Raw genomic sequence first — 62,613 nt, 5'->3', positions numbered from 1 at the left:
ACATCACTAGTTCACTACGAGTTATCAAGAATCTTCCTTCGTACAGTGCAGAAGTATATCATCTATCTGTATCAAAAACTTGGAAGATGAACCCTTCACAAAATGAAATCATATTTTGGCTTGAACTGTTTCTAAAACCTCTTTTCTGAATTGATGATTCTAAACTGCTACTAACAAATGTAGGAGTTCATATCCAAATTTTCCCTCTTAACCAGTGTGGAAGGGAGGAAAAAAAAAAAGGAATAAGAAAAGAAAACACTATATAACTCAATCCAAAAATGATTTTTCTTTGCTTAATTTTAAAAACTTTGATGTATTTCTTGTAACTTGCATCTCCTATTATCTGCAACATTCATGAACACTCCGCGTCGTGCTTGCTCCTTGTTTCTTGTCTTCGTTCTTTCTTCATCAGTTGTGAGAAGCCAAGAACTGATGATCCAACAGAAAACCTATCCAACTTGGCATTCGTCGTAGTTGGTATAATCAGAAGTAAGGTGCTACCTCTATTATTTTCCTTGAACTGTGATCACGGGTTGTTCTCTTTCAAGTTCTGATATCACTATCAGCAAATCACCCGGTTCAAGAGAAAGGGGTTCGGATTTCGGGACCGGGTTGATAACCTGCAATGGATGAGGCATTAGGTTGAGCTCCAATGTCCGTTCTATCTACAGAAGAAAATCGATATTCTATACCTTCTTGTTGTTCTTCACATATCCGATAGCAACTTCTCTTCGCAAATGTGCTCTTTCAGAAAGTTCAGCAAATGAAGGTTTCTCACCTTCCTTCATGTAAAGGCGAATGTCCTGTAAATGAAAGATGAGAATATATTCATAACCAAGTCAAGTTTCCGTTACATTTAACACTATGAAAGACGAGACTGCAAGAGGGTCCATACAGTGAGATGTTTAATCTATGACAAAGTAATGGTGTTTGGAACTTAGGGCAATAAATAGGCCCTATACTTTTGCTTTACCACTCCGGTAGCACTACATTTCTACCATTCTCTTCTAATTCTATCTTTTACATCTTCATTTGTCATACCATTCTCCAGAAACATCGAGCCTTCACATTGAATTGTCTACATTAAGCACCACAATCCCATCTAATCTCACATCAGCTTCACTCTTCTTATGATGGCTAACTCCCGGAGCACATAATCTGTTTTACTTCTACTTATCCTAAAGCCTGTACTTTCAAGAGTGCGTTTTTATAGTAGAAGCTTTTGGTCGATATCTTGTTAGTTTCATCAATTAACATAATATCCTATGCATATAGCACACACAATCGGATATTAAAAAAAGACAATTATTACCTTAACATATATTTCATCTCCATCGATATTCAATATCTCTTTCCAGACCTCATTCAACTGACTATTTTCTGCAACTGTGCCAAAAAAAAAAAAAAAAAAAGAAGCAACCACAATTCAGGAATCACTTCTAACCTCACTAAGAAGAATCCATTGGCTTTTGTAAGGAAATATTTGAAACCTTGAGCAGTCACAAGACTCATTACTTCCTCTGAAGCAATGTAAGTGAGGGAAGGCTTGATTCTTGTAATCTGGAGAACAGAACATTCAGACATGCCATCAGAACTCCACAGCTTGAGAAAAACAAAGCCATGACTTACACATTTAGTTAAATTAACCAAGAAAAGCCCTCTTTAGAAACAAATTACCTGTTTACCCAATTTGGAATCAACAATTTCTGCAACAAGATTTTGCACCTGCAATTTGATCATTGATTCAGCACAGCAGAATAGTGAACCAATCAGTAGAGTTACTGACAATTTTCCATGTAAAGAAAAATACAGGAACAGTGATGAAATAAGACTATTTTCTTCAAACATCAGGCTACTCTGATCAGAAGATTTGAGCAGCGCTCAAACCATGAAAGATTTTGCATTGTAAAGCCTATATGAGGGATTGTTATGTTATCTTGCCAAACCTCAACCCAAATTAAATAGTTTAATTATAGCTTTGACCTAGAAATCATGAAAAAATAATCTAGAGCATTGAAAAATCAAATATATGAAAACCCTCAAAAATAGGAAATAGAAACTGGCACCTTTTTACCCCTTTTCTTTCTTTTTTTCTTCTATAAAGAGGATCACCTTTTTACATGACTGCTACTACATCAGCAACATAGTTTTTATTTTCAAAACATTTTGTAAGAAAGGGAAAGATTGTCATTAGATAAGCATACACGTCTCAGTAACTCCTGTCAGCTATATCACCATCTGCTAGAAATAATACCCAGTAAAGAAGGTTGCTAGATACATACATGATGTTGAAGAGTTACAACATGCATCTTGAAATCATGAAGGAGGTATCATTCTATGATGCAAGTAAATGAAATTGTTTTCTTTTGGTTTCAAGATACCAGTGACCGAGTGAAAAAGAAAAAAAAAGCTCCGAGAAAAATCTTCAGACACACCCTTTTCATTTTAGGATAAAAGTGGATATACAAAAGGTATAGTTTGACAAAAGATAGTTTATCTGAATTAGCCTTCGTTCTTATTTCCAAAGAAGGAAGGGAGCCTTGGAGCAACAGTAAAATAGTTTCCGTGTGACCTGGTCATGGGTTCGAACCGTGGAATCCTACATGAACGCGAGATGCTTTGTGCACCGGACTGCCCTTTTTTCTCTTATTTTCAAAGAAGACATAGTTCGACAAAGCTAATTCTTTGCTACTGTACTATGGGATACAAAAATTTTATGCAAGCTAAGAAAAGGAGTTACCCCGCGGTTGCAAACCCCCACACAGTACCACACAAATAACGTACTAATGATGAAGTAAGAAGGAAACCAAGACATATATTTCCAAAACTGCCAATATATCTTGTTTTAGAATTCCTAAAATCCCGTTGGCCATGCATGTCTAAAATCAACCATAGACCTCTCTGCATACTTAGACACACTTGAAACTTGTCTCTGATTTGTGAAAGGAATAGAGGGGAACATCTTACAGACTGAAGAACTTTATACAGAATAATGAAGGAGGAAATTAGATTTGTGAAGACATATTTGACCAAATACCTTCACGCCAAGCTTGTTGCAGATGTTTTCAGCAAGGAGGAGAGAATATACAGATTGCTTGTCTGCCTTCGATGCATCTGGATAAATGAAATATAAATTTAAACATGCATCTATATCACATATAAGATAACACCATTTCTCTTACCTCCAAGTAACCATTCTCTATCAGAAATTACGACAATGGAGAATGGAAATTCTTCGCCTTGTTTAAATGATTTTTGAATATTTGCAATGGTGTCCGTCAGCATGTCATAGTCCATTGGGTTTCCAACCTGTAAAATATTATGAATGTGGACGGATTAAGATGGACGGTTCTAAATTTAATCCAGGTAACCAACACAAGATAATGAGTCAGAAAAATACCCTGTGAGAGACTCGAACGTTTTTTAGCTTTCCCTGACCAGCAAGTCTGCTAGCCGTATGCCTGTCATCCATAGGGACATCTGATAACACCTCCTACAAGTTTATGGGACGCAAAACAAAAGGATAGAGAAGAAGACTTAGTTTGGTAGTAAGCAAATCTAAAGTCATAAAGTCCACTGATATGGCGATTAATTCAGATGCTAATCGTATGCTGTTGTTGCTAATCTCTATGCGTCACAGAAGTAAGACATTTGGAACACCAAAATGTTGTTTACGGGCTAACTCTTAGCAAGAAGCGACTGCATGAACCAGTAGGATAAAACAAGACCCTTGAAATAAATGTATGATTCTAAGGTGACGACCTACTAATTCCAGTAGAAAAGAAGCTAGAAAAGTGATGTGCCAACGAGGGGAGAAAGGAAAACTTGAGTCAAGGACCAGTTAACTGCAATATTGTATATTTGCAAGATGGCGGAGCCAGGATTTTCACTGAGGGGATACAAAATATAAAGAAATAAACATACGAAGAAGCCAAGGGTATTCAACGTCGATTAAATATACATAAAATAATTTTGACCTTGTATATAAAGTGTAATTTTCCAGTAAAGGGATTCGGATCCCTTGCGCACCCCTAGCTCCGCCAGCGAGTCGTGGCAAAGAAGCCAATGAAAAAAGACATGTGGCTCTTAATCCCAAATAATTAAAAAAGAAAAAGAAAACAAGCTTTTGAGCCACACAAAAAAATAAAATGAAAATCGTCTGTTTCTTTTTCTACTCTCCCCATTCATTTTCTCCCTTCCAACCCTCTCTTTTCAGTGCCATTGATTCCTCCCTACAACGCCATTGATTCCGTGGCCCAAATTCCCTAATTTCTTCACCCTTTCCAACCCTCTCTCTCTTCGCTGAAAAAAAATATTGGCGAATTCTTTACTCTTTGGTGTCTATCCACAAAATCTCTTTCCTCTCTCCTTTTCTCCTAGCAATTTCATTGGTATTCTTCAATCATGGTGGAAGAAGACGTCACACTCATCAGCAATTTACCCAAGGCCAAAACTTCCCACTTCAATATCTCCGACCAAGATGAAGTAAAGTCTCTTTGTACTTAAAATCAGTAGCAAGGTAGCATAATTTATTAACATTAGATAACCTTAAACGAAAGAAAACACCTCTGGATTATCTTCCTGAAATGTAATCCATAAATCACCTCGCTTGAAACTATGCAAATGTTGACAAGAAATTCATGGAAGAAATGATATGGTGTAGCAGGGCTGACAGAATCATGGTGTTTGTTGTGTCAATCCCTTGTATCTACTTGAAAAATAACAATCCAAATCAACCCCACTACTTAGAACCAAGCGTTTTGGTTGCATTTTACATTGCAACCCTTTTGAGTTTGACAATCTTGATTTTTCCTTGTCATGAATCCCAGAAATATCGACAGATGCCATGCAGAATCAAGAAAAGTGTGTTCCCCAATAACAAATTGAGAAGGTAATCATCCAATTATCTCCGCCTATATGTAGAAGCATGACTTACCAGTGTACTGCCAGGTCCTAGGTAATTGTCATATTCTTCAATCATTTCCACAATATCAGTCCGCCATCCCAGCATTAATATGCATTCTTTAGGTCCTGGACACCAATCAGATCCCTGTATTTAGATACTTACAGAGTTAGCTAAAATACTTAGCGATAAAGGTGGAAGGTGCAATGGCCATTCCTAATATGTTATACCTTAGATCCTGATTTTGTTCGTTTCACTATATTCTCAAGGCGTGTTCTTGTTATCTCCAAAGCATTACTCCGACGTTGTCCATTCTTTTCCACAGTGTAAGAATCATTTATGGCATTGTCACTTTCATCAGAAATATCTGAGTATGCAAGCTGCGGCCTTTTTTTCCCATGAACAGGTCCAATAAACAAAACCTGTATGATTAAAGTGAAAGAATCAGCATGCAAGCAAACTAAATTAGGGGACTATAGTAAAAAAATTATTTGAACTCTTGTACAATTTTCAGAACTTTCTGATGAGAACATACACAATATTGTGTGATCGAGTCAATTATGATCTTCTTAGATAAATGTGCTTCTAGTTAATATTCCTTTCTCCTACTTGAGACTAATGTAGGATGGCTTATACTAGATATACAGATTACAAATAAATAAGCAGCATACAATATCTTTAAAGGGCAGATGCAGAATAATTCTGATAGTATAAAAGCAGTGTATGAGTGTATCATTGTACTTTCACAAACTAGGTCTCCATAGAGAAGCTAGTATAAAAATCTTTGTTTCTCCACAGTGATAATCCAAGTCGATTTAACATCAACAGTTGGATTATTCTAACAGGTAACACAACTGCACTATTTGATGTTGAGAAACATACTTTATCAGTTTCTTCCAAAACTTCTTCATCCCTTGGATGGAAATTTATCTTCCCCTGTCGATAGAGACCGCAAACAACAGCCTGAATGAAAAGAAGAGTTGAAGATGACTTCAAGACCTACAAACTTTATGAAATCATTAGTTAAAACCATTCTAGTCAAAGAGACTACCTCTTGGAAGTCACGTCTTAATTGTTTATATCTTAGTCCCACCAGGTGAGGGAAACTGCAAAGGTTGAATACGTTCTCTGCCAGACGAAACCGTGTTCTTCTTAGAAAAAAGTGTTTAATCATGAAACAAATCCATGTACATTGCTATGCTAATTTTGTCACAAATATCTACAGGTAGATAAAGTGAGCGAAAGAACCTAACTAGTCATCATAACCAAACAAGCTACATAATATTTAACTCAAATTTACCACTGGATGATCCACTTTTTGACAAAAAATATATGCATTTGAGACCACTATCAGAATGAAGAACTAAAAAAATTGGAAGACAATCAGAGACTTGACAAATCTGCCTCTTCAGGTTATGCATTCAATAAAACGAATTCATGAAACAGAGATGATTTAGCCAAGAAACAGTACATTACTTCGATAATTGAGCAAATGTTTGTATATTTTAATGAGTCCCTTTTGGCGAGAACATTGAACAAACAACTTTGATGCGACATTCTGAACAGGTTCCACTCTCAATCCTGAAATTGACTTTAAGAGTTCGCATGTGTTGGAGCTCGAAACCTGAAAGAAATATGGGAAGGTGTCACTAACTTATAAATGAAAATTCAAGATGTTTGAAGTACTCTTTCAGAGCAACATACCTCAACTATGGTGGGCACAGAGATCATTTCTGGAAGGGGTTGAAGGGCTAGCACCGAGAGAAATGCATCTGTGTCGACCTCATACCTAATTAAATTAAGATTATCGCAAATAAGAAAAGAGGAGAAAGCACAAGCACTTGAAAGATTGACCTCTTTCAAGTGAAAATCATCATACTTTACCAGCTTCTAATGTTGTGAATCGCTCTTCATTATTTTCAATTTTGATGAATATGGTACTATGTTTGTTGGTTATTTTCCAAATATTGAACCAAAACTCGGAAAATTATCAAAACTCAAGAATAAAACTTCCTGAAGTCCATGCTGTCAATACAATTCTTTAAGTTGGGGAGCGTGGTGCTCCCATGTCTATTTGGAGGATAAATTTAATTAGTAGAAGTGATTTTAGTGTTTGCAGAACTCAACTAGGAACTTCCTTCCGTCCCTTTGACCACTTACCATTTGAAGAGAACTAAAGAACAAGACATTTGATACGACAAACATTTCATAACGTGCCCAAGGGAAAACAAGTCACTTACCTATTTCCCTTCGTTGGAAGTATGACAATTGCGCGTGCCTTATTGGCTGCAGCTCTTTCAAATGATTTTGTCATACTTAAACTGCAACTGTTAGAGAAAATGTATCAAATGTTAGATTGAAGGCAACTGAAATTACAACAACCTCAATTTAATTAATGGAGTAGCTTCACTAGGCACAGGTGATCTATATAATTAATGAAGTAGCTTCATTAAGACTCGTTTGTTCTTCTATAGCGATTTCCAGACCTCCGCAACCTAACATTTCCTTTTCTCTATGAAGAGACTCTGACCTCTTTGTAAGGACATCAATATGATTGAGATCTTTGGTGAGGTTGTCGGATATCTTGTCCATTTGCTTTCTTGGAAGATCAGATAGAAGAAGAATTCTTTGCCGCCTGCAAACAGGAAAAAGCACCTGTAATATTTGCAGCACTGTCCATAGTTTATATGGTAAACTCTAAGCAATGTAATTACCTAGCAGTGGCAGTACCTAAGCGAACAGCAAATTCGTGGTACTTATTGAGCTGCTTTAGTATAAAGTTCAGATGACTGTTAACTCCACAAATTATAATATGATCGGTCTCCAAAACGTGCATTTGTGCCCCTTCTCTGAGTCTTTGCATATTATTCTGTCCAAATGTTTGTCAGGGGACTGAGTACTGACTGCTGACATTAAGCTTGAATATAGCATTTTCAAGAGCTTACCCTAAATTGTTCGGTCATGGTGCTCAATAGGCGAGAATAAAATAGTATGCCCCATATGGCAAGGATGAAACCTATCACACGTTCAACTCTTGTTCTTTGCTGCAGTCAAATGCAATATCCTTTTAGTAATGATAATTGTTATGATCTAAATATTGCTAATCAGTAAGAAGATTACATTTTATCAACAAAATTCAAATGCGATAAAGATAAACCACACTTTCAGGTGAGTAGATGATGAACAGAGGCATGCCCAGGCCTCCCAAAAGCAGTCCTCCAAAGAGTTAGCACTACCCCTGCGTTGCCTCCATAATGCAAATACCCAAATCAGCAAACAAACACGTGGATAGGGAAACAGCTGGAGAAGAAGATCGGCATATTGAATAATTTATCGTATATTGCTTCAACAAAATTCACTATCAGATACAATATGAGACACGATAATATAGTGAAGCACACAATGAAAGCAGTGATAAAACTATCTCATGGATAAGATAATATCCATAAATGTTGCTTTTAAATCTGAAAGCAACTAACCACCAAATACTGCCAAATTTTCATACAAGAGAAAGTTAAAAGTGAAGAAGATTCCTAATAGACAGTGCTTTCAGTAATAGGAAAAAAATAAAGGGAAAGAAAAGAAAAGAGAGGGAAAGCGAGGAAAATAAGATAACAAGAGAAGTAACATGACTGACTGGAGCATGGCATAAGTGAAACCAAATAAACATGCAGGTAGCTTTATCATGGGTTAAAATCACGTCGGAACTTGAAATACACTTAAGACTGGCTTTGTACCTCTGGTGCAATTAAGTATTCAGATAGTATTTATTTTATTCAACATCCTAAAGAACTTTCAACTTTCTTAAAGTGGTCACTATTAGTTGATAGTGGCTAATCGAGAGTATACTAGATATTTTTCGCCATTAGCTCATACTCCCTCTGTTTCAATTTATGTGAACCTATTTCCTTTTTAGTCCGTGCCAAAATGAATGACCTCTTTCCTAATTTGAAAACAAATTCACTTTATGAAATGATTTACAGCCACACAAATATTCAAGACTTATTTTGAACCACAAGTTTCAAAAGTCTTCACTCTTTCTTAAATGTCGTGCCCAGTCAAATGGGTTCACGTAAATTTAAACGGAGGGAGTACAATATAAGGCTTGGTTTGTCACATATGCATGTTAGCATGCGTTTATACCAAAAAGCATCAACTCTTCTGTGAGTCTTCATGTTGAAGTATGTGACAATCTCATCTAAAAGCTACACCTATTAGAGAGAGCACACTTTTATTTACTTAATTATGATATGTCTCACCATGCCTCCTCACGTGCTCATGGGCCAAAGCACGTGGAAATCCTTTTTGATGATGGATGGCGGTGTGACTCGATCCTAGGATAACTGGTTCTTCAGGAACTGCCAAAACACTAATGACCTCTATAATAGGTGATGAGGTAACAAAGGCAGGAGAAATCTACAAAATGCTTCTGCTAAAGAAGGTGCTTTAAGAAGATCTTTGGAAATTAGTACAAGAAAGGATTACTCGGCATTTGTAAACGATAAACTTAATCTTCCTATAGGTTTCATACATTTGTAGATAACTTGAGTACAAATAAGTATGTATACCGAATATCATGTCTGGAAGAGTTACCTGAATTTAAAGAACAGAAAACCACCAATCATCACAAATGAGAAGCATGATACCAGAAGCACAATAAAAAACCTGCACAAAATGGAAAATTGATGATTCACCTTTCCCAGAAAAAATCCGAATAAGGTCATGTGTTGCATTTTATGAACGCGCTACAAAGAACTACCGTCTGCATATACGTTTTTCCTATCCCTCCATGCATTATAATCTTAAACTAGCTAGAAGGATGGTAGACCAGTACAAAGATTACAACTAAAAGTGCATTATTGCAACTGAAATGAGAGAAAATAGTAAGTTCAGATGACCTAAAACCCTACTAGTACAAGTCCATGAATACTTCAAAAGTTATACGTATTACGATTCAGGTCCAGAACAAAATTAAAGAAGTAACGAGTACGAGTTTCCTGATTCAAGCCACCTATATTTTATTTTTACAAAGCAAACTTCTAATATTTGTCTAGCACGTGACGTGATGTCATTTCTGCACCCATCAACGAGCTAAGCCATTGAGAAAGATAAATAGAAAGGCAACATACATAAAAGGAGGTATAATTGGCTTACTTACATAGCGACATTTTTCTCTAGTTGTATGTTGAACAAATATATTAACCGTGCTAAACTCCATTTGATGTCTTTCAGTGAAGGAAAGGACACATCCAACTGAAGTGGTATTGGTTTATTCACGGAATTAGAAAGACAAGCAAAGGGTAAACTTTGAGCCCCTGATGTTTGAGTTACAAAGAAGAATAACTCTCGGATCATCCCCATCTTCTTACCAATTAGATTTAGAAGCTTCAATTTAATCAGGAAATAAGATGCCAACGAAGCTATTACAATTTTAGCTGGGAAGTCCTGCACATTTAAACATTCTATTAGTAAATATAACATGATAATATAGATCCACCTTTGAGTGTTTCCACTAAAAATTTCGACATTGCAGAAATCGGTTTATAGAAGAACTCGCACAAAGTTGGACAAAAAATTACATCTCAACGGAATACAGAATGGAAAATTCCTCGGTATAATGGAAGTGGAATCAGCTGAAACATTGGAAGAAAAGTGGTAGCTGTATACTCCCAATGGCTCCAATATGGAGCTGAAGTTTACATCATCAAGAACCAACCTCACAACTTGATATGCAGTTTTCCTCATCAGACTTTCTAAACATTATACTAAACAATAGGAGAATTTGTAACCTACCTCAATTTTTCAGGGCAAAGATGGCAATATCTAGAAGTTAAGATTTTCCACTATCCTGGGACCTGGGTGCAGTGTCGTATTTACAGAACTAACATAGCAACCAAATACTTACTTCATTAAAAAAATGGAATTTTCCCTGTACTATGATGGAATTTTAAAAAAAAATCTGTACAGATACTAATTTCCTGTAGATATCTGAAGGTGGTCAACTTAAGTTTCAAGGTGAGAACTGAATCCGAAGCAGATCATGAAATTCTAAGAAGGGTCCACAGAGAAGTACGACTAGGTTTTTCATAGACAACCATCAAATTCAGTTTGCTAATATCTTGATTATTGATAAGACCAACTACCCAAATTTGGGGGAAAATACTATAGTGTTGAGAGATGTTATTTTGCCTTCAGTAAATAATTCAGCGCCAGAACCAAAAGCAACAAACTTCAAAGAAATCTGACAGCAATAACCCTGCACGAAACACTGAATTCTTTTTTCTTGATAGTAGAGGAACCATTAAACTATATATCATCCATGGCCGAAAGTAAAACGGAATTAAATCTAAAGAATCAAATACTAATTATTCTAGAATCCTTCAAAAATTCTGTTCAAAACTGAAAATAATTTACAGTTAGATGCAAGAAGCATTGGGACCTGAGAACTATTCTTCAAATACATTTCAAATGGCTGAGGATTCAGATTTTCCCATATATTCATGTTTCCAAAGGAACTTAGCTCTCTGCATGTCGTCTGTTGAATGCTTGGCAGGTTTCCTGGTTGAAAAGAAATATAATGATGAGTTTTTGAACTTTCATGAACTTCAGCTGCATTGGAGCTTATTTCTGGCATAAGCACTCATACAGCATACTGAAAATAAACTATCTAGCTACTCACCTTTACTTTTGGCCAGCCAGTCATTCATCCAAAAGGCAGAAACATGGTTTCTTCGACAGGGACAAGCCAATGACTTTCTGGAAATTAAAATAGCTTTAGTTAAAACAACTCGCACAAAGGAGAGGTTCTATATCACATGAATATTTTAGGCTGTAGCTGCAAGACCTAGCAGCCTTATGCACAAATATCTGAGCTTATGTATTCACTTTAGCAAGCCCTGATTTAATACAACCAACAAAATTTCTGACTGAAATTGTATATCCAGTCCATAATCAACATACTATTTGAAAGAACCCTTACTGATTTGCAACCACTTTTTAACTTTACCTATTCAGAACTGTCACTTTAGAATATCCATTATAAAATTGTGTTTCTTCAAGTTTGTTAAATCAGAAAGATGCGACATTTTGGTGGAAAACAGGTTGAGTGGGATATTTCTAGACAGCGAAAACAAAGAACACCATAGTTCAATTTTCAATACACAGAATATTGGGAATAAGAGACTTCCAACAGTCAAAATTTCCCACTAAACTAATCAAGTAACTGCAGTAGTTTCTTCCACCTTAGGACAGTGTTCTCCCGCAATCTAAGTCTTAAGATTAGGAAGTCGTGTTCTATTTTGGTGACAGCATGATATGCAGCTAACTGAAATGGAGGAAAGTCCAACACTAACGATTCTGTTTACAGGACTTCTTATTAATGCTAATCGCAAAATGCCTTGGCTATATCTGTGAAGATGGAAAAATGGTACGGCAGAGCTAAATTGGTTAAGGTATTTGAAGGATTTCTAAATAATCCCAACACTTACTACTCCTAACATTGTGATTACTATAGTTCATAACTTCTTTTTATTGTATGCCATCATAAGAATTATTGTGCACAGGACTATAATGTTATTTTTTTTATCAAAGTTCTCAAATTCTGCATAAAGTTTGTATCTTTTTACAATAAAATGCAATTAGAACTTCAAAAAATACACAAAGATGCAAGAAACTCAGATTAGAACACACTAAAATGAGTGCCTAAATGGTAATGAAATGTTGAAATTACTTTCAAACTTACAATACTTAAATACACCCAAAGAACAAAACTTTCAAGTGTCTAAAGTTCACTTGCACATTAATAATCATACTAAACCACATAATATAAAACATATTCATAACAAACATATACAAACAAACCTTCTATAAGGAGAAATCTGATAGAATCTTGGATTCAGTATTGGAGTTGATGGACAATGCAATTGAAGCATTTTTCTGTTACCCTTTTCTTGTTTCTTGATTATGTAATGACCCTTTGAATAATTACAGAGAAGGAAGAGATTAAAGGCATTGTTTTCCACGAAATGTTTTCAAGATTTTAATATTAGAAATGCGTGCTAAGCTATAATTATGGAGTGTGGAGGAAGAAAATCACTTTCGGTAAAATATATATATATATATTAATTTGAGTGAGTATTAAAATATAGGACATAGACTAAGCATAGCTTGGATTTTAGCAGTTGCTGTTTATTAACATGTTTGCCATTTGTATACGTGTGTTCTTCAGTTCCTGTTTCATGTATCAGAAAGGGAAGGGGAAAAAAATTAATAATAATAAAAAAAGAATGTATGGTTCTTTTAATTTTGTTTTTTTTCTGAAAATATCTAAAAGGGGTCTTATTTTCCAATATAAAAAAGGATCCAAAAAGTCTATATCTGTTAGTCCTTTTTTTTTTTTTTTAACTTCAATAATACTCCCTCCTGTTTAAAAAGAGCGTTCACTTATCAAATAAAAAATAATTATTCTTATTTTTTCAGATTTGCGCTTATAAAGTGTTATTCTTATTTTTTCAGATTTGCGCTTATAAAGTGTTAAGTGATTAAATCTCAATACCTATTTAATTTAATTAGGGATAGTTTAATCTAATTATCTATTTTTACCTAGAAATTAATATTTTTAAGTGGGTGTGTAAATGGCTAAATGGACACTCTTTCTAAACGAGAGGAGGTAGTATCATTTTTGTTCTTAATTCATACATGTCATGATGATCAGAAGTATCTCAAATAGAGAAAAGTTGGGGTAATTATCATCCAACTTTTTGTTTACTACACCAAAATTTTAAAATTATTTTTATTACAGAAAAAGAACTCAATACATCTACATATTGCAGAAAATTAGAAACATGAAAAAAAAAAAGTCAGATTCTGAAAAATACAAGTAGGCCACCATAAAGATTAAATTATCTCGTAAGTATAGTCACGTCAACAACTCACCTTACATAATATGCCTCGTCGCTTAAAAAAAGCTATTTTTGAACTCAACTTATACTATCTAATGTCTCTTTCAACCCAAGCTAGTTTACATAATATTCAAGTCACACATAGTATTTATATTTTTTAAGAAAATCTAAAATTTTATCTTTTAAGTGATATCGTGTGAATGTTACGTAGATGAGTTATTGACACAACAAACTACTTGTGTTCTCGAATTGAATTATCTGATGCTTCTTATTTTATTTTTATTTAGTAACTATTACAATTGAGTTACTTTTCGCTATAAAAAATAATAATAGTAAGTGCGATGCGATAAGTTGGAATATGAAGCACCATTTGTCACTTTTCGCGACAACGACTTTTCTATTGAACTAATACGCTTGTTTGTGTATTTATCACACATCAAATTTTTGGAATACATATATGGGGACAAGAAAAGATGTAGGCTTAGCCTAACACAAACCAAACGGATATCATAGCTACCTAGTATTTTTATTATTTAATAGACAAGTATTTTTTTCATAGGGAAAAGGATCAAATATACTTTTCTATTTTAGTTTATTGGTTAAATTTGTCCTCCGCTAGTCAAAGTAGGCAAATATACCCCTCTGTTAGCTAAAATATACACATATAGCCTTTGGATGGATGAAAATCCCAAATCAACCAAAATTATCCAATTTCAATTAAAATTATCTGACCTGCCTATTATAACCCGACTCGTGACTCCATCTCCTCTTCCTCACTGTTGCTTGCTCCATAACCATCATTGCTGGCGAACTCGTGACACCGGAGCTCCGGCGAGCTCCGGCCATTATCACCCAGAAAGAAACACTCATTCTTGATATATACATTGTTGATAACATTTTTAAGCATAGTGGGAGAGGAGAAATTTTGGTCTGATATATAATTGTATCAGACACGTAATATTTAGAGGTACTTTTTTTTTTCTTTCTGTTCTTTCAATATTGTTGTGCATTTCTTTTAATGTACAAGCTGAGTTATTTTGGTTATAGTACTTTTTCAGATCCTAGCATTGTCTTTGCTAGCTTTTTTTTATTTCTTTTGTTTTCCTAAATCAATATGAATGATATATTAAACAAATTCTTCGGATGATAGCTGTATCTTTTAGAAGCCTTGGTCCTAGTGCTAAGTTCTATCTTGCAGCTGCAGTTTCTGATTTCTATGTACCTGTGGGAGAGCATGGTAATCATTTATTTCTTCTTGCATTGTGAAGATGTGGTTGTCATTTGCTAAAATGATGTGATAGTGGCCGGAGTTCGCCAGAGTTTCGGTGTCAAGAGCTCGCCGGAGCTTCGGTGTCACGAGCTCGCTGGCCATGATGGCTATGGAACAAGCAGGAGAGGAGATGGGGTCGCGGATCAAGTTATAATAAACGGGTTGGATAATTTTAATTGAAATGGGATAACTTTGGTTGATTTGGGATTTTCATTCATCCAAGGGGTATATGTGTATACTTTGGCTAACAGAGGAAATTTAACCAATAAATTAAAGTAGAGGAGTATATTTGGCCCTTTTCCATTTTTCATATTAAGCAAAAACATAGCTAATGGATTGAGATGAACACAAGAAGATTTTTTTTTTAAAATTGTATGAAGTATACTTTGAGGGATTGACTTCTGAAAAGCGAATACCTTGTGAGCCCAATAAAAATTAAGAACAATAAGTTTCTCATCACCAGAAATCAAATAGCCGCTAGAATCATAATAAAAAGATACATATGGCCCAAAAGTTGCACCAAGGTCTTGCCTAACACCTAGAGGTGTTAAAATTGGCTGGCCCAGCCCAACCCAATCCAGCCCTAAAGGATCAAAGAATTAAATGGGTTAGGACGGGCTGACCCTTTTAATTGAAGGGCTTGCAAAATGACAGCCCAACCCAGCTTTAAGCGGGCCGCAGGTCAGGACGGGTCAGCCCTTTAAGTTTTTTATCTTCCGAAATAATATTTTCTAAGTGATTTTTGGTACAATTTGAACATGAAACTTTTGCAATATGAAATAGAATCTTCTACCACCCATTCTTCCGCAAATTCATATCAAGAGAATAAAAATAAAATATTATTTTTAATTACTAATTCTGATCACGTTCAAAAGAAATTAAATATAATATAAATTCTAAGACTAAAAAGAATTACTCCAATTTCTAATTACTACTTAGTAGTAAGTATTTTTTTTTTCTCATTACTTTTTATCTTTTTGTTTAATTTACTTATATATATTTTTAAAATTTATTTATTTATTATTCTTTTCTGGCCTCAAGGGCTGACGCAGCCCAACCCTTGAGGCCGGCGGGCTAAGAGAGGCTGGGCTTTTGAGCCTCACTTCTATACAGGCCAAAGAAATCTTAGCCCAACCCTACTTAAATAAAGGGTTGGGTTGGGCCGGCCTGACGGGTCAAGCCCATATTGACAGCTCTATTAACACCTAGTATCAAATAGATATAATTACGGCCACATATATTATTTAACTAGCAAACTATGCTTGTGCGATGCACGGGGCCCAACATGATTAATAACCATATTTTGTCAATTTAATTATTTGAAGAGACTTAGACAGAAATTTTATAAAAATGGACGTAATATGGTAAATCACATAATTTTAATCCCTAAGTAAAATTCTCAAATTGCTAAATGAAAATATAAAATAATAAATTTTAAAAAGGTGAAGAAACAATAACCAAACAATTGCAAAGAAGAATAAAATAAGCAACAAAATGGAAAATTAAATATCAAAGAAAAGAGGAGCAATGAAAAAGTAAAGAGGAGAAACGATTAAGCGAAGAAGCAATCCACAAATGAAACCCCTCAGCAAGTCTCCATGTTTTATTTATTTTCCTCTTATTTTTTTTCCTTAATTTCTCAATTGTTGTTAAAATTTATCTTCTTTTGGTTATATCCGCCTCTTTTTATATTTAGTAATTTGACAATTCAAATATCCTACATGTCAAGTTTATAATCAGAAGATTCAAAAGATATTTTATTATATTATAAAAAAATTAATTTAGAACCACAAGATTCAAAAGTCTATTTTTATTGTCTAGTCAAACTTAGACACTTAAATTGAGAGTATGTGTCAAATGAAGGAAATGAAATAATAATTAAGACACTGCAGACACGTGGGGACCTAAAAAGTAAATACATAAGAGGTAGAATTAATGTTAAACTTCTGAAGTGTAGAAGTTTAAATTAAAAAAAAATGGACGTATTATAGTAAAACACATAATTCTAATCCCTAAGTAAAATTCTCAAATTGCTAACTGAAAATATAAAATAGTAATTTTTGAAAAGGTGAAGAAAAAATAACCAGAGAATAGCAAAGAAGAATAAAATAAGCAACAAAATGGAAAACTAAATATCAAAGAAAAGAGGAGCAATGAAAAAAATTAAGAGAAGAGATTAAGCGAAGAAGCAATCCACAAATGAAACTCCTTAGTGAGTCTTCATATTTTATTTCTTTTCCTTTTATTTTTCCCCTTAATTTCTCAATTGTTGACAAAATTTATCTTATTTTGGTTATGTCGCCTCTTTTTATATTTAGTAAGATGACAATTCAGATGTCCTATATGTCAAGCTTATAATCACAAGATTCAACGGATATTTTATTATATTATACACATTTTTAATTTAAAATCACAAGATTCAAAAGTTTATTTTTATTGTCTAGTCAAACTTAGACACTTAAATTGAGATAAAGGGAGTATATGCCAAATGAAGGAAATGAAAGGATAATTGAGACACTGCGGACTCGTGTATACCTAAAAAGTAAACACATAAGAGATAGAATTAATGTTAAATTTCTGAAATGTACACATGTTAGTCCCTGCTTAACGTACAATTTCATGTGCTTTCTATAATAGATAGAGTAATAAAATGAAGTGTAGAAGTAAAGACATATGATAACGTAAAAGTGGAATACACGTGTACATGTGGCAAACCAAGTAATAGTACTTGTTAAATGAAGTGGAACCACAACTGGAAAAAAAAAAAGGGAAAGAAACCAAGTACAATTAAAATAAATCCAAATTTTATGTACAACTCAGAAATAAATACATGTATATACGAGAAGAGAATAAATATTCAGCAAGAAAAGGAAAAGTCAAAAGTGAATAAGTAAAAGTGCACGAAAGAAATAAATTTGTATAGGAGAATTAAAATTGAACTGCATACGTCTATACATAAGAAGAGAATAAATATTCAACAAGAACGTGAAAAATCAAAAGTGAACAAGTAAAAGTGCACAAGGAAATAAATGTGTCGGAGAATTAAAATTGAAGTATATACGTCTATACATGTGAAGGGAATAAATATTAAGGACTATGACATATGTCCACGTGGGATAAAAAAATAGTTAGGTAAAGTGTACATGTTATATAGCTTACGGTACAAGCATTAATTGCGTGTACAATTTGTAAAGCTTTTGGTACAAGTTAGTGATGCTGTGTTAGTCCTCCTTAGCCGTTTATATATAATAAAAAAATATATAGAAATATTCTTTTATGGCATTTTGAATGGTGTGCTACTTTAATTAGTATAATAGATTTTTTAGCACTTCTCTTAAAAAAAATTATCTTTGCTTCGTAGAGCAAATCGAGCTTAGTTGCATCATATCATTTCATGGCTTATTTTAGTTTTAGATGCATCTCAAACTTAGAAACTACAAGCCTGATAGGAATTATTAATAACAGTATTACAATCGTTATATTATTAATCTCGAGATAACTTGATCTTATGAATCAAACGATTCCTTAATAGTCAAATGAAATTAACATCTAAATATGAACGAACGTATTGTCACATGCCGTCAAATACTTGTGAAAACTTGATGCTTAATGTTCATTATCAAAATGCCAAATGATAAAACTTGATGTTCATGTCCACTAATTGTCAAAATGGCAAAATGAATTAAGTTAAAGATGATCATTATTTGATTTATCATAAAAGTCACAAGGCTTTGGCCTACATCTGCTGGTTCCATGCAACAACCGCCCTTTCATTTGTTGGACTTTTAACAAAGTTGAAAATATTTTTGGGACAGTTAAAGAAACATATACCACAAAATTGGGGATTTAACTAAGTGTTTGTCATCATCTCATGTTTGAAAATAAATTCCAGTGGTGGAGTAATTTTATCCGATCCATAGCATAGATAGAGATATAATATTTGTTCTAATGAATACCTGCTTTTAGCGCTATGCTACATTATTTAGCAACAAACTGAGATATATTTGTTTTTTTTAACAAAAGCAAATCGAATTTTTTTAACTAAAATAGTAAAATATCAACCACTTCTTTCATATACAATCATTAGTACAACAGGTAAATTATCATTTAAAAAAAAAAAAAAAAGAAGAAGAAGAAGAAAGATATGCACCGTAAGTTGCCTTGACTCTAATTTGATTTTATCTAAATCAGTTAAGGTTTAGTTAAAAGAGATTAAAGGCAGCCAAGCCACTACTTGTTTAGAGAAAAAAAACCTTAATCGGCCAAATTTAATGGTGATTTGAGCTAGTTGACTATATGAAAAACTTAATTAGCTAAACTAAGATCCAAACATGATTTTCTAAAAAAAAGAAATTTGAGATTACTATTGCTTTGTCAATCAATAAAAACAATTTAGATTATACAAGCTTAACATGGTTTAACATTTTGGAGAAATCATTTGATATTTCAAACATAAAACTGATCATCTGTAGAAAGTTTGAAAATTTGATCCGCGAAAGGTGTCTCGGATTTCCCAACAATTGATAATAAAATATTTGGGTAGTTTAACAAGCTAAGAGGCAGGAAATTAAAATCATTGGCTTAACTCCTATTCCTTCCAGTTCAAAAAGATTGTCCACTTACCAAATGAAGAAAGAATTGACTCATTTTCTGGATTTGATCTTATTAAGTGTTAAGTGATCAAATTTCAATACCTAATTAATTAGGAGCGGTTTAGTCAAATTATTTATTTTTGCTTAAGAATTAGTATTTTTTTAAGATATGTGCAAATGGCTAAGCGGACACTCTTTTTTAACCCGAGGGAGTGTAGTATAGCTCAATCATTCAATTAAGAAATGCACCTTGTTTTCTTAATAGAAATATAAACATGGTTAAAAGAGATAATATCAAGGCTATAGTTCCCTTTTTGACGTATTGTGGTATCCTTTGTTGAAGATCGTTTACTTAATTCGAAGTGAAGTCAGGTCAAAGTTGTATATAATATGAAATTTAGAAGAATCTAGAGAAAATTCGAACTCTTAGGTATCATCAAAGAAGAGAGAACAGTTAACCGATCCTGCATTTCAGAACTGGAAAATGAATTATGTAGAGGACAAGTATCTATTTTATAAGAAGAAAATCAATAAAGAAATGAATTACTTCATACAAGTAACCGAACCAACAAGGGATATAGTGGGATGATTGAGATTCCCGTGCTTTCATTTTTTTGCACGGATTGCCCTTCTTTTGGGGTGGTCTTTAATTTCCCCCCTTCATATTTGTGTTCTTTAAGTTTTGCCCTTCGCTTGGATACCTGAGGTTCTGGGTTCAAATCCCCGATCAAGAAATAAAAAAATAATTTCGCAAGGCAGGGCTGGGGGAGTATATGCCGGATCTGGCATACAATCCTTAAGGAAAAACTAAAGTTATGCCGGAGGGGGCAGACTTTGCTTTGAGACATATATTTTATTTTATTTTACTTTTCAAGGCAAACTTTTAATTATGCCTTAAGGAAAAGTTTCGCCTTATGGGGCATACTTTTAGTTATGCCTTAACTAAAAGTGTGCCCCATAAAATATAACTAAAAGTATGCCCCATAAGGCGGAACTTTTCATTAAGGCAACATTAAAAGTTTGCCTTAAGGAAAAATTCTGTCTTATGAGGCATACTTTTGGTTATGCCTTAATTAAAAATCTGTCTCATAAGGCATAGTTCCTTATGGAAAAGTTTTGCCCTATAAGGCATAACTAAAACTATGCCTTGAGGAAAAGCTATGCCCCCTCCGGCATAACTTTAGTTTTTCCTTAAGGACTTTATGCCAGATCCGGCATACACTCCCTCCAGCCCTGCCTTGCGAAATTATTTTTTTATTTTATGCCTGAGCGGGAGTTCGAACCCAGAACCTTAGGTATCCAAGCTAAGGACAAAATTTAAAGACCACAAATATGAGGGGCAAAATTTAAAGACAGCAAATATGAGTTCTCTACATAACTAGAGGTCTCAGCTTCGCAGCCAGGGGTGTACAAAGTAAACCGACAAACCGCATCAAACCGATAAACCGAGTCAAACCGAGAAAAAAACCCGATTAGTGGTTTGGTTTGATTTGGTTTGGTGTTGAAAAAAAAAACCCGATCATAATTGGTTTGGTTTTAGCTAAAAAAAGTCAAACCGAACCAAACCAACCCGACATTACATGTATTCAGTTTTTAAAATATTTATTTGTACTGTAATTTATAAATATTTCTTAATTTTTTAGTAGTTTTTTTATCTATTATCATATTATTCAAGCTTAAACTTAGAATTTTGAATATCAATAAATTTTATATCTTATGGATGTTAGTAACTCATATAAAGTCCACCAAAACCAACTCAATACTAATACTAACAAAAGAAATTCAATTTACCACTAGGAATGAAAATAATATTGGATATCTATTCTTTAGTTTTGTATAATTGGTTTAGAGAGTGAAAATACATAACTTAAGTTTTTTTTCTTGTCATGTAATTAATACTTATTAGCCGTACTTATTTTAGCATGACTTAGTATTTTTAGATTATGGTCATTTTCTTTATGGCTTATTAATTAGCAATATTTATGTTAACCGATTTTATTATCTTTTGTTGAATATTTTATTACAATGTCATCACTCTTCTTGCATTTTGTGTTATTTTCTTATGAAACACCTTAATTATATAGTTGTATCTTATTAGGACTAAAGAAATATTTGAAGTAAAAGTTATATATTTTGTATCAAGACTATTCAAAAAAAAAACCCGAAAAACCCGAGAAAACCGAATAACTCGAGAAAATCCGAGGTTGAAAAATCCGAATTTTATTGGTTTGGTTTGGTGTATAAATTAAAAAATCCGATGCAATTGGTTTGGTTTGGTGTTTAAAAAAACTGAACCAACCCGATCCATGTACACCCCTATTCTCAGCCTAGGTATATAAAACTTCTTGGTAAAAGGGCTCTATCCTCCTTAGTGAGCCTAGGCGACGTAAAACCCGAAGTCGAGCCAGTAGACTTTGGATAGCAAATGGTTTTAACCACGCGCAAAAGTGGGCTTTAGTCCATCATATAGGCCTTTTCTCTTCATTGGTTCAACATGACTGTTGGACTTACCCCAACTCAACTTCTTCTTGGGCAGCTACTCCAGAACCCCCTTCAGGTTCGAAAGGGCTTCTGTCATAACCCTATTTGAGGTCATGATCAACACTTAAAAGATTTTTTTTATTTTTTTTTAAAACCCGGCGTCTAGTATCTAGATTGGAGTCCGACTAATTCGGATGCATGAGAGTGCAATGAAGGACTCTAGCCTAACCCACCCTTTTCATCGACTTGTTTTTCAATCAAAGCAATTTCATAAATGTAACAGTGAATCAGCGGGACTATCATACTTTGGAGGTATATAAGATGCTCCCTACCAAACGCGACCAACAGTACTCAAAACAGTTTAGTCTTTCAGACTAACCAACTCAAAGTACCAATTGAAGTATCCTGTCTCAAGTGGTATGCTTTATAAATACCAAAACACCTCTAGTTTGGTATCAATTTTTCTTTACATTTTCAAAATAAATTAATACCAAAACACAAAAAAGCTAAGAATAAGTCACAAGTAATAGTCCTGCTGATCCATGTGGAGCACAGTGCACTGCAAGAAATCGATTGGCGATTTCAAGTAGTGATTTGTGGTCTACACATAAACCATGGCCCTGAACTTGCAAGAGTTTTCAGAAGGTCAAATGATAGATACTACAATTTGAGGGTCTATTTAGAACAACTATTTTTTTTAGCTATAATGGAAACAATTCTTGTCAAAATAACAAATGACAAAAGTCTGCACTTTTAATCTACTTTAGAATAGACAAGGCCCTCTTAAACAAAGCTATCCTATATTCAATAGTTCTTTGGTATCCCAACCCAACTCTCATGATCATACCAGCAAAATTAGCGCCCTATAATGCTTTCACCTTCCAATGCATACTTGCTTTCATCAAATATTACTACTAAATTGAAGGAAGATTCGCTCTTTCTTAGATCAATAAGTAAAAGAACAAGAAGATACTTGCGAAGTAAGAAAATTACACACAAGCTTTCACCTATAACTGCTTAAAAAACTACCTAAAAAGAGCAACAACGTCTAGTACGTACCATTGAGTTTAAAGTTCAACTCACCAGGTAATACAATCAAAATAACTGCTCTTGCAAAAGGTTATCGTTTCTTGAAGATAGTGCAGATAAGGAGAATGATTGACAAGATCCCCTAGCAATGTGAAACAAGAGTTTAACATCACTTTTCAGCCTCCGTTGTTGCATTCAGGGTCCCTGCTGTGAAAAGGGACAAACTAGGCTCTTAACGTAGATTTCTATTTCTGCCTCAAGACATGGAACAAAGTTAGTAACATCTACATATCTAATCGAGTCATCCTTTGGATTGTATTTCGTGAAACATGGTCCAAGCTGAAGCAAGATTTCACCTTCATTTGACATCAAAATTGTTGGAAACAATATATGTCCCCTAGAATCTTCAGGAGACTTGACAGTAAACATCTTTGTCCAAGATTCCTTTACCCCATACTCCTTCATAACCCAGACATCTGCATAAGTAAATGCATAATTACAAAACACAGAAAGATTACTCCCAAACACAGCTAGCTTCAAACATTCACATCCTTCAAAACAGGAGGGCTGCTCTACCACTGCCCATTTCTCATCAGACAAATCAAAAGAAATGATGTTCCCTTGTCTGTCAAGCCAATGAAATTTCCCATTCACAAACTTAGCAGAACCATCCGAGAACTCTCTACCTTGAAAATCATCAATATGTCTCCAAGAATCACTCTTCAGGCTATATATTTTGACCTCAACATGACACAAACGGCCCCTTCTGTAAATAGGGAAAACACCCACTACCTTATAATCATCTTGGAACTCATCATATGCAAAATCAAAGTTGAATTCAGCAAATGCATGCTCATGGTGATAACGGACTGATGGCAAGACAAATTAATCCATTGACAGAACCGAAAAGCCTAGGATAATCATTGGGATTATTACCAGGATAATCCAAGTCAAATGCCTCAGTTATCGTTAAATAAAGCGCTAAGAGAACAGTCCATAATACCGTGGTTAATCATAACACCATGGTGGGTGTAGTTCTTGTTAGTAGCGGATAATAAGAGATGGGTCTTCACAAAATGAGGGCTAGAGATTAATTCAAGCAAAGATTTAGAAACAGACCTGAATTTCAAGAGGGATTTCACAGGAAGCCTTACCAAGATTTCAGTGAGAGTTCAGTAGGAAGGTCTGGCATTGGCAAGATTGAATCTTTGCTTGATGGGTTTGTGGGTTTGCCCCTTTCTGGGACAGCTTCATCTTCTTGGGTTTCCATTTAGGTTGTAGAAATTAAAACTCTTGGATTAGAATTTTGTCCCTATGGATTTGGGGACTACGAGGTTTGATGTTTTTCCCTAGTTGCTGTGAAAGCTCAAAGGTCGGAGAAATAGCTATTTTAGCACATATGCTATTGCATGAATATGCTTTTGGTCCCCGTATTATTAGAGTGTGCATATTTAACCATGAACTTAATCAAAAGTCTGATTTTAGACCTTAGAACTAACAGAAAGTCACAAACTAAAAATGTTACGGAATTATCACAAGCCGATGTTAATTCAGCATTGTATTCAAGGAAACGGCCAAAGATGTCCCTCAGCTGTGGAAGAAGAATTACTTCGTCCTCCATTTGCATTCAGTCCTAAATAGTCTTTATCATTTGTGGGCTAGTTCGGATTTGCCCCTTCACTATGGAAAATAGAACAAAGTTTTCTTCCATTTAAATTTGATCTCAAACATGCCCTCATCGTTGAAGGACTTGCTCAAATTTGTACATCAAAATTAACGAGCCTCAATATCTTATTTTTACTCTTTTGAACACAATTTATCATTGTAATGGAGTGACACCTCGAAAGACCATAATCTTAACCCTAAAGTTTTATTTTGTAAAAAATACAAAGCCAAGATTGTTAAAAGAGCAGGATAACATCTAATTTCTCATCATTTTCCTGTCAAAGCAGACAACCAGGGTAAGCCTAATTCTTTTTTTCCCCACCCTTTTACTAGTACAATTGAAAGCATGTTATTTGTTAATTATATAATCGACCATTCTTTTCCTTTCTGCTTATTCTTTATCTTCCAAATGCATCAGGAGTTTGGTTTTTGCACTGCTATTTCGAACGTCATTTGACATGGTGCATGAAGACTAAATTCATTGTGAGCGAAGGTGAATGCCCTGTGGAAGAGTTGTTGCCACGTCCATCAGACATGCCTCCAGGCTGATTGCTGATTCTGCCATTGAAATTCTCAACTATGCCAACGTTGATATTATTGTAATTTGATTACCCGCTGAAATGAAGAACAATTGTTGCTGTCAACTAGGGGTGTACAAAGCAAACCGACAAACCGCACCAAATCGATAATCCGAACCAAACCGAGAAAAAAACCCGATTAATGGTTTGGTTTGACTTGGTTTGGTTTTAAAAAGAAAAACCCGAACACTATTGATTTGGTTTGGTTTTAACTAAAAAAAGTCAAATCGAATCAAACCAACCCGACATTACATTTATAAAATTTCAAACACATTTTATACATACAAATATTTATTTATAATGTAATTTATAAATGTTTCTTTAACTTTTTCATAATTTTTTGTCTTTTAACATATTATTCCAAGCTTGGAATTAGACTTTTGAATGGTTTAATAAGTTTTATAGCCCAATGATATTAGTAACTCAAATAAAACTCAACAAAAATCAATCAATACTAATGCTAACAAAAGAAATTCATATCTAACACTGGAATGACAATAATTTTGATATTTATTCTTTAGTTTTATATTAGTTTAGAAAGTGAAAATGCATAACTTAATTTTATTTTTTTCTTTAATATTTAGTCATGTAATTAATACTTAGTAGCCGTAATTATTTTAGCATGACTTAGTACTTTTATATTATGATCATTTTTTACATGCCTTATAAATTGTATTTATTGTAGCATGACTTAGTACTTTTAGATTATGATAATTTTATTTTATGCAATTTCATTAATTGTTTTTCGTTGAATATTTTAGTACAATGTCATCTCTCATCACGTTTTGTGTTATTTTCTTAATAAATATCTTAATTAGATCGTTGTATCTTACTAGGACTAAAGAAATATTTGAAGTATAAGTTATATGTTTTGTATGAAGACTTTACCGGAAAAAACCCGAAAAACCCGAGCAACCCGAAAAAACCGAGAAAACCCGAGGTTGAAAAACTCAACTTTTGTTGGTTTGGTTTGGTTTATAGATTTAAACCCGATGCAATTGGTTTGGTTTGGTCTTTAAAAAACCCGAACCAACCCGGTCCATGTACGCCCTTACTGTCAACTGTCAACTAATCAAAGCCCTTAAACAAAAATAATTCGAAGAGTAAAGGGTCAAAAACACACCTAAACTATCACATTTTTTTTGTGTTTCATACCTGAACTATCCGAAGTGAGCAAGACACACCTAAACTATCACTATACAGTTAACAAAACACACCTGGACGCTGACTAGACTAAATGTTTGACCTCACTCACCTAAAAGCGCGTGAAGCAAAATTTTATCAAAAAATTTTGGTCCATTTGGCATAGGTAACAACTATATTTTGCTGACTCATTATTATTTTTATTTTTTAAAATCTTCCAATTAATTCTTTAAAACCCTAAGCTCTCCCCTTTCTTCTTCGTCATTTCTCAACCATTTTTCTTCATTTCTTCTTCTCCTGTGCAGATTTTTTTTCATTTATTTCTTCTTCATTATATTTAAAACCCTAAATTTTTATACAAAATCCCCAATATTTTGTGACATGAAGAACCCTAACTTTTTTTTTTTTTTTAAAGAAAATCAGCAACTAATATGGAACCCATGATGAAATTGAAGCTTAATGGGGAAAGCAAGACACCATCCACATCAGAGATGAGACCAATGTTGGAGAAGAAGAGAATATCCGGTGTGAGTTTTACAATTTTTTTACAATGACCGGTGATTTCTAATTTTACCCAAACATATTACCCCTTTAACTTTAAACCTTTTATTTATCCATGTGGAATAAACTTCTGCCACAGTGGAATTATTTATCCACGTGCAGTGCCACGTGACACTATTTTTAAACAAAAAGAGAGAGTGTAGTACCCACACCATAGTATATAAGTCCAGGTGTGTTTTGCTAACTATATAGTGATAGTTTATGTGTATTTTGCTCACTTTGAATAGTTCAAGTATGAAACACAAAAAAACGTGATAGTTTAGGTATGTTTTTGACCCTTTACTCTAATTCGAAATGAAAATGTTTTTTTTTCTGGGCAATAAACTGTGAATTATTACCATAAACCAACAAAAGTAATACAAAGCAACGAGTATCCAGAACCTCAACCACCTTCTAGGAAGAGTGCCTCAGTTTCTAGACCTCCAAAAACCAAAAAGGAACACTTGTATTCCTGAACAACTTCCAATTCCTAATCTGCCATGTGTAGTATATCATAGCTCCTCATATGCTTGCTGCAATTTTATGATTGGTTGCTTCATAATTTATCTTATCTTAGCTCAGTAAATGCTCCAAAGAAAATATCAAAAAACGGAAGTCCCTGCAATATTGGGTTTGGGAATTTTCTATTCAATTCTAGTGTCTCGAATTGCATGCTTGAAATGTTGTTGCAGTTGGTGCTAGGGGACCAAATTTATAAACTACTTATGTCGTCTATTGCTTTTATGATGAAATGGCATGAAACGTATGAAATTGAATGGCGCTTCAGGGCCAAGTTTCCTTTCAATTGCATTATTTCTCGCATAAGTAATACAACATGCTGGTGGAATCCTTCAAAAAAAAAAAAAAAAAAAAAAAGGGATTCAAGATTAGTCAGTGAACACATCATATGTATATACATAAGTGTCATCCGAGCTAAAGATAATGAATGCAACTGCACTTAACCGAATTTTTGAAACATCTTCGGACCCAAGGAAAATTGAACAGAAGGCATGCTAAATGCGTTGAACTTTCCTTGAAACTTTTCCTTTATGTCATTCAATCCAAAAAAGGGAAAGAAAATATTGTGGTGGATGCCTTGTCCAGAAAGCATGGTTTAGTTAATACTTTGTCTTCTAAACTAATAGGTTTTGAAAGTTTAAAGACATTGTATCCCAATGATCCCGTTTTTGCTAAAATCTTTGAGGATTGAGAAGAATTGGAAGGGAAAAGGTGGTTTGGGGAGAGATCTTCTACTCCCTATTCAAAATTTGATTGTTTCTTGTTTACAGACGAGATTTTGTATGCCAGATACCTTGGGTTCGAGCTCTGAGAATGAAATTATTTTTTGATAGAGAACTCTTTATCCCCTTAGTAGGTAGCCTAGCCGATGAGGAAAAAGATTATTCGAATCTTGTAGATTAGTCGATCCAAGATTCGAATGCAAGATGGTTAAACAAAAAAAAGAAAAAAGAAGATGGACTAACCGCGAAATGGGCTTTACTCCATCACATAGGCCATTTTCTCTGTCATGGCCCAATTTAAGGTCATGACAAGCCCTCAAAGAGCTAGGACCTTCACCAACCCAAGTATCCTACCTCAAGTGGTATATCAAAAGTTTTTTAAAATATCACTATTGATAGCTGATAACATAACAAATAGAGTTTTACTTGGGTTGCACTAAACTAGGATTTTGAACTCTCACTTGAATCTTGATGATAAAGAACTGTTGCACCTTATGACTTTAATTTTGAATATTTTTAAAGATAGAATAAAATGAATAAGAATTATTAATTAAAAAAAAGGTCAACTGATAGATACAGTTTGAGGGTCTACTTGGAACAAAAACAGATTTAGCTATAATGGAAACCAATTCTAGTTCAACATAACAAAGATGGGAAAAGTCTGCACTATTTATCAACTGTAGAATAGACAAGGCCCTCCTAAACAAAGCTCTCGTCATAGTAGCAAAATTAGCTTCCTAAAATGCTTTATCTTCTAACGGATACTTGCTTTCATCAATATTACCGCTAAACTGCAAATTGATTCAGCCTTTGTAAGATCAAATAAGTAGAAGAATAAGAAGATAGCTTTGAAGTGAAAAATACAAAGTTAGCTATCAGCTACAAGGCAACAACGAATAGTCCATAGGAAAATAAAGAGCCAGGTACATTAGCAGCAAGCAAAATACCAAAACTAGGTACTATCTCAAGGCTTAAACTTCGTTAAATAATTCCTTTTGCACTATTAAGCTTTCACCTAAAGAAGAAATAGTCAAAGAAACCCCTTGGATCAAAAAAGTAACCATAAGAGCTATACCTAGGCATCACTGGTGCATTCACCTACCACGATTTCCATGTCTCTGGTGCTCTCTATTCTTACTCTATCTATAGGCACAACTAAAGGTGGCAACCGGTTCGTTATAACCGGTTTTAACCGGTAACCGGACCGGTTAAACCGGAACCGGAACCGGAACCGGTATTAAAACCGGTATAACCGGTTCCGGTTAACCGTGTATTAGTTTACCGGTCCGGTTCCAATATTTTGGAAACCGAAACCGGTTAAACCGGTGAAAAATAAAAAAATAATAAAAAAAGAGCCGTTGGGCCGTTGTTAATGGACCGTTGGCAACGGTCCATTTGCAAAAATGGCCGTTGCCAAACGGTCATTTTCTTAATTTTTGGCCCCCAATTTTTTATTTTTTAACACTTTAACCCATCCCCCACCCCTATATAAACCCTTCTTCATTTTCATTTTAATTCACATCAATTCACTCTTCTTCATCTTTCTCTCAAATCTCAATCTCTCAATTATAGTTACTTTACAATAATTAGCCACAAAGTCTTATTATAGTTTCAACTTTCAATTATTAATTTTGCAATTATAATATTGTTAGTGGAGTTGGTGATTTTGCAACAATCCTAAGTAGCTTTGGTGGATTTGCAATTCTAGCCGCCTTCACTTTGTTGGAAATTAATCCGACAATTTGGTACCTTCGTTCCAACTCTATCTTTAATTTTCGCAATTTAATTCTAGCAATTTATTTTTCGCAATTTAATTTACGCAATTTAATTCTAGCAATTTAATTTGTTGTAATTTATTTTCTTGTGATTTATTTTCTTGTGATTTATTTGATTGTGATTTAAATTAATTCTATTTAATAATGTCAAAGAGATTAAGACGTGGTGCCGGTAGTAGTAGTCGTACTGTTAGGGGTGCGCTTACTGAGGAAACATTTGTGGAAGAAACACCTAATTTAGGTATTGATGTTGGTGGAAATAATCCACTTTTAGGTTATGAGGCAATGCAACAACATTTTACCGACACTTTTAATGAAGACTTAGATGATGATGATGAAACACAACCCCCCGAAAATCCCATAGGAGATACATGTCCTGCACAGTCACATACACAAGACAAACCGCCTAGAACTCGTAAGCCAACAGCTAAAGTTTGGAAATTTATGACTAAGAATAGGAAAAACCAATCAGCTACATGTAATATATGTGGACAAGTATTTAGTTTCAAGCAAGGAACTGGTAAGGATGGTGGAACAGGTACACTAAATGCTCATATGAGAACCAAACATATGGATATTTGGGGAGAGCAAACAGGTTCAAATGTGGGGAGGATTCAAATGACGATAGACCCAAGAACCGGTAGAAATTTTAAGTATGACAAGAAAAAAGAACGCGTAGATATAGCTAAAATGGTAGCTTATGATTGTTTACCATTTTCCTTTCCCTCGGGTTTGGGGTTTGTTACTTAATTCAACGTTGTTATAACCCGTTATTTGAGGGTATTCCTAGAAGTACTTGTAGAGCCGATGTTATAGATTTGTTTAAAAAATATAGATTTTATTTGCGCCATGTATTTAATTCTTTAAATTGTAATGTTTGTCTTATCGCTGATTTGGGTCTTAGTATTAACCATTTAGATTTTTTTGCTATTACATGTCATTGGGTTGATGACAACTGGGTTATGCAAAAAAGAATTATAGCTTTTTTATACGACGAAGGAAAAGGTCGTCACGATGAAAAAATTTTAGCCGATTCAATGTCTACTATAATGAGATTTTTTAACATTTATAGAAAAACACTTTGTATTGCTTTAGATAATGCTTCTAATAATACAAAGGCAATTGGTCTTTTAAAAAGAGAAATAAACCCTCCTCTAACAAATATTTTTCATGTAAGATGTAGTTGTCACATTTTAAATTTAATTGTTAAAGATGGTCTTGAGCATTTTGATGATTCTGTTCAAAAAGTTAGAAATGCTGTTGCGTTTCTTTTTTGTAATGCTAATAGGGGAAGAATTAGAGATTTTAAGAATGCTTGTGTGGAAAATAACCTTAGACCTAGGAAAATTCAAGTAGAAATTGAGACTAGGTGGAACTACACTTACATTATGCTACAACAAGCATATGAGTATAGAATTCCCATACAACAAGTTCACAACAAATATAATATTGATAGTGAGGATTGGTTAACTTTTAGGCATTGGGAAGATGTTAAAGAATGTATTGAACTCTTAGAAAATTTTTATAATGCAACTCTTGCTTTTTCTAGACAATTTTATCCCACGGTAACCGGAATTTTAGCCTACTTAGCGAAAATAGCTAGAGTTTTACAAGAGTATAAATATAAACCCGATTATCAAGTGGCTATTTTTGAAATGATAATCAAATTTAAGAAGTATTTTTTTCCCATCCCAACTTTATTTATATTGGGTTCCCTTTTAAATCCTTGTTTAAAAGTGTCTTATACTAAAATTTGGTTAGTCAAATTTATACATTTTTAGAAATTGAAGAGGGAGTTCAACCATCTTTAGCTGAAGCCGATCTCGCTATTGATGATGAGTTTAGAAGAGTTTTTACTCATTATTCTAGTTTGGAAGAACGTGCTACACCCGTTGCTCCACGCCCTACTACTTCTCAGAGTAGCAAAAAGGGCTTGTCGGGTTTAAAAGTTTTACATTCACAGCCAACTTCTTCTTCTACTGCAAACTTTGATGAATTTAACTTTTATTTGATGCAGTCAAATGTGGATATCAGCCAACTGGATGAGGTGAACGTCTTAGCATGGTGGAAGAAGTACAAGGCAAGCTATCCGGTACTTTCAAGAATGGCTCGAGATATCCTTTCGGTTCAAGTATCAACCGTGGCTTCGGAGAGCGCATTTAGCCAAGGAAGACAGCAGATTGGAGACCATAGACATTCATTATCCGGCTTTAGCTTGCAAGTACTAGTGTGCATTCGAGATTGGATTAGATCGGAGCGACGCAACCAAAACTCAGAAGCGGAGGAAGGCGAAGAGGAAGAAATTGAAGATTTGATAACTAGTGGACTGGACCAAATGGAAGACTTTGAAGATATTTCCATGACCGAATATGATGTGGGGGAAATTAACGAAATGGTTCAAAATTGGTGATTTTATTATTCTACTATTTTTGTACAACTCATGTATTATTTGCAAGTTAAAAAAAAATACAACTTGCAAATAAATGTTATCCAAGAATGAATAAAATATATGGCTCATTGAGCTTTCTTCTATTTACTTGTGTTCATATTTTTACTTTTATTAAGTTAGGAATATACCTAAAATATACTAAGAATATACTTATAAGTATATTAAGTTATATAGTATACTTAAACATATATAAGTATATATAGAAAAAATAGTATATATAGTATATAAGTAAGTATATATAGTATATAGTACATATATATAAGTATATATAGTATATAAGTATATATAGTATATAAGTATATATAAATATATATAGTATATATATTAAGTATATATACTTATATAGTATATATGTATAAGTATATGTAAGTTATATATATATATGTATACGAAAAACACTATTCTGTATTGCTGACTTGCTGTTAGGCTGTTAGTCAGTAAATATTTAAACTTTAATTATAAAGTTGTATAACATATGTAAATATACCTACAATATACTAATAAATACTATAATATATATATATATATATATATATATATATATATATAATACAAAAACAAAAAAAAAAAAAAAGATTTTAACTACTCCAAACCGGACCGGTTCCGGTTTGGAGTTTAAACCCGGTTAAGCGGTTCCTTAACCGGTTACCGGTCCGGTTCCGGTTGGAACCGGTTAACAACTTTAGGCACAACATCCCCTTAAAAAACTACCAAAAAAGAGCAACACGGCCCACTACCATTGAGTTTAAAGTTCAACTCACCAGGAAATACAACCAAAATTACTGCTCATTATTACAACAACAACAACAACCCAGTGAAATCTCACAATGTGGGATCTGGGGAGGGTAGAGTGTACGCAGACCTTACTCCTACCAAGGTAGGACGACTGTTTTCGAAAGACTCTCGGCTCAATAGAAGGCATAAAAAGAGGTCAGATAAGGCCAAGAAATTCAAAGCAATATGGAAATGAAAATAACGAAAGCGACAAAGCCATGATGAAGGAGTTTGCAAATGGACAGTAACTATCAAAGATAAAATAAGATAATCTAAGTACAAGAAATAACAGATAGTACCAAAAATCAAAGCACAAGAAAAAGATTATTGAAGCAGTTTGCAAAAGATTATTGTTTCTAGAAAATAGTGCAGATAAGGAAAATGATCAACAAAATCCCCAAGCACTATGAAACAGAGTTTAACATCACTTAAGGGAAATGTTTTCATCTGACTTATTTCAGCCTCCGTTGTTGAATTCAGGGTCCCCGCTATAAAAGGGACAAACTAGGCTCTTAACGTAGATTTCTGCCTCAAGACATGGAGCAAAGTTAGTAACATCTAGATATCTAATCGAGTCATCCTTTCGATTGTATTTCATGAAAAGTGGTCCAAACTGAAGTAAAATTTCACCTTCATTTGACATTAAAATGGGTGGACAAAATATATATCTCATAGGAACTTCAGGAAAGTTGATGGTAAACATCTTTGTCCAAGATTCCTTTATTCTGTTATCCTTCATAACCCAGACATCTACATGAGTCCATGGGTAATTACAAAATACAGAAAGATCACTCCCAAACACTCCTAGCTTCAACCATCCACATCCTTTAAAACATGAGGGCTGCTCTACCTCTGCCCATTTCTCATCAGCCAAATCAATAGAAATGATGTTCCGGCCCCTGTCAAGCCAATGAAGTTTCCCATTCACAAACTTAGCAGAATGATCCAACAACTCTCTACCTTGAAAATCACCAATACGTCTCCAAGAATTACTCCTCAGACTATATATTTTGACCTCAACACGACAAGGGCTGTCTGTGTATGTATAAACAGGGAAAATACCCACTACCTTGTAATCATCTTGGAACTCATCAAATGCAAAACCGAAATTGAAGTCAGAAAGTCTAACCTCCCAGTTACGGCGGTTCAGATTAAGTGTATAACTAGGCAATTTCTTATACTTTCTAATTGACGGATTCCATAGATACAAGTCATCAAATCCTTGCAATAGTCTGATGGCAAGACAAATCAATCCATTGATAGAACCAACAAGTCGAGGATGATCACCGAGATTTTTACCAGGATAATCCAAGTCAAATGCCTCAGTTAGAGGATGGTAAAGTAAAGCCCTAAGAGAACAGACCTTGAAGCCAAGGATAGCAGTACTAGCAACCTTAAACATAAGTCCATGGTGGGAGTAGTCCTTGTAACTAGAGGAAAATAAGAGGTGGGTCTTCACAAAATCAGGACTAGAGAGTAAAGAAAGCCAAGATTTAGAAACAGACCTGAATTTCAAGAGTGATTTGACAGGAAGCCTTAACAAGATTTCAGTGATGAGCTCTGCAGGAAGGCTAGGCATTGGCAAGACTGTATTTCTGCTTGAAATGGACTCAAAATGAAGAGGATCTGTGGGTTTGCTCCGTTTTGGGTGTTGAGGAATGGCTTCATCTTCTTTGGATTCCATTTGGGTTATTGCACAAATTAGAACTCTTTGGAGTTGGGAATTTTGCTACTGGGTTTATTGTTGTTTCTCCCTTCTTGTGAAAGCTCCAAGATCAAAAAATAGCGATTTTAGCGCATACTATATTGCATAATTGTGGTCTGGTCCCTTTAGTATTAGATTAACAGAAAAGGATCAAATATATCCTCATTATACTTTCGATCCAAATATACCTCTAGTTATACTGTTTTTAGGTTTGCTTTTTGTGACTAACAGGTTAAAAGTAAAGAAAAAAGACAAGATATTGTGAACAGTTTGGAACTCTTCTGTTAGAGTTTAAAGGAAATTCTCCGACTTATGATTCCTCAAGAGAAGTCGTCTTTTTTATTTATTTGTGTACACTGGAACTGTAGATTGTGTCGGATATACGTGTAGATTACTATGATCTTCAGGCCACTATATTCTAGTTGGTAACTCTAGTGTCTCAGATAACATGCTTGAAATGCTGTTTTCTTTTTTGGTCAGGAAAAATACTTCACATTAATACTACGGAAAATGACTTAAAATACCTTTAAACTATTAGAATTGGTGTAAAAATGTCCTTTATTCACCTTGTCGCCCCCAAATGCCTAGACCGTTAACCTATGGGGTCTAAAATGTCTTTATTTTTAACGGCTCACATCTAATTTAAAAAATCAATAATTATTTAACATGTGACATCACCTGATTGACCTAATTTTGGGTCCCACAATAAATTTTAAACTGAAAAAAAACTCCCCGCCACCCCCACTCTCTACACGCAACAGCCCACCCAATCCTCTTCCTCCCAATCAACCCCCACACACACCTTGTAAGTCAGCACCAGTTTTTTTTGCTTCAAATTTCACAAAATTTTATTTCTAAATATGTCAAATGTATGCAATAATTTTTTTATTATATTTAATAAATTATAATTTCTTATACTTAGTTATCTTTAATTTGCAAAAATTCTTATTACATTTTAATAGATTATAATTTCTTATACTTCAATTATCTTTAGCTGGGCAAAGTGGAGTGGATTAGGGAGTTGGGGGTTGGATGGGTTTGGGTTTTTTTTTTTTGGGGGGGGGGGGGGTGGGGTTTCTTCTTTTTTTTAAAAATAAATTATTGTGGGACTCAAAATTAGGCCAATCAGGTGATGCCATACGCTAATTAATTATTGAGTTTTTTAATTAGACGTGAGCTTTTAAAAATAATGGTATTATTGAGCCAAAAAGTTGACACCGGGGCATTTTTTAGTCCGATAGTAAACGGAGGACAATATTATACCAAATCTAGGCATTTTTGGCCCTTTTCCGTCGCTTGAGGGTTCGTAGGACCCATACTACAAAAGATGCTATTACCGCTACTACTACTAGGTGGCTTTGTTGCCAAACTACATGATGCAGAAAGAAAGTGGCTATTGGCTGACCCAGCCGCCACAATATAAAAAGGGGTACAAAGATGGAGCTTGTGCATCAAAAGTTTGGATGGTGTCTTTGCATTTCTCCTTGTTCAGCTGTAAGCACTGGAGCTGGAAACCATGCGAACAGAGGGAATGTCTCGTTGAGTTGTTGTTCCTCAAGTATAAGATCTTGAAGTGTTGTTGGAGGTTACCAAAAGACCAAAATACGGGATTCCTCGTCATTGCTACCGCACATATATATTAGCTAGCCTACCTGCGATCATATTTTGCTCCCTGTAGTTATGGATGAGTACAGGCTCACCCAATCTGGTCATCAGGAACCTGCAATCAGCAAGGATAGGTAGATGAGAAACAACATTATCTTTTATAAGTGTTAATACTGCAGTAGCATCCATAGCTATTTCTAACGGTGTGAGATTATAAGTCACAGCAAGGATAAGTCCTTGTAATAGAGCATGGATTTCTGTTAAGAAGGAAGGCGTGGGAGGGATGGCAGAGCAAAATAGCTTTTTCCTAAAATGCTTTAACCTTCTAATGGATATTTCTTTAATTAATATTACTGCTAAAGTGAAAATTGATTCAGCCTTTGTAAGATCAAATAAGTAGAAGAATAAGAATACAGTTTTGAAGTGAAAAATACAAAGTTAGCTGTTAGCTGCAAGGACAACACCAAATAGTCCAGAAGAAAATGAGCAGCCACCTATTAGCAACAATGAAAAGCACTAAAACTAGATACAATCTCAGAGCTTAAACTTCCTTAAATAATTCCTTTTCGCTGTTAAGCTTTCACCAAAAGAAGAATAGTCAGAGAAACCCCCAGGATCAAAAAAATATAATGGCTAAACTTAGGTGTTATTGTTGCATTCATCTACAACATCTTCCATGTATCTGATGCTCTCTATTCTTACTCTATCTATAGGCACACCATCCACTTTAAAAACAGCTCAAGAAGAGCAACAATGTCCAGTACCATTGAGTATAAAATGACTTAAGTCCCAATGCCATATGAAGCAGTATTTAACAACAGTTAAGAAAATTGTAACTCTTACGGGTTATTAATCACACGATTGTCTTCAGCTGAGTTATTTCAGCCTCCATTGTTGTCGCATTCGCAGTCCCTTCCGTGAAAAGGGCCAAATTAGGCTCTTAACAAAGATTTCTGCCTCAATACATGAAGCTAAGCTAGTAACATTTAAATATCTGATCGAGTCATCCTTTGGATTGTATTTCGTGAAACGTGATCCAAACTGAAGCAAAATTTCACCTTCATTTGACATTAAAATGGATGGATAAAATGTACGTCCATCTTCAGGAGACTTGATGGTAAACATCTTTGTCCAAGATTCCTTTACCCCATGCTCCTTCATAACCCAGACATCTGCATGAGTGGGTACGTAATTACTAACTACAGAAAGACCACTCCCAAACAGTCCTAGATTCAACCATCCACATCCTTTAAAACGAGAGAGCTGCTCTACCTCTGCCCATTTCTCATCAGCCAAATCAAAAGAAATGATGTTCCGGCCCCTGTCAAGCCAATGAAGTTTACCATTCACAAACTTAGCAGAATGATCCTTCAGCTCTCTATCTTGAAAATCACCAATACGTCTCCAAGAATTACTCCTTAGGTACCTCAACACGACAAAGAGCTATGTATCTGTAAATGGGGAAGACACCCACTACCTTGTACTCATCCTGGAACTCTATCATATCCAAAACCAAATTTGAAATCACCAGGTTCCTCTTCCTCCTCATCGTAGTTAAGCCTATAATTAGGCAGTTTCTTATATCTTCTTATTGATGGATTCCAGATAAACAAGTCATCTAATCCGTGAAATAGACTGATGGAAAGACAGATCAATCCATTGACAGAACCCACAAGACAAGGATAACCATTACGATTTTTATCAGGATAATCCAAGTCCAATGCCTCAGTTACAGAATCGTAAAGTATAGCGCTAAGAGAACAGTCCTTGACACCGTGGTCAGATGTACTAGCAAACTTAAACATTACTCCATGGTGAGTGTAGTCCTTGTTACTAGTGGATAACAAGAGATGGGTCTTCACAAAATGAGGGGTAGAGATTAACTCGAGCCAAGATTTAGAAACAGACCTGAATTTCAAGAGAGATTTAACAGGAAGCTTTAACAAGATTTCAGTGATGAGTTCAGTAGGAAGGTTAGGCATTGGCAAGATTGAATCTTTGCTTGAAATATGAGCAGGCTTTGTGAAGGCTTCATCTTCTTGGGGTTCCATTTGGGTTGCAGAAATTAGAACTCTTTGGAGTCGGGAATTTTGCTGTGGAGAAAAGAGACTCCGTAGTTTTGTGTTTGGTAGACTTGCGACTTTAGTCGATATGTTATTGAACAATTGCGGTTTTGGTCCCCATATTATTAGACTTAACACATGTTACCTTGAAGTTAATCAAAACTCTGATTAAAGTGCTTATAATTTTATTTGATCTTGTTACTAGAAGAGAATTGTCCTATTAAAATTCCGCAATATTTATAATTTTATCCTTATTCTTGCAGATTTTATTATGACAAGCGGAATAGTCGGCACAACTTACCACCAATATCTATTGCTTTTCTGTTGAAATGGCATGAAACCTCTGTAATTGTATGGCACTTAAGGGGCCAGGTTTCTTATTAATTGTATTATTTCTCGCGTAACTGATACAACATTCCGATGTAATCTTAAAATGGAAAAAAAGAATCTCAGATTTGTCAATAAGCACGTCATACGCATATGTATATATATAATAAGTGTGTGATCTGAGATGAAGATAATGAATACAACTGCACTTAACCAGAGGTTTACGGTTCTCGCTGTGAAAATGGAAAACTTTTTGGTAAAGAGTTATTTGTCCCTCTTAGTAGGCCTAATCAACAGGAAACCATATTAGTCGAGCCTAGCTCCGGACAGATTGTTAAATTAAAAATAAAAAATAAAAAAATAGGACAATGGACTATCGGCAACATGAGCTTTAGAGCCCGTTTGGATTGACTTATAAGTTACTTATAAGCTATTTTTAGTTTTTTTGAGTATTTGACTGGCCAACTTAAAGTCATTTTGTGCATAAAATAAGCTCAAAAAAATAATTGAGCCCTTTTGGCTTAGCTTATCTAAAGCAGCTTATAAGCTGAAAACAACTTATAAGTCAAAAAAAATAAGTTAGCCTACCCAACTTATTTTTTTTTTGACTTATCTGCTTATTTTAAGCCCATCCAAACAGGCTCTTTGTCATCTTTGTCCAAACAGGCTCTTTGACATCACACATGCCTTATCATCTTTGTCATGACCCAATTTAAGGTCATGATCAGCACTCAAAGAGCTAAAGCATCCTCTCTCAAAATTCCAGTTGCAAGAATTCCCGCATGCACACATTTCAAGCATCCTATCTCAAAACACCAATTCAAGTTGTATATATAGAAGCCATGCGCCCTTAACTTGCGAGAATCGCAAAAATGCAAACACTTCTGGTTCCACCAAAATACATTTTGAGTTATCAAGGCCTGCTCATCTCCCTTGCGTGTGTGTCAAACTCTGAAATTATTTTTTCATAAGTACCAGCTATTGTTCACTTGGGTTGCACTAAACAAGGAACTGTCACTTAATGATGAATGAAACGTATTACCTTCTTTTAAAACTTTTAGAGAGAATGAAACGTATAAGAACTTTTTGGAAAAGGGTCAAATGATAGATACTACAATTTGAGGGTCTATTTAGAACAAAAAAAGCTGACTTAGCTGTAATGCAAACAATTCTTGTTCAGAATAACAAAATGAAAAATGCCTGCACTTTTAATCTAGAATAAAGTTGCTCCCTTAAAAAAAAAATAGACACTTTTCAACTTTGAGAGTGCACATACAAGGCCCTCTTTTAAACAAAGCTCTCCTATGCTCCATAGTTCTTTGGTACAACTCTCATGATCATAGCAGCAAAATGGCTTGCTTGCTAAAATGCTTTCACCTTCCAATGCAACTTGCATCCATCAAATATTACTGCTAAAGTGAAAAGAAAAAATTCAGACTTTCTTAGATCAATAAGTAAAAGAATAAGAAGATAGTTGCGAAGTAAAACAATTACATACAAGATTAGCTATTAGCAAAGAAATCATCGAATCGTCCAAAAGAAAATAAACCATCAACTATTAGCAGCAACGAAAAACACCAAAACTAGACACTATCTCAGAGCTTAAGCTTCGTTAAACAATTCCTTGGTTTCCTCCTCATTCCGCTGTTAAGCTTTCACCTAACGGAGAATAGCCAGAGAAACCTCCTGGATCTAAAAAAAAAAATAACCATGAGGCTTATCTGGTGCATTCATCTACCACAATTTCCATGTCTCTGGTGCTCCCCCTTTTTTTTTTTTTTTTGATAAAGGGTGCTCCCTGTTCTTACTCTATCTATAGGCACGACATCCCCTTAAGAAACTTCTCAAGAAGAGCAACAACATCCAGTACCATTGAGTTTAAAGTTCAACACACCAAGTAATACAACCAAAATAACTGCTCTTACAAAAGATTATCGTTTCTTGAAAATAGTGCAACAAAGGAAATTGAGTAACAAGATTCCCAAGCAATATGAAGTAGAATTTAACAACACTTGAGAAAAATGCAGAGTGTAACTCTTACAGGTTATTAGTCACGCGTCTGAGTTATTTCAGCCTCCGTTGTTCGTGGCCTTTCCTGTAAAAAAGGGACAAACTAGGCTCTTAACATAGATTTCTGCCTCAATATATGGACCAACGCCAGTAACATCTAGATATCTGATCAAGTCATCCTTTGGATTGTATTTCGTGAAACGTGATCCAAACTGAAGCAAAATTTCACCTTCATTTGACATTAAAATGGGTGGATAAAATATACCTGTAGAATCATCTGGAGACTTGACCGTAAACATCTTTGTCCAAGATTCTTTTACCCCATACTCTGTCATAACCCAGATGTCTACATGAGTCCTTACATAATTACAAAACGCAGAAAGATCACTCCCAAACATTCCTAGCTTCAAGAATCCACATCCTTTAAAGCAGGAGGGCTGCTCTACCTCTGACCATTTCTCATCAGCCAAATCAAAAGAAATGATGTCCCGACCCCAGGCAGTCCAATGAAGTTTATCATTCACAAACATAGCAGGACCATACAAGAGCTCTCTACCTTGAAAATCATCGATACGTCTCCAAGAATTACTCTTTAGACTATATATGTTGACCTCAACACAACAGAGACGCCCCCTTCTGTAAATAGGGAAAATACCCACTACCTTATAATCATCTTGGAACTCATCATATGCAAAACCGAAATTGAAATCAGCAAGTATAACCTCACAGTCACGGCGGTTCAGATTAAGTGTATAACTAGGCAATTTCTTATACTTTCTAATTGACGGATTCCATAGATACAAGTCATCAAATCCGTACTATATTCTGATGGCAAGACAAATCAACCCATTGATAGAACCAACAAGCCGAGGATGATCATCGGGATTTTTACCAGGATAATCTAAGTCAAATGCTTCAGTTACAGGATCAGGATGGTAAAATAAATCCCTAAGAGAACAGACCTTGAAGCCGAGGTTAGCAGTACTAGCAACCATAAACGTAACTCCATGGTGGGTGTAGTTCTTGTTACTAGCAGATAATAAGAGATGGGTCTTCACAAATTCAGGGCTAGAGATTAATTCAATCCAAGATTTAGAAACAGACCTGAATTTCAAGAGGGATTTCACTGGAAGCTTTAGCAAGATTTCAATGATGAGTTCAGCAGGAAGGTTAGGCATTGGCAAGACTGAATCTTTACTTGAAATGGATGGAAAATGAACAGGGTTTGCTACGCTTTGGGTGTTGAGGGAGGGCTTCATCTTCTTCGAATTCCATTTGCGTTGCACAAATTACTGGAATTCTGCTATGGAGAAGAGACTGGAAAAAATAAACTAAAGGTGACTTGACAGAGTAGGTCAAACCTGTATTGGCTTAAAACGAGATTAAATTATAATTTTTAAAACTTTTTAATTTTTCACAAAATACAAAAAAATTCCAACTTAATTCTAAAAAATTCACCAGCCTCCCTTCTCCTTCTCCCACCTCTTCCCCTCCCCACACTCCCACAATTTTTTTAATTTTTAAAAAGTTTTGATATTTTTTATTTACTTTTGTTTACCACCCCTCCTCCCCCGCCTCCCCACCCAAAAAAATGATTTTTTTTTTTCACTCCCCCCTCCCGCAAAATATTTTTTTTAAAAAGTTTTAATTCTTTTTAACAGCCCCCACTCCTCCTTCTCCCCCACCTAATTTTTTTTTAAAAGTTTAGAAAAGTTTTTCTTTTTATTTTTTTGCACTCCACACCCTTCCAAAAAAAGATGTTTTGCAAAGTTTTTGTTTTTTTGTACCCTCCCCCCCCCCACCCCCCCAAAAAACAAAATCTTGAAAAGAAGTTTTAAATTTTAATAAATCCAACAGATAGTTTTTTTGTTCTTGTCCCAGTATTTATGTTATATCCCGTAATTTTAAACGTCGGATTATTTGTAAGCTGAGGTGGGGCCCACACGTTAAGATTTTTTTTGGAACATGTGACAAGTCATATGAATCACATATGTGAAGTTAAACACAACTCAAGAAGGACCCTTGGGCCAAATCAAAGTGGAAGTCCTCCAAACGAATATTTTTAAGAAAACGTTTTCGGGTGATCTGAATTTTAGGGGCAAAAACGGTATTATAAGTTTGGAATTTGGAAAAATACCAAGAACTAGAAGTTGTAGATAATTGAATTAGCTTTCCAACCATAGGTCGTGGGTTCCCAGGTGACATCGGTACAAGGAGATATGGACGTTTTAAGGTCGAAAGGTCAGTGGACTAGGCCCAACTCGGGATCAACCGAGTTGGCCCAAAAAAATAAAAACGAATTAAGGCCCAAAGGAGATGGGGTGGCCGGCCAACAATGGCCCAAGCACATGGAATTTTAATTAATTCCCATGTGATAATTAGCATATAAAGCCTAGAAGATTCAAGAAAATAACACAAGTTGGAAAACAAGAACAAAACAAAGAAACAAGAGCAAAAGAACTAAAGGCCATACGGCCATGGAGAAAAAAAATTGACCCTTTGAAATCTTATCCCAAAAATTATTTTCTTGTGGTATTTCTACTAATTCAAGGGTCCTTTACAACTTGGTGTAATTATTTTGGAAGAAAGAGCACTTGTTTCTTCAAGTTGACAACTTGGTCAAGTGAAGAAGATTATAGAAAAAGGTAAGAATTAATCCCTTTTTATTATGTTATGAAGGTTGGTTTATGTTGTAGTATGTAGAAATGAGTAGAATTTATGGAAATATGGAAGTTTACAAAGTGGGTGTGCATATATGTAAGTGGACATATATGTATATTGTTGTATAAATAATATGAGTTGAATTTTATGTTGTATTCTAGTTGTGGTTATGGTGAAATTTATATTGGAAATGAAAGTTGAATAAATTTGGTGGAAGTTGGAAATATGGAATGTAGAAGATTATGTCACTTTGGAATGATTTTGTGATATAATGGAAATGAAGTTGTTAAGATGTGAATTATGATTATGGTTGACGAAATTGGAAGATGGAAATATGTTATGAATATGTAGATTGAAGATTTGAAGTTTTGGATGGATTATGGTTTTGGTGGAAAGTTTGTATATTTTGTATATCTTGTGAATATTTGGTAGAAATGATATGAAATGCTTCCGAATTATATTGTAATGATCTTGATTAGTAATGAATGTAAAAACATTGAGATTGGTTTGGAAATGTGAAGTTGGAATGAAAGCTATTGCATTATGTTGGAAAGAAGACTAGTTGTGTTATATTGTGTTTTGTAGTCATGGTTGTTGTCATTGTGTTGATAGTTTGGCCGGGTTGAATTCCCGGACTGTTGTTGATTAAAAATTGGCTAAGTTGAATTTTGGGGATGTTGTACGTATAGGGGAGATGCTGCCCAAATTTTTGTAGACAAGTATTGGTTAAGATTGAAATCTTAAAGCCTTACAATTAACATTTGGTAATTGTGACCAAATTGTAGATTTTGGCGAACTTGAAACTTGATTTTGGAGACGTGTATGAAGCGGAAAAGGTATGTAAGGCTTCACCCTTCCTTGTATGGCATGTCTTAGACGTAATAAGTTGGATACGAGCCTCGGGGACAACTCCATTCTCCGGAATCCGCACCTAAAGTTTCCCCTTTTTCATTCAGTAGAATTGAATTAGAAATTGTGTAAAATATTAGAAAAACTTCCTAAACATCTGGAACTGGCATAAATATGACCCGACTACCTTAAAACCCTCACAAGTGACGTCATGAAATATAATGTACGTAAATTTGGTACGCCGCCTCATTTGACCCGAGGTGGGCCCATTGTTCCCGGATTTTCCCTATTGCTCCGTTTGACTTATTTTGGAGTAGAATCCAAAGGAAACTTTTGATCTTCGTTCCGATTATCAAACGATAAGTACTGTACCATTCTAATGGAAATATGTATATGTATAAAAAAATATGTATATGTATATAAGATATGTAAATGTATATAAAATATGTATATGTATATAAGATATGTATATGAACATGGGATGGGGGGAAGGGATACATGGGGGAATGGGAAGGGAAACATGTTTCATTGCCACCTGGTCAGCTGGCTTATCATCCTGGACGCGGGATGCCCGGACGTGGGATATATGGGCGAGCCGGTATTTCGGCGCTATGTGGGCGAGCCGACATTGTTCGGTGCTATGCTATGACATGACATGCTATGCTATGATATGATACGCTATGACATGCTATGCTATGACATGATACGCTATGACACGCTATGCTATGACATGATACGCTATGACACGCTATGCTATGACATGATACGCTATGGCATAATATACTATCATATGATATGCTACGACATGATATGATACGACACGCTATGAGATGATAGGATATAATATGATAAAACACGACACGATATAAACCCTATTTTCTATGCCTATGAAAAAGGAACGTTTTAAAAAAGGAAGGACAAGCATGCACGGTATCCGGCCTGAAAGGGGCGTTCCTACGTACAGGTCACTTTCTAGCCTCATTATATGTCCTACGACCTCATGATATTGTTAATCGTACTCTATGTTCCTGCTTGTATTATCTTTTATGCCTTACATACTCGGTACACTATTCGTACTGATGTCCCTTCTTGTGGACGCTGCGTTTCATGCCGCGCAGGTCAGCAGACAGGCGGGTTTGATTCTTAGGAGTTCTACCAGCGGCATTTGACAGCGCTCCAGTTGTTCCGGAGCCCCAGTTCGTTGGTACTATTTTGTGTATATACTCGGGCACGACAGTACTCGGCCCCTTTCTGTGTATATGTGTACTATGTCTAGAGGCTCGTAGACAGATATGTACAGTTAGATGTGTTGTATTTTGGAATGTTCACGTCGCTGTATAACGTGATAGCAAAGTTTACTAGTCTATGTTTACGATGATGCTACTAATGTTAATGTTCAGTAACGAAAAAAAAAATATATGGCACAGTTCCTACGGCCCGCTGAGAAGTAAAGGTAAAACGATAGATAAGGGGTGCTCGGTACAAGTATCGGGTACTCATCACGGCCCCTAGTCGGGTCGTGACAATTTATCTGGTTCTGTTTGTAGAAGATAACCGACAGATTTGTACTTGTTACAACAAGTTCTACACTTTTTGCAATAAGTAGACAATCTGTTGCAACGACTCACTAATCTGTTGGACATAACTTCAGTTATTTGCTTCTGTTTGTAGAAGATATCCAACAGATTAGTAGTTGTTGCAACAAGCTCTACACTTGTCGTAACAAGTAGACAATATGTTGTAACAACTACAAATCTGTTGGACATAGCTTCAGTTATTTGGTTCTATTTGGAGAATATATCCAACAGATTTATAGTTGTTGCAACAAGTGTACTGTAACAAGTTCTACACTTGTTGCAACAAGTAGACAATATATTTATGAATCAACAAATGTTGAGGAAAGATATAGTCAAATTGACAGCCAAACTGACAATCAATCCTCAGAAAGAAATGAAGAACAGAGCCAAGAAGCAGTATAAACAAATGAAGAAAGTGAAGAAGAACTAGGAGATGAAGAAACTAATAATGGAAATGAAGGAGATGGAGTAGATCAAGGAAATCTGCTACACCCCTGAAGGCAGTTGCTGAAAAAATTATTACTTAAGTTGTGGTATTTGGAGCCAAAGTGGCTGTTTAACATTTTTTTTTTTGTCCTTTATGCTATTTGTGAATGACGTTTATGAACTTATTTATTTTGATTAGTTGTGGTATTTGGAGCCAAGGTGGCTGTTGAACAATTTCTGTTTATGAACTTATTTATTTTGCTTACTAACTGTTGCAACAGATGCATACAATTGTTGAAGAAGTTGCAACAAGTTACTAATTTGTTTCAACAAGTTACTAATCTGTTTCAACAAGTTGCTAATCTTTTTAAACAAGTTGCTTAGTTGTTGCAACAAATTACTCACCTTGTTGGAAAAATCAAACAATTGCTTAAATTTTTGCAAAAACTAAAAAATATGTCGCAATATATGAGCTAATTGTTGCAACAGATCATACACTTGTTGAAGAAGTTACAACAAGTTACTAATCTATTTCAACTGATAGATCAGATGTTTAAGCAAGTTGTGTAGTTGTTGCAATAGATTAATCACCTTGTTTGAATTATCGCAACAACTTACTCATATGTTGCAGCAGGTATCTCATATGTTGCAACAACTTACTCATTTGTTGCAGTAGGTATCTCATATGTTGCAACAACTTACTCATTTGTTGCAGTAGGTATCTCATATGTTGCAACAACTTACTGATATGTTGCAACAGATATCTCACATGTTGCAACAACTCCTCTATTGTTGCAACATATTCACGATATTGATCACATTAAACTATTTTGTTTATACTGAATAACATTGAATTCATTTTTTTTATCACTAAATATGATTGAATCAAGTACTTCACATCAAATCACTCTAATGATCATCCGATTTAGGAAGAATACACTTACAATTGCCCATCTAATCCATGAAATTACTATCTAATCCATTAAGGATGTTAGTAGATATATATATATATATATATATATATCACTGAATACCATTTATTTCCTTTATTTAACACTAAATATGGGTGAATCAAGTAGTTCGCATCAAATCACTCTAATGACCACTCGATTTAGTGCATACTGACTTAGTAGATCATCTCTCTTGACTCAAAATACATCAAATTAATTAAGTATTATATGTTGATCACTAAATATCATTGATTTCCTTTGTTTATCACTAAATATGGGTGAATCAAGTAGTTCACATCAATTCACTCTAATGATCACTCGATTTAGTGCATACTGACTTAGTAAACCATCACTCAATTTAGTCATCCTAACTTAGTAGATCATCTTTCCTGACTCATAGTACATCAAATTGATTAAGTATTATACATTAATCACTAAATATCGTTGATTTCCTTTATTTATCACTAAATATAAGAGAATCAAGTAGTCCACATGAATTCACTCTAATGATCATTGGATTTAGTGCATATTGACTTGGTAGATCATCTTTCCTGACTCAAAATACCATCAAATTGATTAAGTATTATATATTGATCACTACATATCGTTGATTTCCTTTGTTTATCACTAATTATCATTGATTCTCTTTGTTTATCACTAAATATGGGTGAATCAAGTAGTATCTGTTGTAACAACTATAATATCTGTTGCAGTAAGTGTAGCATCTATTGAAACAATTGTAGTATCTGTTGCAACAAGTGAGATAGTTGTTGAACAGGTCCTTACTATTGTTGGATAAACACAACAAGTTACCCAGTTTCTGCAACAAGTCACTCCACTTGTTGGAAAAACCCCAACATGTAACTTAGTTGCTGCAACATATTGCTTACTTGTTGGAAATCTTTTAGCAGTTGGATAAAACCCAACAAGATACTAGTTGCTGCAACAAGTCTTGTTATTTGTTGGATAAAACTCAACTAGTTATAGAGCTGTTGTTACAAATTCATTACTTGTTGGAAACTGTTGAGCAATTTATTAACAAGAATACACACATTTGTGATTTGAACACGATCAACATATCATATAAACCAAGTTCACAAACAACAAGAACATAAATTATCATTCTAAAAAAGAACAACATTAAAATGTCATAAAGTTTCAAAAAATAACTATTATTACAACACATTGCAATTAATAACTATGGAGCATTTCAGCTTGGACATGTTTTTTGGGCCAGCTGTTTTGCATAAGGGGCATTTATTTTTCCTCATTCGCAATAATTCCCCGATTCCACGCCTCCTCTTTGTCCGCCTTCTTCCGAGTTTGCTAAGATCAACATATGCAGGAGGTATGACTCTCTCTAATTCAAAACTTCTTTTCAAGATTTTTTTTTTTTTTGCAGGGGTGGGTGGTGCAAAAAACAAAAACTTTTCAAAACTTTTTTTTTTTTTAAAACAATTTTTTTTTTGGGGTGAGTGGGTGGAGTAAGAAACCAGAGAAAAAAAAATTTCTTTTCAAGATTTTTTTTTACCGGGGGGGAGGGGGGAGGTTGGTGGATGGGGTGGGGGTGGTGCAAAAAAATTTCAAAACTTTTTTTTTAAAATAAAATTATTTTTTTGGTGGGGTTTAGGGGTGGGGGCAAGAGCGGGGAGAGGGGTGGATAGGGGTGGGGGTGGTGCAAAAAATCAAAAACAAAAACTTTTCAAAACTTTTTTTTTTTTTTCAACATCTTTTTTTTTTAAAAAAAAACATTTTTTTTGGTGGGGGTGGGGGAAAGGGCAGGGGGAAGTGTGGGGGGGTGGGGTCACGGAGGGGGTGGGGGAGGGGGGCGTGGTGGGCAGGGAGTATTTTATAGTTTACATTGGTTGGGTCAAAGTGTCAAAAAATAAAACTTGAGAACAAAGTGTTAAAAATAAAATTCAGGGTCAAAGTGTTAAAAATAAAATTTTAGGACAAGTCAAAAACTCCTTAATCATAAATTTATCACCTACACTCAATTAAAAAAACTTAAGTTACCTACACTCAAGTTTGAAACTTTTTAGTCACCCTTAATTAATTGTGACCCCATTCATGTTTTTCCTCCTTGTTGTGGAACCCCCAAATTTGGGAGACTTGCCGTTTTAGTAGATATGCTATTGAACAATTGTGGTTTTAGTCCCCAGTATTATTAAATTAGACATAAGTAACCTTGACAAAACTCTGAATGTAGTCCTTTAAACTAATAGAGCTTACAGATGCTAACAGAACTATTTCTGAACGATGTAAATTTTGCATGGCAATAATACTAACATCCTTTCAGGTCAAAAACAAAACTGGAAAAGAAAACCAGCATTGAGGCTTATTCCACTTTTTCCTATGTATGTCATTGTACTGATTTATTTGATCTTGTTACTCTAAGAGAATTGTCTTACTATTATTCCGCAATATTTATAATTTTCGCCTTATTCTTTCATATTATTGTTGTAAGACAAATGGAATAATCGGTACAGTTTGCCCCAGGATATAATTGACTTTTGAGAAAAAAAATTATGGTAAAATTATGGTAGGTTCTGAGAGTTTAAACTTTTGACAATTTTATGGTAGAAATTTTCAATTGACACTTCTGAGTGAAATTTGCAGTAAGAAAAACTAGTATTGGTTCAATTTTGAGTTTAGAAAACATAGATAATTCTGTGAAATTAAGATGCTTGGCTGGATAGAGATCATTTTTGCTATCAATTGTCAGTTAACAAAAACTCAAAACCCTTCAACAAAAATCATTAAAAATGAAAAGCTAACACATGGTTTCTGGCATATTATAGGTGAAAAGCGTATGAAAACAAAATATTTTTCCAGACATCGTGAGGTCACTTCCCGTAAATGTTAATTTTGAAAATTCAAATGAAAAACAATGTGATAACAACATCAACATATTTAGCGACACAAATATTGAGTTTCAAAGATCGTACTCATGATTTGCTTGTATCAAAAGGGATATTACTAACGAGGCACAAAAAAGCAATTTTTTCTGGTTTATGACGTGCAAGTAGTTTAATGGATATAGATGATGATTACTAAGATTTTCAGACCACTATCTTCTGGTTGGCAGCTCTAATATCTCGGAAAACATGCTTGCAATATCGTTGCAACTTGTTGCTCCGGGACCAAACTTATAAGCTACATATGTTGTTTGTTGCTTTTCTGTTGAAATGACCTGAAACCTCTGTGATTGTAGGCACTTCAGGGCCAGGTTTCCTAATTGTATTATTTCTGGTGCAGGTGGTCCAACATTCTGGTGGAATCTTAAAATCACAAAAGGGATTTAAAATTTGTCAGTGAGCACGTCATATGCATATGTATGCACGTGTGTGTCATCCGAGTTGAAGATAATGACTGGAAGTGCGCTCAACCAAACACTTTCGGTTTAGAGCCCTAAAAATGGAGAACTTGGTTAGAGACATCTTACCCCTCTTAGTAGGGCCTAGACGGTGTGAATCTAGATTAGTCGATCCAGACTTCACATACCAGATAGTTGAGCCAAAAAAGAGATACTGGACAACCAGCAAATGGGCGTTAGTCCGTCATATATGCATTTTCTCTCTCATGACCCAATTTAAGGTCTCAGCACTCAAGAACTTTCTTTTGGTAAGTACGATATATATCATAACAAAACCAAAGAGTTACACGGGAGCATGTTGTGGTATATCCACAATATTATGCCATAGTTCATTAACTAAAGTGTCTTGAACTAAACTACTAGTACTAGCTATATTCGAAGACAGTTGTGCAGTCGGCAGTGATGATGAAGGCAACATGCAGACAGATGATTCTCCATAGAGATCTTGATTCAAAATATTTGCCAAACAGATGGTGCATCCCAAACAGCTCCATTGAAGGCACTCCAGTCCGATCGCTTGCCATATTAGCTAATCTATCTGCTACTACATTCTGCTCCCGGTAAACATGCCCCACTAGAGGGCCATGCAGCATCTTGATCATGTACCTGCAGTCATCAACAAGTGAAGAGCAAGTCAGTGTGTTGGAGTTGCTTAGAAGTTGTACAACTTCCTTGGCATCGATATTGATGTGAAGGGGTTGAAGGTTATGACTAAGAGCTAATCGAAGTCCATGGATGATAGCATGAATTTCCGTATTGAAGACTGGTGGGATTTATAGAGCCTGAGAATCCCAGAAGCCATTTACCCTCATGATTTCTAAACACTCCTCCAATGTCACTAAAAGGGCGGGAAGGATCAACCATGCCATCAGTGTTGGGCATATAGGAGGAAGCTGTAGGTGGGTTCCATTTGACATACAAGGGGATTTTTGGAGGCTTTGGGCTCTCTTACCTGTAAAGTACCAGAGCTCAGTAGCTTGGTTGATTATAAAGGTGTAGTCCAGATGAGTACATTTACCATCAAAAACAGTTCTATTATGAGCTATCCAGATAGACCACAGGCAGAATGGAATAAAAGTTTTGGAAGGGATGCAGTCATAACATTCTGTTGGTTCAAGAGAGATGATTTGCAGCAGCCAAGCTGTGGAAGAAGCAGCTGCCTGAAGGGTTGAGCTTATTTTATAGCGAAGTTTAAGAAAATCCCATAAAGCTAAAACTCAAGGACAACTGAAGAAGAGATGAATTAAGGTTTCCTCCTCAGAAGAGCTTGCCTAACTTATCAGGGACGATATTGAGGTAGTGAGATAGCTGGCAGTAGGTAACCTGGCATGGCTAAGAAGCCATAAGAAGTGCCTCATTTTTGCTGGGATTTGGAGCTGTCAAATCCAGATGAAAGGTTGATGGGCATAAGGATGGTTACCCTGAAGAGCACTGTAGCAAGAGTGAACTGAAAATAGACCATTATGGTTTAGCCCCCAAATTAGTCTATCAAATTGAAGGGCGTATTGTGGAAAAAAAGCAGTATTAATCTGCCGAATGATAGCAGGTGGCAAATCAAATGAAAGTGATGAGAAATCCCAAGAGCTCTGAGATCTAAGAGTGGATATCCTTTCTCAAAAACAAATTCAAGTATTCTGTCCATGCCTCTAAACTTGCAAGCATTCCCACATGCACACATTTTTGCTTCTTCTTCTTTTCTTCATATAGGTAGACCAAAATACATTTAAGTTATCGTTGTCTGCGCTTCATCTCTCTTGCATGTGTGTCAAATTCTATACATTAGTTTTCCACAAGGACTAGATATTCTTCATTTGTTTGATTGTATCACTTAGGCTACATACGGTGAGGGGTCATGTTTTTGAAATATCACTATTGATAGTTGATAACATAACAAATAGAGTTACACTTGGGTGCACTAAACAGGGATTTTGAATTCACTTGATGATATATAATTAGATAGAATAAAATGTATAAGAATTATCAAAAAAAGGTCAAATGATACAGTTTCAGGGTCTATTTAGAACAAAAAATGATTTAGCTATAATGGAAAACAATTAATAACAAAAATGGTTATAGTCTGCACTAATAATGTACTTCAGCAATCACAAGGCCCTCTTATTAAACAACGCCCAACTCTCATGATCATAGCAGCAAACTTACCTTCCCAAAATGCTTTCACCTTCCAATGTGTACTTGCTATCATCAAATATTACTACTAAAGTGAGAGAAGATTTAGACTTTCCTAGGACCCGTTTGGCCATGATTTCAGGTTGATTTGAAGTTGAAATTTTGTTTGACATGCAATTTGGATCTCAAAAGTTGTACCTTTTCTCATAAACATGAAAACCCCACAATTTGTGAAAACAATAAAAAAATTCCAACTCCTATACAATCTCCGCAAATGAGCAAGCCATAGTTCATAAATAAGGTATCTGAATATCCTAAGGCGCAACATTAATAAATCACATATCTCCATGTTTCAATTATCAATTAATGTTTGCAATACATTCTATTACAAATTTTCAAATACACATAATTTTACAAATATTCACTGGTCCAAAAAATCAACAATAAAAGTAACTAGATGCTATCTCAGAGCTTAAACGTCGTTAAATAATTTCTTTTCCGCTATTAAGTTTTCACCTACAGAAGAATAGTCAGAGAAACCTCCTGGATCAAAAAAATAACTATAAGGGCTACACTTAGATGTTATTGGTGCATTCACCTACCACAATTTCCATGTCTCTGGTGCTCTATGTCCCTACTCTATCTATAGGCACAACATCCCCTCCTAAACAACTGCTCAAGAAGAGCAACGACATCCAATACCAACGAGTTTAAAGTTCAATGCACCAAGTAATAGGACCACAATAACTGCTCTTGCAAAAGATATCGTCTCTTCAAAATAGTGCAAAAAAAGGAAAATAACTAACAAGATTTAAGCAATATGAAGCAGAATTTAACAACACTTATGAAAAATGCATAGACTGTAACTCTTACAGGTTATTAGTCATGCGATTGTCTTCATCTAAGTTATTTCAGCCTCCATTTTTGTTGCATTCATGGTCTGTTCTATAAAACGGGACAAACAAGGCTCTTAACATAGATTTCTGCCTCAATACATGGACCGACGTCAGTAACATCTAGATATCTGATCGAGTCATCCTTTGGATTGTATTTCGTGAAACGTGATCCAAACTGAAGCACTATTTCACCTTCATTTGACGTTAAAATGGGTGGACAAAATATATGTCCCATACAACCTTCAGGAGACTTGATGGTAAACATCTTTGTCCAAAATTCATTTACTACATGCTCCTTCATAACCCAGACATCTGCCTGAGTCCATACGTAACAAAACACAGAAAGATTACTCCCAAACACTGCTACCTTCAAAAATCGACATCCTCTAAAACAGGAAGCCTGCTTTAACTCAGCCCATTTCTCATCAGCCAAATCAAAAGAAATGATGTTCCATTGTGTGTCAAACCAATGAAATTTCCCATTCACAAACTTAGCAGAATCATCCGAGAAATCTCTACCTGGAAAATCACCAATACGTCTCCAAGACTTGCTCTTTAGACTATATATTTTGACCTCAACACGACAAAGACGTATGCATCCGTAAATAGGGAAGACAGCCACTACCTTCTAATCATCTTGCAACTCATCATATGCAAAACCAAATTTGAAATCACCAGGTTCCACTTCCTCCTCATTGTCATGGCGGCTCAGATTAAGTCTATAATAAGGCAATTTCTTACACTGTCTAATTGATGGATTTCGTAGAAACAAGGCCTGCACCTCATCTCCCTTGCATGTGTGTCAAACTCTAATTATTTTTTCATATGTACTGCTAGCTATTGTTCACTTGGGTTGCACTAAACAAGGAACTGTCACTTGTTGAGGAATCAATACTTTTAGAGAGAGAATGAAAAGTATAATAACTTTTAGGAAAAGGGTCAAATGATAGATACTACAATTTAAGGGTCTATTTAGAACCAAAAAAAAAAAAAAGATTTAGCTGTAATGGAAACAATTCTCGTTCAAAATAACAAATGAAAAAGGTCTGCACTTTTAAGCTAGGCATAATATTACCAATTTCAAAAATAAATAAATAAACAGACACTCAAGCTTGGCCTCAGCTGGCAAGTAAGCACTCCAACTTTGAGAGTGCACATATAGACACCTCAGCTTGGATAAAGTTGCTCCCTAAAACACAAATAGACACTTCAACTTTGAGAGCACATACAAGGCCCTCTTTTAAACAAAGCTCTCCTATACTCCATAGTTCTTTGGTACCCTAACCCAACTCTCATGATCATAGAAAATAGCTTGCTAAAATGCTTTCACCTTCCAATCCATACTTGCTTCCATCAAATATTACTGCTAATGTGAAAGAAGATTCAGACTTTCTTAGATCAATAAGTAAAAGAATAAGAAGATAGTTACGAAGCAAAACAATTACAAAAAGATTAGCTATTAGCAAGGAAAACACCAAATCGTCCAAAAGAAAACAAACCATCAACTATTAGCAGCAACAAAAAACACCAAAACTAGACACTATCTCAGAGCTTAAACTTCATTAAACAATTCCTTGGTTTCCTCCTTATTCCGCTGCTAAGCTTTCACCTAAAGGAGAATAGCCAGAGAAACCTCCTGGATCTGCAAAAAATAAGGTGTTTTTGGTGCATTCACCTACCGACCACAATTTCCATGTCTCTGGTGGTCTCTGTTCTTAGTCTATCTATAGGCATGACATCCCCTTAAGAAACTGCTCAAGAAGAGCAACAACATCCAGTACAACTGAGTTTAAAACACAACAAGTAATACAACCAAAATAACAGCTCTTGCAAAAGATTATGGTTTCTTGAAAATAGTTTAAAAAAGGAAATTGAGTAACAAGATTCCCAAGCAATATGAAGTAGAATTTAACAACACTTAAGAAAAATGCATAGAGTGTAACTCTTACAGGCTATTAGTTACGCGTCTGAGTTATTTCAGCCTCCGTTGTTGGTGCGTTCATGGTCTCCTCTGTAAAAGGGACAAACTAGGCTCTTAACATAGATTTCTGCCTCAATGCATGGAGCAAAGTTAGTAACATCTACATATCTGATCGAGTCATCCTTTGGGTTGTACTTTGTGAAACGTGATCCAAACTTGAGCAAAATTTCACCTTCATTTGACATTAAAATGGGTGGATAAAATATACCCATAGAATCATTAGGAAACTTGACCGTAAACATCTTTGTCCAAGATTCTTTTACCCCATACTCTGTCATAACCCAGACGTCTACGTGAGTCCTTCCATAATTACAAAGCACAGCAAGATCACTTCCAAACACTCCCAGCTTCACATATCCACATCCTTCAGAGTAGGGCCGCTCTACCTCTGCCCATTTCTCATCAGCTAAATCAATAGAAATGATGTTCCTCTGCTTGTCAAGCCAATGAAGTTTCCCATTCACACACTTCGCAGGAGCATTCAAGAGCTCTCTACCTTGAAAATCATCAATACGTCTCCAAGAATTACTTTTTAGACTATATATCTGGACCTCAATACGACACAGACGTATTTTTCCGGAAATAGGGAAAATACCGACTACCTTGTAATCATCTTGGAACTCGTCATATGCAAAACCAAAATTGAATCCATCAAGTGCTTGCTCATGGTAACAACGGCTTTGATTAAGTCTACAACTAGGCAATTTCTTATACTTTCTAATTGATGGATTCCATAGAAACAAGTCATCCAATCCCATGAATCGATTGATGGCAAGACAAATCAATCCATTGACAGAACCCACAAATCTAGGATAATCATTGGGATAATATTTACCAGGATAATCCAAGTCAAATGCCTCAGTTACAGAATCGCAAAGTAAAGCGCTAAGAGAACAGTCCTTAATACCTCGGTCAGATATACTAGCAAATAAAGCGCTAACAGAACGGTCCTTAACACCTCGGTCAGATGTACTAGCAAACTTAAACATAAGTCCATGGTGAGTGTAGTCCTTGTTACTAGCAGATAATAAGAGATGGGTCTTCACAAAATCAGGGCTAGAGATTAAGGAAAGCCAAGATTTAGAAACAGACCTGAATTTCAAGAGAGATTTCACAGGAAGCTTTAACAAGATTTCAGTGATGAGTTCAGTAGGAAGGTTAGGCATTGGCATGATTGAATCTTGGCTTGAAATATGAGCAGGCTTTGTGAAGGCTTCATCTTCTTGGGGTTCCATTTGGGTTGCAGAAATTAGCACTCTTTGGAGTTGGGAATTTTGCTGTGGAAAAAAGAGACTACGTAGTTTTGTGTTTGGTAGACTTGCGATTTTAGTCGATATGTTATTGATGAGTTCAGTAGGAAGGTTAGGCATTGGCAAGATTGAATCTTGGCTTGAAATGGACTCAAAATGAAGAGGATTTTTGGGTTTGCTCAGTTTTGGGTGTGTAGTGACGGCTTCATCTTCTTCAAATTCCATTTGAGTTGTAGCAATTACTACTCTTTGGGTTTGATCAATGATATTTTTCCCCCTTTTTTGTTCTTGGTGAAAGCTCCAAGTTTGGGGAAATACTGATTTCTTCTCTTCCTATATAAGAAAGTGAGAGACTTGAGGGTGGTACAGCTGAAGCAGACATGCCTTCGTTGACGTAGCTGCTTGCTGCGGAGGGCACTTTCGGAAATGACATTTACTGTACTTACAGCTTTGTCACTTGTACTGCTGCCCTCGTGATATTTTAAGGGCCCGTGATAATTAATTTAAGTTTCTCATTTTATCGATAATGAGAAGATTTTAGTCGTATAAATATATTATGTCATGTTTAAAACTACAAGTTTTAAATGTTTTATTTACATATAAAAAATACAAATTCCAAAAATCTATTTTCTTAATTTCATAAGAATTTCAAACAATACAATAAATTTTAAATATTTATAACAATCAACACGTAATTAGTAATGTAATTAACGATATCAAACTCAAATAGACATACAAATATAGAGAGGGGTTTGAAGTTTTTTGATATGACTGTTTCTTAAAAATTTCCTCATGACTTTCGGTAATTAAACTTGGTGGTCTTCCGTGCTTTAAACTTAAATTTTTAAGTAAAACATTTAATATTTTTTACCCAAATCACTTAATCAACACTGTTTAGAAAATTTAAATTTATGAATACATTGTGCAGGGGCTTCTTCTCACTAGTTATTACATATGCTATTGCATAATTATGGTTTTGGTCTCCGCAGTATTAGAGTGAACATACTTAACCATGTAATTAATAAAAAAACTGATTCTAGACCTTAGTACTAACAGAAGCTCATATAAAGTCAGAAAATAAAAATGCTACAGAATTATTATGAACGATAGAAATTCAGAATTTTATTTATATAAATATCTAATCAGGTCAAATATAATTGACTTTTGAGAAACTTCTTGTGGTATGTTCAGATAGTCGAAAACTTTGATAATTTTGTTGTAGAGGATTTCAATTGAAAATTCTGAGTGTATTTTGCAGTAAAAAAAACTAGTATTGGTTCAATTTAAGTTTAGAAAACATAGAACGCTTGGCATGGTAGAGACAATTCTTTGAGATTAGAATGCTTGGCAGAATAGAGATCATTTTTGCTATCAATTGTCAGTTAAGAAAAAGTCAAAACCCTTCAACAAAAATCATTGAAAATGAAAAGCTAAACATATGGTTTCTGGCATACTGTAAAGCGTATGAAAAAAGAATCTTTCCCCAGACATCGTGAGGTCACTTCCCTTAAATATTAATTTTGAAAATTCAAATGAAAAAGAATGTGATAACAAGTTAACAACATCAACAAATTCAGCGGCACAAATATTGAGCTTCAAAGATCGTACTCATGATTTGCTTGTGTCAAAAGGGATATTACTAATGAGGCACAAAAAAACACTTGTTTCTGGTTTATGACGTGCAAGTAGTTTACTGGATAGATGATGATGACTAAGATTTTCGGACCACTATTTCCTAGTTGGCAGCTCTAATGTCTCAGAAAACATGCTTGAAATATTGTTGCAACTTGGTGCCTGGGGACCAAACTTATAAGCTACTTTTGTTGTTTATTGCTTTTCTGTTAAAAAAAAAGGGCCTAAAACCTCTGCAATTGTAGGCACTTCAGAGCCAGGTTCCGTAATTGTATTATTTCTGTTGTAGGTAGTCCGACATTCTAGTGGAATCTTAAAATTACAAAAGGGATTTAAGATTTGTCAGTGAGCGCGCCATATGCATATGTATATATGTGTGTCATCCGAGCTGAAGATAACGGATGGAATTTAACTTAACCAGATACTTTCGGCCTAAAATGGAGACTTCTTGGTAGAGAGTTCTTTACCACTCTTAGTAGGGCCTAGACGATGTGAATCTGGATTAGTCGATCTAAACTTCACAGACCGGATGGTTGAGCCAAAAAAGAGATATGGATAACCAGCAAAATGGGATTTAGTCCATCACATGTTTTTTTTTTTTTTTTTTTTTGTGGGTAAGTACGATATATAGTATAACAAAACTAAAAGGTTAGACGAGAGCATGTTGTGGTATATCCACAATATTAGGCCATAGTTTCATTGACTAAAGTATCTTTAACTCAACTGCTACTACTACTTATATTAGAAGACAGTTGTGCAATCGGCAGTGATGATGGCGGCACCATGCAGCCAGATGGTTCTCCATAGAGATCTTGATTCTAAATATTTGCCAAAACAGATGGTGCATCCCAAAACAGCTCCATTCAAGGCACTCCAGTCCGACCACTTGCCACCTTTGCTAATCTATCTGCTCCCCGTAAACATGTCCCACTACAGGGCTATGTCCCGTAAACATGTACCTGCAGTCATCAACAAGTGAAGAGCAAGTCAGTATGTTGGAGTTGTTAAAAAGTTGTACAACTTCCTTGCCATCGATATTGATGTGAAGGGGTTGAAGTTTATGAGTAAGAGCTAATCGAAGTCCATGGATGATAGCATGAATTTAGTATTGAAGGCTGTGGTGGGGGTTTATAGAAACTGAGAACCCCAGAAGCCATTTACCCTCATGATTTCTAAACACTCCAATGGTGACTGTTCGACTTGGGCTGCTAAAGACTACTCAACTTGCTGTTAAGCCTCTACTCTAGCAGCCGGGTCATCTGCACTTCTCCCCTATTTTGTGTTGGTCTTTAATTTTTGCCCCTCGAGGAAAACAACTTTTTTGCGGGGCATAACTTTATATTTTCGCATCATAATATCCCACCACAAGTTATGCCGAGCGAGGCATAAATTCAATTTTGAAGGGCAAAAATTGAAGTCCAGCCCATTTGACACGCAAACCGTGCACTTTCTTCCTAGTAGGCCATTCCTAATTTGGCTCATGACCAGCACGGCAGCACTCAATAGAGTTCTTTTTTTTTTTTTGGCTAAATACATAAACGGCCCTTAAACGAGTCCTACCTTTTATTCTCTTTGACAATGTAACTAGGATTTGTTACTATTGAATAATTGAACTCCTCAAAAAGTGTATTTATTAAACACCTTTTGCTGACACGACAAAGTGTTTATTTTACACTCACTGAGCGGTTTAAGTAGCTCCGTAATGGTGAATCCATTTTCCTTATTCTTTTTATCTTTTTCTTTCTCATTACCATTTTTTTTTCTCCTTTTACTACACTCTTGGTTGAAGCAGTCAACCATTGCCGGAAACTTTCATGGCCGACGGCCATGGAGGTTTCCTATTTCAGCTTTAATCTTCAAACCAAACTAAAGATTCAACATGCTAATCATGGTTCTAAGCCCCCCAATAATAATCCTCAACTCAGCTACAAGGTTTAATGTCCAATGTAGGTTTAACGTTCAGTTCAACAAACAAATACCAACTGAATTCAATCACCAAATAAACAAACAAGAATATTTCAATTTCTAGTTCAAAATAATCAACAGACCTAACAGTAGCAATTTCAAATGGCTCTACCTACGCTCCAAGTCTCTTTAGTTCAAATCTTCATATCAATCTCCTGAGTCAAGGTTTCAATCAGGTTTAGAGCTCCAATCAATAATATCTAAACAAATCTCAGTAGCAATTTTACCCAAATCCAAAAATTTCAAAAGATCCAAGTTGGGTTTTTTTTTTTTTTTTGAGAACCAACAGTAGACTCAAAAAATTTCGCCCCAAACTTCGTAAGGATGTGAGTAGGGGTGTTCATGGTTCGGTTTGGGTCGATTATTAATTAAAACTATAACCACACCAATTTAGTCGGTTTTTAAATGTCTAAAATCATAACTAAACCAAATAAAATAATAATCACCGGTTTGATTTGGTTTGATTCGATTTTTCGATTTATGACTAGCAGTCATAAGACTTATCAGTAAAATATTAAAAAGTTAAAAAAGTCATGTTTTTTTTTTTGTTCAAACAATAACTTTTATTTATGAAAAGATTCCAAAAAACGAGTTTGGTTTTATAACTCAAACAAAAAGTTTAGCATATGCTTAGATAAAATCTAATTACTTCAGAGTTACAAATTCTGTTCTAATTTAAAATTGGATAGATATACGGGCGGGAATCGAAGTAGCCTTCTGACTGTGGTTCATCTAAAACTCATAACTTTCGAATCCGCCTCGGGCACCCTTGTTATTTAAGGTTAATTTTTTTATGTAGAACGCATAATTCTTTCTTGTCTTTTGACTGTTACCTCAAAACAAGAGAAATTTTCTTTCTTGCCTTTGTATAAATGTAGAATCTGTAGTTTTACTTCCATACAAAAGGAACTTGTGGTACTAACACTCTTTGACGGCAAATCGCAACTACGTCTAATTGCTAGAAAGAGTTTCAACTTAACTAGAAATGTATTTTGTTATTAAATTAATTTTCTCAAATTGACCGTGCAATATCTCTCACTTAGCTAATACTTATCTTTTTTGGGTCTTTCGGAATTATCATGCGTTAGTAAGTTTTCAGCCTTTGAGATTGATCCCTTTGGTTTTTTGATTAACTGTTTTCTGATGCATTATCTTTTTCATTGTTGATCCCTCGTTTAGCTAGGTTAAAATCCTCATTTCAAATTCTCTTTTCAGGCCTTGTTTCTATTTTTTTTTATGACAAAGGAACCCGCAAACCACATAGGAAAGATAAGCCGCACTAGGCAAGCCATGTGTGACGAGTTTAACCTAGAAGGCAAATCCCCTACTTTCGTAGGCAGGGGATTTCGAACTTGAGACCTCCATTATGAAAGCCCCATACTCAACCAACTGAACTACCTGCAAAGGGTAGGTCTTGTCTCTATTCTGAAATAGGATATATGATGAGCGGAAACTTTCATGATAGTTTGGTAAATTAGGTTTAGTTACTTTTAAGAGAGTGGCAAATTGAGAGGAGTTAAAGTTTGTTTTTATTTTTCTTCCCACTATTATGAGTCATTGCTCCGCTCCAATATCTACATAAATAATAATAGTACTCTAAAGGGATCACTTGGTTGGTGGGATAAAAATAATAATATATCCCATAAGATTTTTTTATCTTGCGTTTGGTAATGCATATTATTTAGTCTTGGGATTTATTTTATCCCATATAATCCCATGAGATATCCTTTATCTATTCTATCCCACCAACTAACCCCTTCTTCCCACCTACCCAAAATAACAAAAAATTATATATCAACTATAGACTTTTGAACTTAAGTTTGTACGTCCCTATTAACTTGTAGTCAAATCTAACTCAAACTTTTTACCGTAC

At 35.0% G+C, this 62,613-nt stretch overlaps 3 protein-coding genes and 3 pseudogenes across 7 annotated transcripts in view; all 6 read right to left on the bottom strand.

The window, feature by feature from the left end:
- Positions 1-13,135, bottom strand: part of LOC132608781 (putative ion channel POLLUX-like 2) — a 13,190-nt gene extending 55 nt beyond the window's left edge. The window contains exons 1-24 of one of the 2 annotated variants that reach the window (XM_060322525.1): positions 12,764-13,135; positions 11,583-11,659; positions 11,343-11,461; positions 10,062-10,348; positions 9,497-9,568; positions 8,066-8,141; positions 7,849-7,947; positions 7,618-7,772; positions 7,434-7,538; positions 7,144-7,230; positions 6,608-6,692; positions 6,380-6,527; positions 5,955-6,031; positions 5,786-5,866; positions 5,134-5,325; positions 4,937-5,050; positions 3,401-3,493; positions 3,183-3,309; positions 3,038-3,114; positions 1,678-1,725; positions 1,491-1,560; positions 1,313-1,386; positions 693-803; positions 1-620 (exon numbers count right to left, since the gene is read on the bottom strand). The exon at positions 1-620 is cut by the window's left edge and continues 55 nt beyond it. In XM_060322525.1, coding sequence (XP_060178508.1) covers positions 507-620; positions 693-803; positions 1,313-1,386; positions 1,491-1,560; positions 1,678-1,725; positions 3,038-3,114; positions 3,183-3,309; positions 3,401-3,493; positions 4,937-5,050; positions 5,134-5,325; positions 5,786-5,866; positions 5,955-6,031; positions 6,380-6,527; positions 6,608-6,692; positions 7,144-7,230; positions 7,434-7,538; positions 7,618-7,772; positions 7,849-7,947; positions 8,066-8,141; positions 9,497-9,568; positions 10,062-10,348; positions 11,343-11,461; positions 11,583-11,659; positions 12,764-12,834 — 2,559 coding nt within the window. In that variant the 5' untranslated portion in view covers positions 12,835-13,135 and the 3' untranslated portion in view covers positions 1-506. Of the gene's footprint in view, positions 621-692; positions 804-1,312; positions 1,387-1,490; positions 1,561-1,677; positions 1,726-3,037; positions 3,115-3,182; positions 3,310-3,400; positions 3,494-4,936; positions 5,051-5,133; positions 5,326-5,785; positions 5,867-5,954; positions 6,032-6,379; positions 6,528-6,607; positions 6,693-7,143; positions 7,231-7,433; positions 7,539-7,617; positions 7,773-7,848; positions 7,948-8,065; positions 8,151-9,496; positions 9,569-10,061; positions 10,349-11,342; positions 11,462-11,582; positions 11,660-12,763 lie in introns of both variants that reach the window. The other variant, XM_060322524.1, reaches the window with a different exon arrangement.
- A 9,965-nt stretch (positions 13,136-23,100) lies between these two features.
- Positions 23,101-24,545, bottom strand: LOC132610911 (F-box/kelch-repeat protein At3g23880-like; annotated as a pseudogene).
- A 3,059-nt stretch (positions 24,546-27,604) lies between these two features.
- LOC132610956 (F-box/kelch-repeat protein At3g23880-like) lies at positions 27,605-35,419 on the bottom strand. Of its 3 annotated transcripts, none has more exons than XR_009571380.1 (2): positions 34,846-34,979; positions 27,605-27,950 (listed from the first exon to the last, which is right to left on the bottom strand). XR_009571380.1 is itself a non-coding variant. In XM_060325363.1 (2 exons), exons 1-2 carry the CDS (start codon positions 35,022-35,024, stop codon positions 33,798-33,800), a joined length of 1,152 nt encoding a protein of 383 aa, XP_060181346.1. In that variant the 5' UTR covers positions 35,025-35,419; the 3' UTR covers positions 33,534-33,797. The 3 variants fall into 3 exon arrangements, 1 of the variants encoding a protein (XP_060181346.1); XR_009571379.1 differs by lacking the exon at positions 27,605-27,950 and adding an exon at positions 28,910-29,133 and having other exon boundaries at positions 34,846-34,978; XM_060325363.1 differs by lacking the exon at positions 27,605-27,950 and adding an exon at positions 33,534-34,770 and having other exon boundaries at positions 34,846-35,419.
- An 832-nt stretch (positions 35,420-36,251) lies between these two features.
- On the bottom strand, positions 36,252-38,800 carry LOC132610846 (F-box/kelch-repeat protein At3g23880-like; annotated as a pseudogene).
- Positions 38,801-40,102: 1,302 nt separating this feature from the next.
- On the bottom strand, positions 40,103-42,325 carry LOC132610525 (F-box/kelch-repeat protein At3g23880-like; annotated as a pseudogene).
- An 8,803-nt stretch (positions 42,326-51,128) lies between these two features.
- LOC132608927 (F-box/kelch-repeat protein At3g23880-like) lies at positions 51,129-57,368 on the bottom strand. Of its 2 annotated transcripts, XM_060322727.1 has the most exons (3): positions 56,852-57,368; positions 55,862-56,800; positions 51,129-51,495 (listed from the first exon to the last, which is right to left on the bottom strand). In XM_060322727.1, the coding sequence occupies exons 1-2, from the start codon at positions 57,366-57,368 to the stop codon at positions 55,890-55,892; spliced, it is 1,428 nt and encodes a 475-aa protein (XP_060178710.1). In that variant the 3' UTR covers positions 51,129-51,495; positions 55,862-55,889. The 2 variants fall into 2 exon arrangements, with proteins under 2 accessions (XP_060178710.1, XP_060178709.1); XM_060322726.1 differs by having other exon boundaries at positions 55,862-57,368.
- Between the last annotated feature and the right edge of the window lie 5,245 nt (positions 57,369-62,613).

The sequence above is a fragment of the Lycium barbarum genome, chromosome 9, assembly GCF_019175385.1.
Source record: "Lycium barbarum isolate Lr01 chromosome 9, ASM1917538v2, whole genome shotgun sequence".
NCBI lineage: Eukaryota > Viridiplantae > Streptophyta > Magnoliopsida > Solanales > Solanaceae > Lycium > Lycium barbarum.
The sequence above is the reverse complement of the archived record's forward strand: the minus strand, read 5'-3'. Positions and strand labels throughout refer to the sequence as shown.

Coding starts and splice junctions, on each gene's coding strand:
- LOC132610956 (XM_060325363.1), bottom strand. CDS start 35,024: ATGGAATCCAAAGAAGATGAAGCCATTCCTCAACACCCAAAACGGAGC. Junction 34,771..34,845: donor AAATCACTCTTGAAATTCAG/GTCTGTTTCTAA, acceptor ATTTTCCTCTAG/TTACAAGGACTACTCCCACC.
- LOC132608927 (XM_060322726.1), bottom strand. CDS start 57,368: ATGGAATTTGAAGAAGATGAAGCCGTCACTACACACCCAAAACTGAGC.